At 53.8% G+C, this 68,482-nt stretch overlaps 4 protein-coding genes across 14 annotated transcripts in view; 3 read left to right on the plus strand and 1 right to left on the minus strand.

The window, feature by feature from the left end:
- The window catches only part of USP43 (ubiquitin specific peptidase 43), a 16,898-nt gene extending 15,887 nt beyond the window's left edge, over positions 1–1,011 (plus strand). For all 3 annotated transcript variants that reach the window (XM_032706982.1, XM_032706983.1, XM_032706981.1), the window contains one exon: positions 1–1,011. This exon is cut by the window's left edge. In XM_032706982.1, the coding sequence (XP_032562873.1) occupies positions 1–65 (65 nt within the window). In that variant the 3' untranslated portion in view covers positions 66–1,011.
- A 1,529-nt stretch (positions 1,012–2,540) lies between these two features.
- ARHGAP44 (Rho GTPase activating protein 44) lies at positions 2,541–32,226 on the minus strand. 2 transcript variants are annotated; one of them, XM_032707002.1, is made up of 21 exons: positions 32,091–32,226; positions 19,497–19,536; positions 17,522–17,626; positions 17,349–17,425; positions 16,547–16,658; positions 15,713–15,789; positions 14,916–15,033; positions 12,772–12,840; positions 12,572–12,653; positions 11,305–11,432; positions 11,050–11,161; positions 10,319–10,400; positions 9,942–10,022; positions 9,741–9,854; positions 9,514–9,605; positions 9,080–9,260; positions 8,412–8,429; positions 7,922–8,143; positions 5,710–5,801; positions 5,282–5,620; positions 2,541–3,468 (listed from the first exon to the last, which is right to left on the minus strand). In XM_032707002.1, the coding sequence occupies exons 1-21, from the start codon at positions 32,141–32,143 to the stop codon at positions 3,317–3,319; spliced, it is 2,346 nt and encodes a 781-aa protein (XP_032562893.1). In that variant the 5' UTR covers positions 32,144–32,226; the 3' UTR covers positions 2,541–3,316. The 2 variants fall into 2 exon arrangements, with proteins under 2 accessions (XP_032562893.1, XP_032562894.1); XM_032707003.1 differs by lacking the exon at positions 5,282–5,620.
- Positions 32,227–42,315: 10,089 nt separating this feature from the next.
- On the plus strand, positions 42,316–54,350 carry LOC116796432 (F-box/WD repeat-containing protein 10-like). Of its 7 annotated transcripts, none has more exons than XM_032707049.1 (14): positions 42,371–42,389; positions 42,756–42,856; positions 43,278–43,476; positions 43,564–43,691; positions 44,655–44,783; positions 45,309–45,421; positions 45,834–46,037; positions 46,507–46,628; positions 47,148–47,296; positions 48,377–48,519; positions 49,347–49,505; positions 50,355–50,548; positions 51,719–51,763; positions 53,231–54,350. In XM_032707049.1, exons 3-14 carry the CDS (start codon positions 43,383–43,385, stop codon positions 54,076–54,078), a joined length of 2,328 nt encoding a protein of 775 aa, XP_032562940.1. In that variant the 5' UTR covers positions 42,371–42,389; positions 42,756–42,856; positions 43,278–43,382; the 3' UTR covers positions 54,079–54,350. The 7 variants fall into 7 exon arrangements, with proteins under 7 accessions (XP_032562939.1, XP_032562940.1, XP_032562944.1 ...); XM_032707050.1 differs by lacking the exon at positions 42,371–42,389 and adding an exon at positions 42,401–42,672; XM_032707048.1 differs by lacking the exon at positions 42,756–42,856 and having other exon boundaries at positions 42,316–42,389.
- A 2,704-nt stretch (positions 54,351–57,054) lies between these two features.
- Positions 57,055–63,936, plus strand: LOC116796373 (Golgi apparatus membrane protein TVP23 homolog B-like). 2 transcript variants are annotated; one of them, XM_032706937.1, is made up of 7 exons: positions 57,055–57,161; positions 58,248–58,327; positions 59,260–59,404; positions 59,865–59,954; positions 61,528–61,659; positions 61,745–61,873; positions 62,616–63,936. In XM_032706937.1, the coding sequence occupies exons 1-7, from the start codon at positions 57,159–57,161 to the stop codon at positions 62,646–62,648; spliced, it is 612 nt and encodes a 203-aa protein (XP_032562828.1). In that variant the 5' UTR covers positions 57,055–57,158; the 3' UTR covers positions 62,649–63,936. The 2 variants fall into 2 exon arrangements, with proteins under 2 accessions (XP_032562828.1, XP_032562829.1); XM_032706938.1 differs by lacking the exon at positions 57,055–57,161 and adding an exon at positions 57,416–57,621.
- The last annotated feature ends 4,546 nt before the right edge of the window (positions 63,937–68,482 follow it).

Genomic DNA, 68,482 nt, shown 5'->3' on the forward strand with positions numbered 1-68,482 from the left:
TGCAGCGGGGCCGGCAGCCCCCCGGTCCTCTGCGCCCCGCGGCCGTGCCAGAGTCCAGCTTCTGAGCTGCAGATGGGGGTCATCGCCCCCCAGCACCCAGACAGGGGGTCCCGAACTAAACTGGGGGCTCCCGAACTGCGGGTGTCCCAGTTCAAGGGTGCCTGAACCAGAGGATCCCAAACAAGGACTTCCATCCTGATCCAGGAACATCTCGACCCGGGGGCATCCCCCACCGGGGCATCCTGACCTGGGCGTCCCGAAACCGGGGCATCCCCAAGCTGGAGGCAGTCAGGTACCCCAGAGGTGGGTTATCCCAGTCCAGAGGCATCATAAGCTGGGGACATCCCAAACTGGACCCTCACAAACCAGGGGCTCCCAAACTGGGGGCATACGAAACTGGGACTGTCCCAAACCAGGGGCTCCCAAATCAGGGACTCCCAGCCTGAGGGCTCCTGAGCCGGGGGGAATCCCAAACCAGGATATTCCGACCCAGAGGCTCCTAACCAAGGGGCCTCCTGAACCAGAGCCTTCCAAACAGGGAATCCTGACACCGGGGCTCCCAAATGGGGCACCTGGACCCAAGGCATTCCTGCCCAGGGCCATCCTGACCCAGAGGCATTCCAAACTGGGGCCATCCCCAGCTGGGGATTTCAGACCTGGGGACATCCCAAACTAGCGTCATTCCAAACCGGTGGCTCTGGATCCAGGGGTATCCCAGCACCGGGCCATCCCAAACCGGGGGCATTTCCCACTCACCCCCCACGCCCCTTCCCCGGGAACAGGCGGGCTGAGGCTCCCCGGCTCTGCCAGCTCGAGGGCACCAGAGTATTTATTGTACCAGGAGAGTTTTATTCAGAGACGCTTTTTGTTTTCTAAAAGGCGACTATTTTGGGGGGGTGGGCGGGTCCCCCACACCACGGTTCTATGCAATACGCGATTCCTCCAGCCAGCTTTTGTACGCGGGGCTCCGCCCCACCGCCGGCGGTTTCTATTAAAGACACGTCAAACAAGCCCGGTGTCCGTGCCAGGGGACGTGTCCGAGGGGGAAAAGGGCTTTGTGTCCCATGGCAGGTGGGCATCAGCCTGGGAGTGGGGCTCGGTGGGGTCAGTCCCGGCCGGATCCCGCCCCGCACGGTGGCTGTGCCCCGGGGGAGGGTCTGGGAGGGGATGGCAGCACCAAGAGCACCAGTGATGTGGGACCGTGGGGCTGTGCCCACCAAGGTACCAGGGGGATGTCTGGAGAAACTTAGTGCAGCCACAGTAAAGCAGGGATGGAGGTGGAGGAGGTGGGATCAGGATGGAGCTGCAGGAGATGGATGTACAAGCGGAGATGAGGAAGAGGGTGCTGTAAGTGGACACAGAGGTGGGATCAGGGTGGAGGTGACAGAGATGGATGTGGAGGAAGTGGGACTGGAGTGGAGGTGAAGAAGAGGAAGGTGGAAGAGCAGGAGGTAGGGGGGATGAGGTGGATGAAGGAGACAGGAACAGAGATGGAGAGAAGTGGAGACAGAGGTAGAGATGGAATTAGGATTGGGTCAAGGTGGAGGAGGGGGAGGAGGAAGGTGGAGGAAACTATTCCATGCTGGAGGGCTGTTCCAGCCCAAGGCCCTTGCTGTGCCACTGCCGGTGCTGTGGCTGTCACCCTGCTTGACCCATGTTGTCACCCAGGCACATGGCAGCCTTGGGCATGGCAGTTCCCTGGGGCACCCATGGGTGCTGGCAGTGACATGGACAGGACCCCCTGGCCCTACACCCAACTGCAGCTGGGAGGGGGTGGGAGCCCCAATATGAGTGACCACTCCAGGCCTGAAGCTGCCCCATCCCATGGGACCAGGCCCATGACAGCCCACATAAAGCACCAAACCATCGTTTTATCACCCAAACTCACCCTAAACCCTACTTCCTACAGCCCTCTGAGAGTCTGTCCTAAACCCACCACCCCAAATCTGGGCTGGGACCACTCCAAGCCTGGTGCTGCCCCATCCTGTGGGACGGGGAGCACAACAACATGCACATGGCAAACCCCATCAGCTTATTCAACCACTAAACCCCACTTCCTACACCAAAGTGCCTCTCACAGCTCGAGTCCTAAATCCAGCAGTTGGCACCAATCTGGTGCCAGGCTGGAACCAGCCCAAAATCTAGGCTGGGACCAGCCTAGGTTAAATGCTGCCTCATCCCATGGAGCCAGAACAATCCCATCCCACGCAAAGCAAAATCCCATCATTTTATCCCCCCAACCCTCATTAAACCCCATTTCCTACGGCAAAGTGCCTTCCAAGAGCCCATGTCCTAAATCCATCAGTCGGCACAAATCCAGTCCAGGACCACCCCAAATCCAGTTCAGGACCACCCCAAGTCCATGCTGGCCCCACTCCGAATCCAGGCTGGGACTACTCCATGCCTGGTATTGCCCCATCTCATGGGACCAGGACCAGGACATCCCGCACTAACCCCACCCCCGACCCTCCTCCACCCCAAATCCTGCCCCACAGCCCGGTGTGCCGGGGCAGGAAGCAAACGCTGGTGCCTCCGGGCAGTTCTCAGCGAGTGGCACACGGATTTATTGGATTTATTGATTGCTTCGGGGTGCTGGTGCCCCCCGGGTGCCCACCTGGGGCGAGGGGCACGGCGCGAGCGGGGCGGGGGCGAAGCGCTGCCATTTCCATCCTCCCTCTCGCACCGGCTGGGCGGGAATGGCTCCAAATAAAACAAATCTCTCTATAGTTTCTCTCTCTATATATACAAATATATAATATATATATATCTCTGCCGATATATATATATATAGAATCTTCTCTCTCTGGAAAGGATAAAAGGTTAATTTGTCTGTGCATGCACGACCAAAGCCACCAACCCACAGGGACAGCGGGTGCCGAGGGACGTGCACCCTCACCCGCCAGCACCCCGAGAGCCCGGGGGGGCCACATCCTGCACGTGCCCAGGTTATTGCTGGTCAGGTCCCATCCTGCTCCGGCAAACAAGCGGTGGGGGAAGAAGCCAAAGGAAGGAAATCCCACTGCAAAGCGCCGGCGAGCTCGTTGTCACCTGGCTGGTACCCAGTGGCACCCGCCGCCGGGGCACGGAGGAGGTGGTGGCGTCACCCCAGGACGGTGGGTGCTGCGGGGTGGGGGGTGCAGGCACCCGGCCGAAAGGCAAAGTCTGGATAAGGCGAAAAAAAATGAAAGAAAGAACAGCGACCGCCCCCAAACCGGGCGCTTTGCCACCCAAAACTGGCGCGCCCGTGGCCCTCGGTGCCGGTGGCCGGTGCTGGCCCCGGGGTGCCGCACGGATGAGCTTGGGGACAGGGACACTGTCATAGGGCTGTGCTCTCTGATTCCTCCTCCTCCTCCTCCTGCCGGGGGGTCAGGCTCGGCCCCGAGAGTCTCTGCGCTGCCTCCGGCGGGTCCCGGCACTGGGCAGCATCCGGGGGGACGTGGAGGGAGGGGACCTCAAAACGGAGCAGACCTGTGGGAGGGCACAGTGATGGGGGACACTGCGGCGGGGGCTCGTGGGCAGGACACTCACCGGGGCTGGCACCGTGTTAGTGCCACCACCAGGAATGTCACCCCGCTCCATGCCACCCCGCCCGAGCCGGTGGTGACAGCGGCTGCCCCGCCCCTCCCAGGGGACCCGCAGGGCGAGGCTGCACCTGTGGGGACAGAGGGTGACCCCAGCCCCAGGTGGGCGGTGTCACCATGTCCCTTGCTGAGAGTGGAGCAACCCCAGGTGGGCAGGAGCTCCTGAGGGCACATGGCAGGGGAACTGCCCCCGTGCCAGGGGCAATGCCAGGGTGTGATGTCAGGGCTGCAACCACGCCAGGGTGCAGTGCCAGGGTGCAGTTCAGAGCCACAGCAATGCTGGTGCCACCCAAAGGCAGGTGGCAGCCCCTGGGGAATGCCCTGCCCCACGGGGTGCCCGGGGCTCAGTGCTACCTGCGCTGTCCCACCCCCTGCAGGCAGGACGGGCACACAGGCACAGAGCCCTCTGCCCCACCAGACCCCGTGGGGGCTCCCTGACCCCACACTTGCCCAGCCCCTGTGTCTCTCGGTGTCCCTGATGTCACCTGGCCATTCCCAAAGCATCCCCCTGACTGTGCCTCTCCAACAGTCCCCCCTGCTGCAGGGACACGGGGCAGGGGGTGGGACACACGACACCAACAAAGCCCAGGGACAGCAAGGGCAGAACAGCAGGAACGGCAGGAACAGCAGCACAGGCTCATGGGGCTTCCCAGGGACAATGCCACCTTCCTGGGGACACTGCCAGCTTCCAAGGGACATAGCCAAGTGCCCGACTACATTCCTGGGCTCATCACCACCTTCCTCAGGACAGTTCCACTTTTCCAGGGCCATCACCACCTTCCTGACTACATGGCCACCCTCACAGGGGTGTTGCCACCTTCCTGGGGACACTGCCATCTGCCTGGGGACACTGCCACCTTCCTGGGGCCAGCACAACCTCTCTGTGGCCAGTTCTGCCTTGCCAGTGATACAGTCACCTTCCTGGAGACATCACCACCTTCCTGAGGATGCTGCCACCTTACCAGTGACCTGTCCACCTTTCCAGGGACACTGTCACCTTCCTGGGGACAATGCCACCTTCCTGAGGACACTGCCACCTTCCTGAGGACATTGCCACCTTTCTGGGGATACCACCACCTTCCTGAGGATGGTGCCACCTTCCCTTTCCAGGGACATTGTCATGTTCCTGGAGGACACTGCCACAACTGCCATCTTCCTGGGGATATCCCCACCTTCCAGGGCACAGTTCTGCCTTTCCAGGGCCAGTTCCACCTTTCCAGGGACATTGTCACCTTCCTGGGGACACTGCCACCTTCCTGAGGACATTGTCATCTTTATGGGGACACCACCACCTTTCTGAGGATGCTGCCGCCCTCCTGGGGACATCCCCACCTTCCGGGGCACAGTTCTGCCTTTCCAGGGACACTGTCACCTTTGGGAGGACACTGCCACCTTCCTGGGGACATCTCCACCTTCCAGGGCACAGTTCTGCCTTTCCAGGGCCAGTTCCACCTTTCCAGGGACCTTGTCACCCTCCTGGGGGACACTGCCACCTTCCGAGGGACACAGCCGACTTCCCGACTGAGCTCACCACCAGCTTTCTGGGGGGACGCTGCCACCTTTCTGCGGACATCACCTCCTGCCAGGGCACAGTCCTGCCTTCCCAGGGACACTGTCACCCTCCCGGGGCGGGATGGGGGGGCCGCTGCCACCCTCCCCAGAGCCCCCCCACCGCCCCCGTGTGCCCCCGCCGGGGTTACCTGTGAGCGCGCCGTCCCCGGGGCCCGCGGTGTCCAGGCGGGGCGGCTCCGGGGGCTGGGGGGCGCCGGGGGCGGCCGGGGGGGGCTGCGGCGGCGGGGGCAGCGCGGGGCGCGGCCGCGGCTTGGGGGTCGGGCGGGCCCGGGGGGCGGCGGCGGCGGCGGGGGACGGCAGGAGCGGGGGCGGCGGGGGCTGCCCGGGGGTCGGGCAGGGGGGCCCGGGGGGGCCGTACGGGGAGGGGGTGCTGGGGGGGGTCGGGGACAGGCTGGCGGGGGAGGGCTGCCCCCCGCCCGGCTCCCCCGCGGCCGCCCGGGGAGGGATGGGCGCCAACTTCTTGGCCCCTGCGGGACAGAGACACGGGAAGGGGTCAGGGTACGGGGGGGGTCGCACCGAGCGGGGACCCCCCCGGAGCCCCCCGGCCCGCTCCTACCTTTGCGCAGGGTGTGCGGGCTGTGCTCGGCCGGCGGGGCGGGGGCGGGGGGCGGCGGCGGCCCCGGGGAGAGCTCCGGGGGCTTGAAAGTGCTGGGGCGGGGGGACGGGGGGATAAACGAGAGAGAGAGAGAGAGAAAGGGAGAGAGAGAAGGAGGGAAAGGAAAAGGAAAAAAGGAAAAGGAACAGAAAAGGAAGAGAGAAAGGGAAACAGAAAAAAGAGGAAGAGGAAGAGGAAGAGGAAGAGGAAGAGGAAGAGGAAGAGGAGGAAGAAAGAGGAAGAGAAAGGAGGGGAAAAGAAAAAAAAGAAAAGGAATAAATAAAAAAGAAAAAAGGGAAAAGACAAAAAAGGAAAAGAAGAAAATGGAAAAGAAAAAGGTGAAGAAGAAAAAGGATAAAAAGAAGGATAAAAAGAAGAAAAAGAAAAGGAAAAAAGAAAACAAGTGACAGGAGAGGGTCGGAGAGGAGAGGGTCGGAGAGGAGAGGAGAGAAAAAAGAAAAAGGAGAAAATCAAAAGGGAAAGGAAAAGTAAGGAATGAAACATAAAAAGGAAAATAATAAATAGGAAAAATAAAATAAAAGGAAAATAAATTAAAAGAGAAATAAAACGCATAATGTAAAAATTAAAAATTCAAAGAATTAAAAATAAAAGGATAAAAAGTAAAAGACATAACAAAAATTTAAAAAATCCAAAAAGTAAAACTCAAATATAATGAAAAATAACATTAAAAACAAATTATAAAGTAAAAAGAAATTAAAAAATTAATAAAATGGAAACGTAAAAATTAGTCACAACAACAGGAAAGAAAAAAGAAAAATGAAAACAAATAGCAGAAGAAAGAAGAGGGAGAGCCGTGAGGTCCTTCCCGCACCCAGCACCCAGCGCCCCCCTCCCGCTTCCCCCCAGGGGTTCTCTCAAGCCCAGCTGCTTGTGGCCACCCCCCCAGGACCCAGGGTCCCCCCGGACAGAGGTGACACCCCCCGCCCCCCGCCGGTGTCCCCGCGGTTACCTCGGGGGGCCGAGTCCTGCGGCGCGGGCGGGCGGGCGGCTGCCCCGGGGGAGGGGGGGTGCGGGGGGGACCCCGCTGGGGGGGCAGAGCCACGGGGACAGCGAGGGACAGTGCCACGGGGACAACGGGGGGCAGTGCAGGGAGCAGGGATGAGGGGCGAGCAGCGAGGGGGAGGCGCGGGCAGGGGGGAGGCTGCGGCTGCAGCCCGGCCAGAGGGGCTGTGCCCAGGGAGGGGGACGGGGCCAGGAACCGGGGCACGGGAGGTCCCGCTCGTCCCCGGGGCGGGGGGCGCTGGGGCCGCCACTGCGCCAGGCAGATGCCAGGTCAGCCCTGCTGCAAATGTACAGAAGCACCATAAAAACCGGCAAAAAGAAAAGAAAAGGGAGGAAGAAATAATAAAAGAGCAGAAGCGCTGGCGGGGAGGGCGGGGGAGCGGCAGGGGAGCCCTCGTGGTGCCGAGTCCCCCTGCTCGTGCCACGGCACGACTCACCCGGGGCTGTTCCCCCCCACCCAGTGTGTGCACCCCAGGGCAGAGCCCAGCTCTGCTCCCCTTTTTGGGGCAAAAGAAAGTGGGATTTAGGCACTTCCTCCCATCTGACCCGTGCAAATTAAAGTTGGAGACAGACCCTTGGCAGCCAAAGGGCTCAGGGGTCTCTGGGCTCCCTGAGGCTTTTCCCTGCACCTTCCTGGTACCTCCAGCCCAAATTCTGTTACACCCGGGCAACGGACCCTGAAGGCAGCATGGTTCCCATGGGAATGGCAGGATGGGGATGTGACAGTGGCTGCACGGATGCTGAACATCCTCTCCCACTGCCCTCAGGATGCTGCTCCTCTCCCAGGGGTGCTGAGCATCTCCTCCTCCTCCTGCTCCCAGGATGCTGCTCCTATCCCAGGGATACCGAACATCCTCTCCTCCTGCTGCCCCCAGGACGCAGCTCCTCTCCCAGGGACGCTGAGCATCTCCTCTTGCTGCTCCTGGGATGCTGCTCCTCTCCCAAGGATACTGAGCATCATTCCACCCACTGCCTCCAGGATGCTGCTCCTATCCCAGGGATGCTGAGCACCTCCTCCTGCTCCTCCCGGGACGCTGCTCCTCTCCCAGGGATGCTGAACATCTCTCCCGCGCAGTGGGGTTGTTTTACTGCCGGACTGGCACACGGGGAGGATGCCCGGCTTGGGGACACGGGGCACTGGCGGCCTTACCTTGTCCGCTCGGTTCCCGGCGGGAAGCCGAAGCTGGTGGGAGGCGGGGAAGGCGTGGCTGAAATGTCCGGCGATTGCTCGGGAATGGGCGAGTGGGGCGTGGGGGGCAGCTCGGCGGGCGGCGCGGGGGGCTGGGCGGACGGAGGGGCGGAGGATGCCTTGCGTCCCGCGGAGGTGCCTCGGCGAGCCACCCACGAGGTGTCCATCACCCTGACGCCCATGCTGGGGGCACACAGAGACAGGGGCTCGGCACCCACCCGGCGGGAGGGCACTGCCAGCACCACGTCGCAGCTCCTTCGAGGTGCCTGGTCCCTAAAAACGCCTCCTCCATTGGGAAACTCCTGGGAATAAACCCAGGGCAGGGTGGGACGTGCTTGTGCCTCCCACCGGCCACCTCTCCCTTCCCCGAGTACCAGCACACAGCAGCATTGTCCCAGCACCCTCCCAGCATCCCAGTAGCTTCCCAGAACCACTGCAGAGGATACAGTACCTTTGGATTTTCCTAAGGCTGCATGGGCAGAAACACACAATTATTAGTGTGATAAAATCCCTAAAACTGGTCAGTGCACAGAGTTAAGAGTCCACTGCTGGGCACAGGAGCTGTGAGGTCCAGGGGCTTAGAGAGAGGGCACAGTGGGGACCAGGCTATGCCAGGGCGAGGGACAGTGTGGGACATTTTCTGGAAATGGGGACTTTCTTGGGGATGAGGAGAGCCCTGGGGTTATTTCTGGAATTGACCTGACTATTTGCAGTCCCTGTAGCATGGGGGTGGACATGCACAGGCTGGGAATGCGGAGCTTTCCCCTGGAGCAAAGCCTGCAGACCCTGGGGACACCAGGGCACCTGTCTGCAGCACAGCACAGCCTTGGGGTCACACCACGGGCCACCCCACTCCCATCTACAGTGGGCTGGGGGTGGGAGTCAAGCCCTGGGCTCACCTGAGCATCCTCAAGAGCCTGGCACGGAGAGCAGGGGGTTCTCCCACCCCAGGACCACCCAACCTCCACCAGCTCAATGCCACCCTATCCCGAGGTGGCGGCAAAGCCAGGGATGCTGAACATCCTCTCCAGGTGCCCCCAAGATGCTGCTCCTATCACAGGGACACTGGCAAAGCCACCACCTCCCTCTCCCCAAACCCTGGCACTTCAAAGACCCTACCCATCCTTCTTGTAGAACTCCAGCATCATGTTGTCCGTGGCCACGCTGAGGGGCCGCCGTGCCTGGTCGTGCTGCCGGCGGTCGGCGTGGTCCATGTCCGGGGAGGGCATGGAGCTGTAGTTGGCATTGTGGTTGACGTGCATGGGGCTGCCATAGTTGCCTGTCACGTTGAACTCAATGTCTGGAGGGGGGGGAAAGGAGCAAGGAGGGATGACATCAGGATAAGTGTGCTCGGTGAGGGGGTACTGGCCCCGCAGAAGCACCTAGAGGGGGTCTCGGGTTGGGCTCACTGCTGTGAGTCTTGCCAGATCTCTGCCCTACCCTGCCCTAAGCCAAGGCAAGCACAGAGAGCCAGCAAAAATAAATCTGGGAGCTCCCTAGGGAGAGCCAGGATGTCCCACAAAGCCCATGCTGCCCCCACAGCCACAGCCTACCTCCTGGGAAGAACCAGTCAGCGTGCTGGATGAGCGGCTCGATGATGCCCACGATCTGCAGCGACACGGTCGTCATCATCTCCGTCATGTTCCTGCAAGGTGGTGGGCAGCACAGCAACCTCAGCCCCTCAGCAACCCCACCGCAGTCCAGCCTTATTTCCAGCGGGATTTGACCCCCAGTTTCCCCCTCAGCCCCTTCCCCAGCATCCCCCTGTCCAACTCCTCACCCTTCTGCCTGTGGCCAGAGGAGGTTGGGCCCCAGCACGATGGCCACGTTGCTCGGTGTCATTTTGTTCATGTCCTGGTACTCAGTCAGCTTGGCCAGGAATTTAATCACATACCTGGAGGGCAGATCCAAAACATGTCCATGCATTTACTGATCACACCCTCTCTGTCCCCTCCCTGTGTCCTGCTGGCCCCAGGCTCACCTGATGTTGTTGTAGTTGGCTTTGGGCAGCTTCTCACAGGCGTTCCAGAGAGCCTGGAGCCGCTTCTCCTGCTCTGGGATGCTGTGAGGAGGTGTGAGAGAGTGTTATCCCCCATCCCCACCCCCCCCGGGCTTTAGACCCCTCCACCCCTGCCCTGGGGGACCCTGAGAAACCCTCAGGCTGCTGCCAACACTATGTAAGTAAATTAATCCCCAAAACCTGGCAAAAAGGAGAAAGAAACCTTTTCAGTGGAAGTTGGATGCTGGGCCTTTCCCCACCTCCTGGCTCTCAGTCTCTCTCATGTCAGAAATAACTCATGGCCCCTGAACTACCAATGGGGACCCAATGGAATGGGGGAGATCCTGCCCCAGACTCACTTGGAGGCCTGGATCCACTCCTCATACAGCTCAAACGTCATGAGGGGCTCTGGCAGCTCTCGCAGGTAGGACTTGAGGGCTCCTGTGGCACACAGGGGACACAGGCATTGGCACTGCGGGTGGCACCAGCTGTTGGGCACCAAGTGGTTTCGCTCCTGGGCATTTTGACTCCATCCCTCCCAACCTTCCCACCCACCACACCCCAGAGCACCCACTAGTTTCCCCGTCTTGGTGGAGCCTGTAGCACTCCCTGACCTCTAGCAAGCACCTTGCCACCCCCACTAGTCCCTCCCAGCACCTCCCTAATTCCCTCCACCAGGCATTCTCCCAGCTCTCCCTCATTTGTTTTTGCTTAGGACATTCACAGCTCCTTGTGCTGGGAACAGGTTCCCAGTGGGAAAACAGAGTTCCATCCTGTGCCTGCAGGAGCACCTGCCCCCTCTGCCCATCTCCAGCCTGTCCAGGTCCCTGTGGATGGCAGCACAACTCTGGGGCAGCCCCAGGTTGTGTCACCTGCCAGCTCACTGATGGTGCACCCTGCCCCATCAGCCAGGTCATTAATCAATGGTGTTAAACACAATCAGACCCAGTATCAACCCCTGGACTACAGCACTAGTTACTGGTATCCAACTAGACTTCGTGCCACTCACCCACCCTCTGGGTGCCCACAGTGGGTGCCTGGATGGGCCACCCCCCCCCCCCACCAACCCCCTGCCCTGAGGAGTCCTCACCTGCGATGGCATGAGGGTCAGCTGAGTACTCCTGCACGTCCACCACGCAGCAGTCCAGGGCTGCCTTCAGCTTCTTCAGCTTGGAGGCCGAGGGAGCCACTCGGAACAGACCCTTGGCAGAGGACACGGGACAGCGTCGGACAAGCTTTGGGGCTGGGGGTGTCCCCAGAGCCCCTCAGTTCCTCATCCCTGCCCCAGAGGCACCCCTGGCCCCTTCCATCGAGCCCAGCAAGGGTGGTTGGACACGGGACCCACCTCCTCCTGCATCCCACACTCCAGCAGCATGGTCACACACGCCTCCACGGGGAAGGCGATCTCCCGCCCGCTGACAGCCAGGTGCTCTTCCAAGGGTTTCCCAAAGGAGGGCTTCTCCATCCACGCCTCTGTGATGGGCAAAGGGGGTGACAGGGTGAGGAGGACGGTGCTGGATTCAGCATCCCCTCCCTGAAAGGCTCTTGGTTGCAAAATATTCCACTTGGGTGAAGCTAAAATAACAGGACCCTGACCCTCTGTCCTGGGTGGCTCAGGAAGTGCTTTTTAAACATAAAATCCAAACAAAATGTTTTCCAGTCATCACATGGGACATTTCAAAGGGGCTGGATAACATTTTCCAGGGCGGGCAATGACAGGCAAACCTTTGCAATATTTCTCCCTTCTTCCATCACAGTTAGAGACAGGAATATTTTGTGGGAACGAGAGAAAAAACCCAAACAAATTCTTCCCTGCCCCATTGCAGTGATGGCAGGACCCTGAGCTCTGCCTTGTGAAGGAGGTGCTCCTGGGGCCATCATGTGGGTCTCACCCCAACCTTGGGCTCCAAGCCCAGTGCCTACAGAGGCTGCACACCACAGAGTGACACCCCAAGCCTCCCCTCGGTGCTGGGGTTGGCATTAGGGCAGGAGGTGGGATTCAAAATCAAACCTATAACTATGGAGTTTATCTGACTACAGCTCCCTGCTGCTTGCTGATAAATCAGAGTTTTTGCAGCACTGCCAAGACTGCTTTGATTTGTCCAAGGTATCCTCTACAGTTCTTCACTTTGAGAGGGAAGAGGGTATTATTAACACAAAAAAACCCCCCTACCTTAAAGTGGACAGCATTCATTGCCAGGATCATAAAATCATGTTTGGGTCAGAAGAGACTTAAACAACCATCTAGTTCATCCCTCCTGCCCTGTGCAGGGACACCTTCCACCAGCCCAGGTTGCTCCAAGCCCCGTCCAACCTGGTCTTGGACACTTCCAGGGATGGGGCAGCCACAGCTTCTCTGGGCAACCTGTGCCATAATCAGGCAGGTTCCCCCTTTCCATGAAGCTGTTTGGATCCTGCACCCCACAGCCAAGTGGGGTAGGGATGGGATGCCCTCCCCAGCGCCAGAGCAGGTGGGATGCAGACAGGACAGGCAAAGGGAGGATGCTCAGCCACAACACTGCGGGGTCACCCCAGAGCCAGCTCTGGTGCTGGCCTGACACAGGGGCCTCGGTGTCACATGAAGGGCCAGGACAGACCCCGTGGGCACTCACCCTGCTGGGCTTTGATCTGGGGCAGCACGTTCTGCAGGAGCGCCAAGGACTTGCGATGGTACTCGGCCTGCACCTCGATCAGCTGCGGAGACACGGCACCGGTGTCACCCCCGCGGCTGGGGACAGGGACGGGGACAAGGGGGGACAGGGACACGGGGGGACAGGGACACAGGAGCCCCACAGGGACAGGCAGCACTTACAGTTTGGAAATAGTTTGCATAGTCTACTTCTTTGGCCACGAAATTGTACATGTCAGCCGAGAGCTGGTCCTGTGGAGAGCAGAGGATCAGTCACCGTCCCGCTCGTGCTGCCCTGGGGGCACCTCAGGGGGTCACCAGGAGGGACCAGCTTGGTCACTCCAGGAGCCAGCGTGGCACAGTGCAGCCCCCACTCGAGATGGGCTGGGGATGTTGGTTGTATAGCAGCACCACGGGGATTTGCTCTCTGCCACCACGCAGACACCTCCCAACCTCACCCCCTGTACCTCATTCCAGAGCCCACAATTTTCCAGCACTGTGGAAATTTCACACTCACAAAATAAGGCTTTGCCACTTCCCGGATTACTCCTTCCTGAGAATCCCCTGGGATAATTCAACTGGAGGAAAACCATCAAGGCTTTGAAATACATTCCAGCTGCAACATCCAGCACCAGTGCAGGGAATGTACCGGGGGCAGTTCCCAGCTGCACTTGTTTGTTTGGAAGTTGCTGGGTGTGCGGGGCTGAGATGCCCCAGGATGGGGAGACACAGCCCGAGTTTGTATTTCGAAGGATGTGGGTTCTGTTTGTGTCCCTGGAGGACAGAGCCAGGATTTGAGACACTCACACAGCTCCACCTCCTGCCCCCAACCTGCCCAATGCCACAGCACCAGGTTTGCCCAGCCCTTCGCATCTTCTGCCCCAGGAGAATTCAGTGTCCCACGAAACTTCCAGTGGCTTTTATCACTGAACCCCACAATCCATGACAAAGGTGCTGGCTGCAGTGTCCCCCCCTGGCTTGGACACTTCTCCCACCCAGCCTGACCAGCTGGGGAGATCATGGCCCTGTGGGATGGTGGGGGGTGATGTGGGCTCGGCACATGCCAGCACTTCCTGCAGGTGTTGGGGATTAAATTAAGTTTACTTCCAGAATATTAGAAATTAATTGTGTGATTACTTAGGGTTCATTTGCATCACAGTGCGCCCTGCTCAGAACTTAGTGTGAACAGGGGAGGAAATGGAGGCTGGATCCACTTATCCCACCAGATAAGAGGACTCAAGGGAAAAGACCTTCAAGAACAGGCAACAGAAAAGGCATGAGACCTTGGTAGAGATAAGGTGGAGGGTAACATAAACAAGCTTGTTACTGAGTTACACCAGCCAGAAGGTAAGAACAGTTATTGACCTGTCTGTGTGGACATGGAGAGAGAATCCAGTGAGGTATTAGAGAACCCCAGAACCAAAATCACCAGAGGACCAAGAGGTGTGAGCATGGGAAGAATGGGGACATCAACTGAATGGGTAAAAAGTCCCAGGTTTTCTTTGTTCAGGGTCCCTGAACAGCTCCACCAGATGGAGTTGCTCCCACTGCCGTACCAAATAATTATTAAATTATTTTTTCCTGGAATTGGATGTCTGAGACTCTTCTGTGGGAAATCTAAAGGAGAGAAATTTCTATAACAATTTGGTGACTCAGGTGGAATCCCAGGCCACCACCTTCAGATCCTCCCATCTCCAAACATCCAACTGCCAGCAGTGGGTGAGCTCACCCGGGACCTACAGAGTGGGAGCACTCAAGGGTTAGTGTTACAATTCCCTGAGCAGATTTGGTGAGGATACTGTGGGTTTGAGACCCACTTAGTGTTAGAGAGCCCTGCAGCTTGTTTATAGTGCACAGCCTGAGCAGTGCAAGGGATCTGAGACCCTCATAAAATGCACATAGAGGGGGACCCAAGTCTCCCTTAACCCGCAGAAGGGAGTTCAAGTCCCTCTTAGTGCTTGAAAATGATGGGAAATAAATTCAGCACAGAGAAGGGAGAGACATGTCTCTAACAGCAGGACTCTGTGCCAGGGCTGAGTGTGCTCAGTGCTGAGCACTGAGCAGGATGGGTGCCCTGGGAATGGGATGCTCTCCAGCTCCAGTGGGATAAGGAGGATGGGGACAGAGGAACTGGGGATGCCCTGCCTGGCTGGTGAACATCACCCACTGCCACCAGACTGTTTCTGGGGATGGGGACCAGCACAGGCAGTGGGGTAAGAAAAGATGAAGAGCAGGGTAAGAGGAGAGGCTGCAGGTTTTCCACAGTGTCTGGGACACCAAGGTCATTCCCCCCAGCAAGGAGTGGTCCCCCCAGGAGCCCTGGGTACCCTGCAGATCTCCACTCTGTTGGCTGCCTCCTCCATCTCCTCCCTGAGAGCGTCGGCTTTGGCGCCCGAGGGTTGCAGGTTGCTGGCCAGGCCTGAGGACTTCACGGACTGCTGCCACCTGTGGAGAGGGCAGAGCTGTCACAGGGAGGGACAGGGACCTGTAGGGACCAGGGAGCACATCCCAGTAGACTTGGAGGGCAGCGCAGGGACCCCCCTCAGCCAAGCCCACCATGGTCCCCAGGGCTGAGCACCACAGAGATGATCCCAGTCCAGCTGGGATGCAGCATCCACTCCCAGCCCCAACCATTCCCCATCCCCACAGCCAGAGGTACACTTGGGGCTCTAATGAAGTAATTATTTTCAGCAGGATAATGAGCCTCATCCAGGTGGGGGCAGAGATGAAGGGACACCTGTCAGACCTCTCCCCAGGACATGTGGTGGACAACTCGGCAGTGCCACAGGACAATCCCTACAGTGGCAGGAGCACCCAGCTCTTTGCCAGCACATCAGAACTCACCAAGATAGGGAAAAGAGAGAACAAAATACAGATTTCTGCCAGAAAAAAAATACTCTTTTGCTGCAGAGGGCAGGCAAGGAAAAGGAATCTGTGGATTCTGCAGACAGGAGCAGAAATTGTGGCTCACTGCAGAGCTTGACTTCAAGGCACACAGTGACACAGCAGACACTTACTGACCCAAGGGAACTGCAGTGCCAGGAGTCCAGGACCTGCTCTCCCTGGAGCTAATCATCCCTTGGGAATTCTTATTTTTCATAAAGCATTTGAAGCCACTTCCTACCTCGTCCTGGAGGAGTCCATGTCCAGCACGAGCTTTGCCAAGTGCTTCCTCTGCTTTTGGATATTTGGGATTTCCACCTGCAGCAACACACAGGAATGGGAGGAGACAAATATCCCTGGAGAGGTGTCCAGGGATGGGTCACTCACACCAGGAGTTTGGGCTGGGGCAAGATAAGGATGCAGCTCCTTCTTTTATCATCATCATCAGGGAGATAGTACAGCTCATCCCTCCTCTGTGTCCCCACAGGGACTGTGCCACACCTTGACAGCCCCAACTGCAGAACCCAAGAGGAGCATCCTTGGGGGATCAGAGCTTCCTGCCCTGGGGAGCTGGATGAGGGAAGGAAAAGGGCTTTTGGGGATGGCAGTGCAAAGCCCCCCCATGTATGGCCACCGTTTCCCAAAGGATTTGGTAACAGCTGAAAGCCCTGGACACCAGGAGTGCCTCAAAGCTTCTGCTTCTGCTGAGGAAGACAAAATCAGAACTAAGCCCAGGATGTTTTTCTGGCTGCAAAAGCAGGGAAAAAAGCACTGGGTAAAATTGAAAAACAAAGTTGGCAGCAGAGTGGAAAAGAGGGAGAGGGAAATCCCAACACCAAAGAGTGTTTGGAGCTTGGAAAAACGGGTCTGAAATAACAGTATTAACCCACTGCCCTTGGGAAAGGCAGAAAGGAGGAAGAGCAGTGGGAGCAGGTGAAGGAGCCCAGCAGGACACCCTCCAGCACCAGCCCGGCTCCAGGAACCAAACAAGCTGCCCAAGGGGTGCTTTCCCCAGTCAGATGTGAGTCCCCAGCACGGGGACACCCCCACCCTGTGACACCCCCACGCTGCTCACCTCAGCCAGCACAAAGAGGGGCTCGATGACATCTCTCTCCACCTGCAGCTCGAAGTGGATGAGCTCCTGTGCCAGCTTGTCCTCGGCCTCCCCGCACAGCCGCAGCATCTTCCTGCAGGGACACGGGCACAGCTGGGCACTGCGGGGCTGGGGGACAGGGGGGGGCTGTCCTGCACCCACGGGGGTGGGCAAAGGGCACCCAACACCCCTGGGGGTCTGGGCAGTGGTGAGGGGCAGCCTGTCCTTGGTGGAGGGCTGGAGAGAGGGGGACCGTGGGCTCTGTGGGTGTCAGGAAATCTCATTCCCCATTCCCTAAATATTCTACTAGTTACAGTCTGAAACGGTATGGACTTTGTTAAGAATTATATACATATAGGTACATAGTTTCTTAAGTTATAGATATATTAAGTTACTTAAGATATATATCCACACATAGTTTACATTGTATACTGCATGACCAAAGGACTTTGTTAAGAATTATACACATATATGTACAGTTTCTTAAGTTATGGATATATTAAGTTACTTAAGATATATATATATACACACACACACTTTACATGGTATACTGCATGGCCAAAGGACTCCAGTTCAGGACAAGGAGAAGAAAAAAGGAAACCCCTGCACTAAGGAGCTCACAGGAGCACCCCAGCCCTCCCAAACTGCTGTGAAACCCTCCCTGTTATCCAGCACCACAGATAAGGAACAGCAGCAATTCCTGGCAGCAGCATCCCAGCAGCAGCATCCCAGCACCCCCCCCCAGCAGTGGCAGAGCTCTGGGGCAGCCCCGGGCCCCCCTTACCCCAGCAGGGAGTCATCTCCCAGCACAGCAGATCCCTCCATCAAGCACTGGGCCAGCGTCGTCAGCGGCAGCTTCTTCTGCAAAGAGAGGGGCTGCGTTCCCACCCCGGCACCCTCGGAACCCCCGGAGCCCCCACCCCCCAGGAGCCCCCCTGGAGCCCCTGGAGCCCTCACCGAGCGCTTGTCGGCGTCCACGCCCTGCTGGCCCTGCAGACATGCTGTCAGCTTCTTGTGGGTGCTGTGGGACACCTGCTTCACCAGCTCCAGGCGCTTCTCCACCTGCGGGTGCAGCCGTGTCCATGCCCCGGGAATCCCGCCTGGCCCGGCAGGGACACAGGGGACTCCTGGCTTTGCCATCAGAGTGCTTGGAGTTGTTGCTCCCTTGGATGTGACAGCACCAGAGACCAAAGCCATGGCAGAGCAGAGGTGCTGCTGCCCCACCTGACCCTGGATCTGGAGCAGCCTCCAATGCCCAGTGTCCATCCCCTGCCAAGCCCTGCCCAAACTGGCCAATCACTGAAAATCACCTTATTCACCTCTGAATTGATTAAATTAAGCAATTCATCCCAAAAACTCAGCACGATGAGGCATTAAATGTAAGCAACCAAGATCTGTCGAAAAGCAAAGCTGAGAGATGTGGGGAAAACATGGAAAGCTCAAAATTTGGGGATATAATGTGGAAAAAGAGAAATAGGCTCTAAAGTTGAAAATCTTGGGAAATGATCCAGAGGGAAAAAAAGAAATATTCCCTGCCTGAGCCTGCAGCAAGTCCTTGAGGCAGGAGGCACCTCATGGGAGCCTGGCACTCAGGCTGAGCAATTTTCCATCACTATAGTAATATATATTACTAATAATATATACTATATAATATGTAATAATATATAAATATATAATATAATATAATAATATATAAATATTATATATATTTAACAAATAATAGATTTTCAGGATGTGGAGCAGTCTCTGTCCTCCTTGCAGCATATATATGTTCCTTTCAACATACACATGGACATGTATATATATAAAATTATATATATATAAATTATATATATTATATATACACACATTTGTGTATATGTTGGAAAGAAGGGTCATGTATGATGGTCATGTGGGTGGGCACCCATCTAAATAAGCCAAACTGGAGTTAATTAGATAAAGACCCCTGCAAACAACACTGGTCCTTTGGGAGACACCTGGACAGGGTGGCACCGACCACCCTCCCTACTGAATTATCACCCAAAGATGTAAAAATCCCCTGTGTCACATTGTTGGAGCCAGAGATGTTCCAAGGGCTGGAGGAGAGAAGGTTCCAGGGAGACCTTAGAGCCTCTTCTAGTGCCTAAAGGGGCTCCAAGAGAGCTGGAGAGGGACTTGGGACAAGGGCCTGGAGGACAGGAAAAGGGGGAAGGGTTTCACACTGACAGAGAGCAGGGTTAGATGGGATATTGGGAAGAAATTCCTCCCTGTGAGGGTGGGGAGGCCCTGGCACAGGTTGCCCAGAGAAGCTGTGGCTGCCCCATCCCTGGAAGTGTCCAGGGCCAGGATAGATGGGGCTTGGAGCAACCTGGGCTGGTGGAAGGTGTCCCTGCCCATGGCAGGGGGTGGAATGAGTTGATCTGTCAAGTCCCAACCCAAACCACTCCATGATTCCATGAATTTGGTGACAGATTTGTGAATTCACATCCCTTTGCTGGCACTTTCCCTCCCGGGGCATGCAGGAAGCCAGGACACATGACCTGGGCATCACAGCTGCTAATCCAGGCACCACGGGAGGCTGAAATCACCCAACCCATCAGCTTTGGGAACCATCCCCTGCTGTCACATGTCCCTTCCCCAGGGCAGGATACGGGGAACAGGCGCCCACAATCTGGCTGGCTGGATCAGGTTGCCATCCTGGCAGAGACAAGACTGGATCCGATTCCAGCTGACCTGGAAACCAGGCTGGGAAAGGGCCAGGAGGCACGTGGGAGGGAGACACTGCTGCTTCCCACGCTCCCAGCCCCCTCCTCCTCCTCCCAGCCCGTCTCATTCCTGTGGGATGCTGCAGCACAGACTGACACGGAGCTGCTGACCCATCCAGCACCCAGAGGTGGGTGCCCAGGCACCCATGGACACCTGGGAATGGGTCAGACCTCTCAGAGGACCTCACCTGCAGGAGATCTTCGCTCAACACTTCAGTCTTCTCAGCTCTGCAAGACAAGAAAGAAGTCAAAGCTTTGGTGAGGGGTCTGGCACACGTGGCAGTGCCCGGCTGCACACCATGTACACCCGGAATGTGCTTTTCCATTGGGATGCAGGTGGTGATTTAAGGATCTCTGGTCTCATCAGCTATCGGCTCATCTCCTAAAGAAGCAAAGGAACCACGTCCAAAGCCTTTTAGAGAGTGTAAATCAGAGAATCACAGAATGGTTTGGGTTGGAAAGGAGCTCTTGGTGGCTCCCTGCCATGTACCACACCAATTTAGGGTCCACCGCTGATCTCCCACTTATTTTTCCATCATCCCCAGCGAAAGAGGGGTGCTAAATTCCCAGAAGGAAGCAGACAGTGCTGCAGAAGGAGGAAAGCAGCTCCCTGGGCTCTGCACACCCTCAGCACTGAGGGTTCCAAGGACACGGCCCGTCCGCACGGCTGAGCCTCCTCGGAGCGACGCAGCCACTGGATCTGAGGCAGCAGCTGCTGCCCGAGGCCTGGCCAGAACCCTTCCTGCTGCCCACTGGGGACGGATTTACCGCTCCAGAGCCCGTGTCATCCTCTGTCTATGCTAGTGAGGAGCGCTGGGGATGCAGAAGGAGACACAAACCCACCATCCCCGGCCTCCCGTGCACCCGCAGCATCCTGCCCGCAGAGCCCGCGGCTGCTCCGCACCACATCTGCTCAGGCTCATTTAAAACATCACACTCCGGATCATTTATTCATTTTCCCAGGGTTTTTAACAATGTCAGGGCATCGTCTCGCTTGGAAAAATGAGCTCTGTCAAGATGTGCTGAGGCAGAGCTGTGATTCAGCCAATTAGTCCCTAAAGGTTCGTTAACTAACAGCAAAAGCTTGGTGCTCTCATCGCTTAAAAAACACCTTTATTTCCTGAGCCCTGGTCTCTTTCTGCCATCCAAGGTGGTTTCTCAGGTTGGAAAGATGGAGGGAATTATTGAAACAGTGGAAATAAGGAGCAAACACAGGCAGAGCAAGGTTCAGAGAGCGAGCCTGGCACGGCAGCAGCTCATCCACAAATACACCACCAAAGCCTTTTAGAAAGTGTAAATCACAGAATCCCAGAATAGTTTGGGTTGGAAGGGACCTTAAAGCTCATCTTGTTCCACCCCCTGCCATGGGCAGGGACACCTTCCACTAGCCCAGGTTGCTCCAAGCCCCGTCCAACCTGGCCTTGGACACTTCCAGGGATGGGGCAGCCACAGCTTCTCTGGGCAACCTGTGCCAGGGCCTCACCAAATCAACTGCATTACATCTACTTTGTGTATTAAAGCTGTCCCAGCATCCGATTTAAATTGGTTTAAAAAGAAATAAATTTTAAAAACCCTATTTATTTTAACTGGGGGAAAAAGGGATTTAAAGAAACATATTTAAATGAACATCTCTAAGAAGCAAAAGTGATGTGCTGCTTGCCCGGGAGCAAGAGCTGATCAGCTTCTCCTCCTCTTCTGGAAATCACCTTTACTTTATTTAGACAGGCCTGGAAACGCTACAGAATTAGCACAAACAGGGAAAAAAGCAGCAAACATTCACCAGCACAGACACAACGGCCGTTCCTGCTCCCCCGCCCGGCTCGGGATATATTTAGCATCCCAAAGGAGTGGGAGGTGACAGCGAGTCAGGTGAGCGCTGCACAGCCACAGGCAGGCACTGCCAGTGCACGTCCCTGCTGCTGCCTCGGAACCCCAGGAATCCTTTCTAAACTTTAACGTTAGAAGTGATTTTTATTTTTCACGTGTTTTCTCCTCTTCCAGCCAGGCTGGGGGATGGGATTTGCACATCCCATGGTCCTGCACTGCCAGGTTTCTCTCCCAGCAGCCACAAGCCAACCTGTGCTACAATTTGATGTGTATTTTGGAAACAGAAAGTGATGATTCAAACGGAGTAACAAAAATCTGGCCTTGATCTACTTTTAAACACATCCTCAGTGTGAGAAACCCCAGCGGCTTTAATGGAGAGCAACCCCCTGGCACAGCCCCCCATGCACATTCCAGGATGCTCAAGCAGGTTGGGGAACCCGCCAGTGATTAAGTCGGCATTAAAAAGGGGAAAAAAACAGGCTGCAGCATTTTATGGGTGGGAATAATCAAAGAGGCTGTTGGAGCTGCTCAGCACAGCTGCCCAGGGCCATGGCAGAGCGATGGGCACACAGCAGGAGCAGGGCTTTCCCTGCCTTATTTTGTCATCTGTGGGAGCTGGGATGCTTTCCACAGAATCACAGAATCAACCAGGTTGGAAAAGCCCTCTGAGATCATCCAGTCCAACCCATGACCCAACCCCACCTTGTCACCCAGACCATGGCACTGATGCCACATCCAGGCTCTGCTCAAACACCTCCAGGGTCAGTGACTGCACCCCCTCCCTGGGCAGCCCATTCCAAGGGCTGATCCCTCCCTCTGGGAAGAACTTCTTCCCAATGTCCAACCTAAACCTGCCCTGGTGCAGCTCAAGGCTGTGCCCTCTTGTCCTACTGCTGGTTCCTGGCAGCAGAGCCTGACCCCCCCGGCTCCCCCCTCCTGTCAGGGAGCTGCAGAGAGTGAGAAGGTCTCCCCTGAGCCTCCTCCTCTCCAGGCTGAGCCCCCCCAGCTCCCTCAGCTGCTCCTCACAGCACTTGTGCTCCAGACCCTTTCCCAGCCTCATTGCCCTTCTCTGGACCTGCTCCAGCCCCTCCATGTCCTTCCTGAACTGAGGGCCCAGAGCTGGACACAGGTGAGGCCTCAGCAGTGCCCAGTCCAGGGGCAGAATCACTTCCCCTGCCCTGCTGCTTGTGATGGGGATGGGGGTCCCTGTGTGGCCTTGGGGACACGCCACAGCCACTCAGGCTGCAGTGGATGGGGGTTGGTCATGGCAGTGGGAGCCAGGTCCCACATCCTGCCAGTGCTGGGCACCAGCATCCAGAGCCAGGAATCATCCTGCTCCCACACTGTGGCTGCCCCAGCGAGGTAGAACACGGCCCCAGGAGCCACCACAGGGTGTTTTTCCACAGCCAAAACTGGGGACAAGTCTCCTTCCCCAGGCCACCTGGATCCTATAGGTGATGCCACCAGCAGGCACCACAAAGAGCTCCAGCTGCAAAGCCTGGCCCTGGGATGCACCAAAAAAATACAAGTAATGCCCCCCAGAGCAAGTCTCTGTACTTGTCCTGCTGGCAGCACTCTGGAACCTACAAATCATCTCCAGGAGCACCAGAACCGAGTGGCACCTCCAAACCCCCAGCACACCCAGCCCAAGCTCCACGTGGCCATTTAATGTGTAAAAGCTAAAAATTAACATCATCCCACTCCCCTGACATCGCCCTGCGCTCCAGCTCCGTGCTGCTAATGCCTCCAGGAAAAATCCCATTATATCCCTTACGTTTCTAACGTTAAATAGTTTTCAGCCTAAAGTTAATGCGGTTTTACAGGAGCTTATATGGTTTTATGAGCCATCCTGTGAGCCTGAAGCAAGTGATGCTCAGAGGCAAATGCACACCCTGCCTGGGAGCAGCCAGGGAGATGAGACTGTCCTGCACGTCCCTGGCTCCATCCTGCCTGCCTTGGAGGGTATTTTTTGGGTGCTGAGCCCTTGATCAACATCAGAGATGCTCAAGGAGACCCCAGTGCCACCTCTTTGGTACCCAGGGATTTCCCTGGGGCACCCAGTGGCATTTTCTGGAGCAGTGGGATGGCAGCACCTCCCTGGGATTTCGGCAAAGCAACTCCAGCAGGCTCAGCCCTGAGCATCTCCAGAGCCCTGAGCATCTCCACTCAGCTCAACAAACCCTGTTTGGTGCTTTCTTCTCCCTTCCATACTGTGCTCCAAGCAATGCCCCACTCAAGGATGGGTGAGGGTCCCTGTGCCTTCCACAAACTCTCTCGCCTTGGCTTCCCATCCCCAGGGAGAACTACTTGCCAAAACCTTCTGGATTCAGGAGCCCCAGCTCCCAGCTTAGTTTCCAGAGCTGAGTTCAGACCCTGTGGGACTTTGGAGCCCAAAGCACAAAAGCACTTCTGAAATCACAGTGCTGCAGAAACCCCAAAGGGGGATCAGTCTGTATGTGACTGATGCTGGGAAACGTGTCTGGCTCCAGCAGAGATGCCCTCCCTGTTCCAGCCTGGCATCTTGATCCCAACCAAGGAAACCCCCAGCCCCTCCAGGCACACCTGAACCCATCCCCAGCACCTCTCAGTTCCTCCACAGCACCCCCCAAAGACCTTCCTCAGCAACTCTCAGCCCTTCCTGACATCCCCCAGTCCATCCTCAGCACCCCCCAGTTCCTCCCCAGCAAGCCCCCAGCCTATCCCCAGCAGCCCACCATCCTTCACCCATACCTGCCACGCCCCAGTCCATCCCCAGCACACCCCCAGTCCATTCCCAGAACACCCCTCAGCCCATCCCATTCCCCCCAGCCCCACCTGGCACCCCCCAGTTCCTCCCCAGCACCCCCAATCCATCCCAGCCCGCTCCGTGCCCCATTCCTGGGGTCAAAGAGATCCCTGAATTCCATCTCTGCCGTAGGCTGACGGTCACCCCAATCCCAAAGGACACCAGGACCTGCCCAGGCCCACAGGAGGCAGCTGAGCTCCTGCCTGCACAAACCCATCTCCTTCCCAAATTGCTATCAAAGCAATTCATGGGGGTTCCAGAGCCCCCACAACGGGGAGCAGAGGGACCCAGACTCCCACACCCTGGGGTACATCAGTCCCCCTCCCTCACACCCTGGCAGAGTTCAGGGCCCATCTGTGCCTACCCTAAAACCCCAGGTCCCAAACAGACCACACAGGTCTGGTGTGTGGGAAGGGGTGATCCGGTGGCTGCAGCTCCCATACATCAGAGCAGGCAGCTGGCGGCAGCAGCAAAACGTCCTCTGGGCACCAGTTTAAGCCAGGACCAGCTCTGGACCATCCTTTACACCCATTTAATTCCATCCCCATGTGTCCCAGGGTGAGTCCCCAGGGCTCCTGTGCTGGGTCACGACTTCCCCAGGGAACCAGAGACGGTGGGTTTTGACCATGCAAGGCGTCCTGAGCAAAGAACAGCACCCAAGGCAGGGGTGCAGGGACCCCCAATTTCCCTGGCTGGTCTCTAATCCCCCAAAACTTCATGCCATACGAGTTCCATGCATCCTGTGGGAGCATCCCTTGGAGAGGCAGCCGGCAGCACCAGCTCTCAATGCTTTCTTTCCTCTTTCCTTTCAGCAAACAAAAGCCTGCTCCTCCCCTTCCCCTCCAGGTTTCCAGCACCCCGGGGCTGTTTTTCCCAGCACAGACTCAGGCACTCCTCAGCCAGCACCCAGACACTCAGTCCCTGCAAGCAGCTGGGAGGAAAAAGGACAATTAATACAGAGACTTAAAGCAAACGAGCGGGGGATGCAGCCACTGTGTGGTCAGGCATTGGCTCCTGCAAAAACTAATTGCTGCCAGCAGAAATCAACACCAATCAAGCAAATTATGTTGATTCCCACATAAATACATGACTTTCCAGCGCCTTGACCTGGGGAGGTACAGCAGAGTCAGTGCTTCCCCAGAGCATCTGCTGATGCCAGACAACTCCTTCTGGCTGGACTGTCCATCACCAGTGCCCACCCCTGTCCCTGCCACTGTCCCCCTCTGATGCTCCAACCACCTGAGACAAGGAGCTGCCGGCCTGGGATTTGACCCTGAGCCAGCAAAACTCCAAACACAACAAGGATTTCATGGCAATATTATCTCTGAGAGGGAAAAGCATCATGCCTGGCTGGTGGGCAGAGCTTCACCCGGCATGGGGACAGCAGGAGCAAGGATGCATCTCCAGAGGCACAGCGTGTCTGCCTTGAGGACCCTCTCACCCACCTTTCCTGCCCAAAATACCCCTTTCACCCCATCCCTGGCCACCCCTCCCTGCAGTCTGCCCATAAATATTTAATCACTATTTAATTACCAACGCTGATTCCCCCGATTTCTCCTTGCTCCAGCCTATAAGTAACCTCCTGGCTGAGGGCAGGAGAGGGAGACATGAGGACCCAGCCAAGGCCGTCCCATGCCGGCAGCGTTCACTCCCATGGGTGGGTCTGCCCCGCACCCCACGCAGCTGTGGGGTCAGTGCCCGGCTCCATCCTGGTCTTGCCACATCTCCCTGTGGTGCTGCTGCACCTTCCTGGTACCTGTGGGAAAATTCCAGGTCCTGCAGCCCCCCAAGCCCAGAGGGTGAGGCTGGTGAGGTTGGCGAGGTGAGGTTCAACCACGCAACTCGGATAAACCACTGAGGATCCACTGCATGTGCCAGAGGGGGAGGAAGCTCCTTGGTTGTCATCCAGGAAACCCCTGGAAGCGCCGGGCACTGCAATCCAGGCTGGATTCTGTTCCAAGGACCGCGCTGTCCTCAGCTTCTGTCGCCACCTGAGCTCTGCTGGCCACCACATCCCTGGGGACACACGATCCAGCGGTTCATAACCAGGATCTGCCGAGCCCAAATGGAGCTGAGGATTCTTCCCGGTGCCTTTTTAGCAGGCAAAGAAGCAAAACATCAAATATTATATCCTCAAATCGCTGCGTCAGATCCCTCAGGGAGAAACTCCCGACGGCAACATCCAGTGAGACGCAGTGAGACGGCCCCGCTGCCGCCTCCTCCAGCACTCCCTGGGCTGGTCCTGCCCGTGGGTGACACGCTGTGACAGTCCCCATGTCCCAGACCTGCACCTGAAGGCAGTGATGTCCACCCAGCAGTCCCAGTGCCAGGGCTCAGCCCCTGGCAGCTTGCCCGCCTTTGGCCGAGCCAGGCTGGAAAAAGCAGGATGACACAGGCAGGGAAGGCTGGTCCAGCTTTCCATCATCCTTCTGCCCACAGCTGGGAAAACCAAAGGAATCAAAGCAAAATGGGGGACAGAGTTTTAAAGGCAAGACTCCTCCTCATCTCCTGCCCTTCTCCCAGCTGTGAGCTCTCTGTGTCTTCAGCACAGGATGTAGGAAGCTCCTGGCTCCTGGCACATCCCGCCCTGGGGTCGCATCCTGACCGGGCTTTGATCCTGATTTAGAAATCATGGAGAAGCCCCTGCAGAGCGAAGAGCCCTGAGGCTGCTGGAGTAGGGACAAAACCTTCAGCCTGCTCCATGAATATTCCAGTTTGCTGGAGCTGCTGCCTGGTGAGGAGGATAAAAATATCCCCAGGGCTGCGGGGATGCTGCGGCAGGGCCAAAATTCCCAGGGGGTCTGCTGACAGAGAGTCACTGGCACCCAAAGTGCAGATGGGGGAGCCCAGCTATTAAGGGTGTTGCTCCCTCCTGCAAATCCCATCGGAAGAAATCCCAGGTGGTGCTTCCATTCCCTCTGTCCTTGTTTGTACAAGCGGAATAAAATGTCCTTATTTCTTGCCGAATATTCTTGCTGCACCAAGAATAAACCCTCAGTGTTTAGAGGCTTTGTACTGATGTGCAAGTGCTGGTGCTGGGAAAAACATCTGCCCTGAGAGCCACCAAAGTGCCATCCAGACCAAAATGCCACAGCTTCCCCCCCCCCCCCCAGGAATGGGAATACAGAGTGAGATGTTCAGGAAGGACTAGGAGGAAAAATCCAACCCCTCCAAGCTGCTGCCATGATCCCTGGTGTCCTCCATGCCCACTGTGCTGTTTGGGAACCCAGCTGCACGTGGCTGCAAGTGCCTGTTTTAATCCCAAAGGAAAAAACCTCCATATTGAGCCAATTCTGGAAAATTCACAGGGCTGTTTGGGCCGCTGGAGTGGGTGGCAACACCCTCGTGCCATCACCCCATCACCTCAGAGCCAGGGTGGAGCTCCCACCAGATCAGTCCCTGATGGGATGGATAAATAAACACAAATAAAAATGAAAGCACTTTGCAAGAAACAACCTCAGAGTGTTTTACAGCCACTTATTGATTTCTCTTCTCTTTCCTTTTTCCAGCCCATGGAGATAAATATTATGGCCCTTTTCAGACTGGGTACAACAATTGTCCCCAAGGTCGGGTACCAAGCACAGGCTGGGCTGGGCTGAGCATCCCCAGCTCTTTCTATTAGTGAAATGACCAAAACAAAATAAAACAAAGTAAACCAGAGTAAAATAAAATAAAATAAAATAACATTAAATTAAAATAAAATAATAAAATCAAATAAATACTGTGCTCAGGGCCCAGCAGAGCGTGGGGATGCTCCGGCTGGTCCTGTCACACAAACTGGGCACCCCAGCACCTGAGGGGCTGGTGCTCTCTCCAGGGGAGTCAGGAGGTCCTCACTGGCCCCCTAATGCTGATCTTGACCCTTCCCTGACCCCAAATCCAGTTCTCATCCTTATCCTGATCCTGACCTTAACCTTGACTCTAAACCTAATCCCGACTCTAACCCTTACCTGATCCTAACTATAACCCTGACCCTAACATTAACCTTGACCCTAACTCTAATCCTGACCCAAACCCTCTTTTTGACCCTAATCTTAATCCTGACCCTCATCTTGACCCCAACATTAACCCTGATCCTTGTGGGTGACCCCTGTCCCTTGGCTGCAGATGGTCTCTCACTCCCCCCACCCTAGGGGCAAAGGGTTGCTCCTTCCTGCCTGTCCCCTTCTGGCATCTGACAGATCCATGGAAAGGGTTTTCCCTTCACCTGCCTATTTTCTTCCAGTTTTTACAGAAATTGCACCACCAAAAGTAGGAAAAGCCACCAGGGGTTGGGACTTGGCTCTGCCCAGCCCTCAGGATGGCTGGGCAGATGTCCCTGCTGTCCCCAGTGTCCCCCCAGCCTCCCTGCTGTGTTAGGGGGGGAACCAACGGGATCTTCTGGGAGCTGCTGGGATAAGTGACACAGATACACCAGCTGGATGCCACCACTGCCCCCAAGGCTCCCATCTGCCCCCAAGACACAACCTCCACATGAGCACAGACCCCAGCCCCAGGACAGCATCCACCCTGGTTGACCCCAGCCCCAGACTCAGGGGCACTGTCACTGCAGGGTGATGGTGGCCCACTGGGGTTTGGTGACAAGCAGGAGGGGCCACCCCTCAGACCCCAGAGAGTTATGGTGCAGGTACCCCAGCGAGCCTTTCCCAAGGGAGACAAAACACCAGGGTTCTATTATTCTTCTTTATTTCCACTTATTATTCCTTATTTCCACTTTTATTCCTTATTTCCATCTAGTATTCCTTATTTCTATTAATTATACCTCATTTCCATTAACTGTTCCTCATTTGCACATATTATTCCACATCTGCATGTCTTATTCCACATTTGCACGTGTTATTCCACATTTGCATGTATTATTCCCTACTTCCTTTTATTATTCTCTATTTTCATCTATTGTTCCTTAATCCTATCTATTACTCCTGACTTCCAGCTGTCTGGAGAGGTCTGCTCAGGACTGCACAGTGGGAAGAGGGATAAACATCAGCCCGTGCTCGAGATGGGGACCAGTGGAGCAGGGCTGAGGAAGAGGACGGTCCCCGAGCTCCTGCTGAGCCCTGAGAAGGATCCAGCTGTCCCATCCCAGCAAAGAGGGAGCCGCATTCCCCACATTCATCCCAGCCCGGAGGTTCTGGCAGCAGGGGCAGCTCTGCAGGCAGCCGACGAGCCGGGAACCGCCGGAGCCTCCCACTGCCCGTCACGAGCCGGCGTCGCAGGGAGCCCTAAGAGGATTAGGGGTTTAGCAGCCCCCGGCCGCTGGCCCCGTTCCCTGGGCTGCAGGGAGCCGGCACTGCCCCCGCGTTCCCGGGGGATGCGGGAAGGAGGATGCTCCTCGCCGTGTCAGCGGCACCATTTTGAGGCCGGGCGTGTGCGCGGTGCCCGGCTCACGGCTCCCCGCGGGCGTGGGGGGACGTGGGGACACCCCTCCCGTGCGGGGGGCAGATGTGCCAAACCCCTTCGGAGACACAGCAAACCCCCTCGGGGCGCCCGGAGAGCGAACCTGGAGAAAATCACACGTTCTGTCCCCAGACCAGCCTCCTACTGCTGCTCCCCCAGGGGAGGCAAGCGCTGCTCCCTCGGCGCTCCCGCACCACATTCCCACAGCGTGATGCACGGGCCATGTTCCCTGTGCCACCCTCCCACACCACGCTCCCGCACCGTGCTTCCGCACCACATTCCCTGTGCCATGTTCCCTGTGCCATGATCCCACGCCACGCTCCAGCACTGCACTCCCGCACCACATTCCCTGTACTGTGATCCCACACCACATTCCCTGTGCCATGTTCCCCGTGCCATGATCCCGTGCCATGCTCCCACACCACATTCCCTGTGCCATGTTCCCCGTGCCATGATCCCACGCCATGCTCCAGCACTGTACTCCTGCACCACATTCCCTGTGCCATGTTCCCTGTGCCATGTTCCCTGTGCCATGATCCCATGCCACGCTCCCGCACCACATTCCCTGTACTGTGATCCCATGCCATGCTCCCACACCACATTCCCTGTGCCATGTTGCCCGTGCCATGATCCCACGCCACGCTCCAGCAGTGCACTCCCGCACCACATTCCCTGTACTGTGATTCCACACCACGCTCCCACACCACATTCCCACACCGTGCTCCTACCCTATGTTACCACACTGCACTTCTGTACCAGATTCCCACACCATGCTCCCACACCAGATTCCTGGAGCACGCTCCCAAACCACATTCCCTCACCACATTCTTGCACCATGTTCCTGCCACTCTGCTCCCGCACTGTTCCCACACCGCGTTCCCACACCGGATTCCTTCAGCACGCTCCCAAATCACATTCCCACACGTTCCTGCACTGCTGCCACAGCCCCACAGTGGTGCCTGCTGCCATCCCACCCCGTGCCACGTGCCAGCAGCCTGACCCCCAGCCTGGCAATGGGCCCCGAGCTGGCAGGATGTCCCCCCATTGCCATGGGGGACACAGAGAGGGGGATGCAGGGGATGCCAGCGGAAATCCCAAGCCCTCAGATCTGGAAAGGGATGCTGATCCCGATGCTCCGGCTGTGCTGGTGCCCCAGTGCCACCATGGGAAGGAAAAAAATAAACAAATCCTCTCCCTCGCTCCTTTCCCCCCCCTCGCTGCAAAATCTCCAGGAATTACACAACAGGCACGATCAAATCCCGGGCCTGGCCATGCTCCGGCGCACACAGGCACTCCCATGGGCACAGCCCCTTCATCCACACCCTGATGTGGCCCTGGCCCCACAGCCAGCCAGGGGTGCTGGGGGGCAGCACACTGGGGCACCCCACAGCATCGGGGGGTCTGGAGAGAGGGTGTTCCTGCAGCCCGGCCCTGGTACAGGGGATGGGCAGGCAGGGAGCAGTGGGCACAGGGGGCAGGGTGTGGGACAGGGGCAACGGGGGCAGCAGGGCAGGGTGGGTGCAGGGGGTCGGGCAGGGGTTAACAAACAGGCAGGCTGCAGGCAGGGGAAGAGGCAGGGAATGGGTAGGGAGGAGGTGAGGGGTGGGCACAGGGGCAGTGGGGTGGGCAGGGAGCAGTGGGTAAAGGGGGTAGGATGTGGGACAGGGGCAAGGGGGGCAGCAGGGCAGGGTGGGTGCAGTGGGTCAGGCAGGGGTTAACAAACAGGCAGGGTGTGGGGCAAGGGGTGCAAGTGGGGGAGGAGGCAGGGAATGGGCAGGGAGGAGGGGAGGTGGGCATAGGGGCAGTAGGGCAGGCAGGCAGTGGGACAGGCAGGGAGCAGGGAATGGGGCAGGCAAGGATCAGGGCAGGCAGGGAGCAGGGAATGGGGCAAGGTGAGGACAGAGGGTGTCAGGGTGCAGGCAAGGAGCAGGCAAGATGCAGGCAGCAGGGCAAGGGCACACAGGGAGCAGGAAGGCTGTGGGGCAGGCAGGGTGCAAGCTGAGGGACAGGGGCAGTAGGATGGCAGAGTGTGGGTAGGAACAGGGGCAATAGGAAGAGGGCAGGGAGCAGGCAGGGTACAGGAAGGGAGATGGAGCAGTGGGGCTGGCAGGGAGCAGCCAAGGCACAGGATCAGGGGCAGTGGGGCAGGCAGGGAGCAAGGGAGCAGGCAGGGGTAGGGGGTGGCAGGGTACAGGCAGGGAGCAGGCAGGGGAGCAGGTAAGCTGTGGGATTAGGGGCAGTGGGGCAGGCAGGGAGTGGGTATTGTGGAGTGGCACTGGGCAGGCAGGGCACAGGTGGGCTGCAGAATCAGGGCAGTGGGGCAGGCAGGGAGTGGGCAGGGAAGACAGTGCAGGTGGAGAGTGGGATGAGGGCAGTGAGGCTGGCAGAGCACGGACAGAGCAGGAAGCAGGGGCATGGGGAGGGTGCAGGATCAGGTCAGTGGGGCAGACAGAGCACAGGCAGGGCATGGGACTGGGGCAGTGGGGCAGGCAGGGCGCAGGGAGGGTGTTGGGTTGGGGTAGCGGGGCAGGCAGGAACGGGCAGGAGGCAGGCAGGTTGATGGATCGGGGCGGTGGGGCAGGCAGGGAACGGGCAGGTGCGGGTGCGGTGGGGCAGGCGGGACAGGCAGGAGGCAGGCAGGGTGCGGGATGGGGGCGGTGGGTTGGGCAGGGAGCAGGCAGGGTCCGTCCCATCCGCATCCTCATCCCCATCCCCATCCCCAATCCATCCCCGTCCCATCCCCATACCCTTCCCATCCTATCCCCATCCCTACCTGCCCACGGTTCTGGTTGGCGAGCTGGCGCATGCGGTTGAATGCTTCTTCATGGTGGCGGCGGTGCGGGCGGTGCGGGCGGTGCGGGCGGTGCGGGCGGGCAGCGGGGCCGGGGGCCGCGGGCCGCCCCTCCCGCATCCCCGCCCGGCACCGAGCCGGGCCGGGCCGAGCCGAGCCGAGCCGGGCCGAGCGGGCCCCGCCGCCCCTGCGCCGCTCCGCGCCTCCGCCTGCGCTCCGCGCCCCCCGCACCGCCCCGCACCGCCCCCGGCCGCGGCGGCGATGGGAAATGTAGTCCGGGGCCGCCCGCCCCGGCGGGCTCTGCAGGACGGGGAGGGGGTCTTGGAGCGAGTCTAGAGCCGGGCATCCCCCCCGGCATTCCCTGATATCCCCCGACATCCCTGGGCGTGGCCCCAGCGTCCTCCCCGGCATCCCTCAGCATCCCTTGACATGGCCTCGGCATCACCTGGCATCCCCCCGGCATCCCTCTGGCATGCCCCGGCATCACCTGGCGTCCCCTTAGATCCCGTGACACGGCCTCAGCATCTCTCCAACCTCCCCTGCCATCCCCCCGACATCACCTCGGCATCCCTTGGCACGGCCCCAGCATCCCCCAGGATCTCCTGGCATCCTTTGGCATCTCCCCTGGAATTCGCCTAACACCCCCAACACCGCCTCAGCATCCCTTGGCGCGGCTCCAGCATCACTCCGGCACTCCTTGCCAACGCCCGGCTTCCTCCCGCGGCATCGCCCACCTCCGCTCCCTGGAGTCCCCGGGACTGGGAACACTCGGGGCTGGGGCGGGTTTAAACAGCACCTGTCTGGGCAGCGCCGGATGAGCCGGGTTTGGACCCTGCTGCAGACCCGGGCAGGGCAGCAGGAGCCGGTCCCATCTGGGGCACCCCTCTGTCATGCTGCTCTGCGCCCCCCAAGCTCTGCAGACCCCGGGGGAAGCTGGGGGGCTGCTCCCACCTGCCCAGGGCACTGGGCCTCCAAAGGGCTGCTCTGCCCTCGCTGGCATTGCTCCTGGTTTGAAGGACACTTGACTGATTTAGTTGCTCTGGAGCTTCTTGGTGTGGAATAAACAGAATCCGCAGCACTGATCCCTGTGAGGATGTGAAACCTGCTTAGGAAAAACCCCAGTGACAATCCCTGTGGGCAGCTTTATCCTCCTCATCCCAGTCTCCCTGTCCTGCATCTGGATCTGCCCCTCAGGGATGGTCGGAGGCACAGTCCCACCCCGGCAGGGCTGTGAGTGGCTGCTCTCTCCCACAGCAGCAGCCAGGCTCAGGCAGGAGAGCACCAGGGCAGTCCCTGCACCAGGCTGTGAGCTCTGATTTGACTCCCAGACCTTTTCCACATGTCCATGTTTCTCCCTGCTAAAGCAGGGTCAGGAATCCCACGCTTGGATCCTGCAAAGCATCTGCTCCCTCTCCACCCCACCACCCTCATCCTGTCTTCCCGTCTGAAAAATGGAGTTAGAAAGGTGCTCCCAGGACTTTTACAGTCTCTTTTAGGACCAATGGGATTTTACAGTAGTCAGCAGTTCCCATGGGCTGTTGATCATCCCCCCCAAAAAGATGATGGGATGCTGCTGCTGCTATTTTGGTCAGCCCAAACAACCCCTGATGTAGCATTTCCCTGCCAGCTCCAGGATGATGCACCCAGGGAGGGCAAGGACAGATGGGAGAGCATCCCTGGTGGGGGTCTGGGCTGCTGGGGAAGGTGATCTGAGCTGGGGCACCCTGGGACCAGCAGTGAGGAGGATGCTCCAGAGCTCCTACAAGCGTCTGCCACTAAATTTAGCCATTCCCTGAGGGGGCTGAGGTCGGGAACCATGGGCTTGCTGTGATGGAGGGGAAGGTGGCCAAGCTCCCTGGCTGGGCTGGGACACACCAGGAGCAGTCCCAGCAGGAGCTCCAGCTCTGCTCAGCTGCTCCTGGACACCTCCATCCAGCAGAATGGGGGGGAGGGACCTGGGCTCCTGCTGTAGGAACCCAAAGGCTCTGATGATGCCCAGTGTGGGGGCTTTCCCTGGGACTGTGCCCACGGGAGGCTGCGCCCAGGGGGGCCTTTCCTCCCTGTGATGCTGTTGGTGCATCACACCCCACAACCTGCCTTAGGATCCAGGAACATTTTGCAGCCAGGGTGCTCTTGGCATCTCCCCTGGCATCAGCTGGTGCAGCCTCAGCACTTCCTCTACCTCATTTTCCACTCTTAGTTGCACAGTCACAGCAGGATGGAAAAAGGAGATATTTTGTGGGGTGTCTGAGGGTGGAGACAGGGAATTTTGGCTCCTCTGAAGAGGGACAAAGAGCTGCACGGTTCAGAGATGTGGATCTTTGAGGCACTGACAGTGAGATGATGTACAACCTCCCAGTGGAGCAGGAAGGGTCACACTCCTGGACACAACCCTGGGAAAATCCCTCTAGGACACAGTAATGGTGCCCACCTTCTCCTGGCTCAAAGACAGCTTCAAAATACCACATTGGGCTTGAATCTTCTTGTCTTCACCAACACAGTGGTGCCAATAAGGTCAGTCTGACCACCCCAACTTGCCCGTGGCTTTAATCCTCCCTCATCATGCAAACAGTGACAGGGCTGTCCCTGCCACCCACTCCCAGCATCTCGGTGCTGTTGAAGCTCCAAGATCTGATAGCATTGGCCCAGATGGGTCAAAACAAATTAGCATCAGAGCAGCCCATTTCAGTGGAAAACCCTCTGACAGTCCAGAGCCCTGACGTGAGCCGGGCTGGCCCCGCCGTCCCCACCCGCAGGTGCAGTGCAGGCTCCTCCTGACCCACATCCCTCCCTCCCTCCCTCCGTGACCCGACCTGCTCCCCAGACACGTCACAGGCAGATGTCACAGCCCACCCCGCCTCTTGTCAGGGTTTGGTGGGCACTGTGGTGTGGAGGTACCAGGAGCCACAGCCCCCACTGTGCTGCTGACAGCCTGGGATGCTCTCCCAGCAGTGATGAAGATCTTGGCCTTCCTGCAGCTGATAAGTTCCCTGTGAAAGGGCTTTAATCATATTTCCCTGTTTTCTGTTCCAGGAGGCAGAGATAATGAGGGGCAGGAGGGAAATGGTGCCTGCAATCCCTGCAGCAGGAAAACAGGAGGAAAGGGAGGCGAGGAGCTGGCAGTGGGGTCCCATCCCTTGTCCCTGGGTTGGTGGGCACCCACCTGCCTGGGTGAGCCTGTCCAAACCCGGCTGGCACCCACTGTCCTGTGACCAAATGCCTGCTCTGTCCTGGCTGAGCTGCTGCTGGAGCACAAGCCCTCACCCTCTGCAGGATTCCATTCCATATCACCATTCCCCGAGCACCAGGAGGCACCAGGCTCTCCACTCTCTCCTTTATTAGTCCCGTGCAAGTGTAAATAATCATTTGGGCACCGAGAAGGAGCAAATTCCCAAGCAGCAGGGCTCGCTGTGATGCCCTGCCTGGGCGGCTGCAGCCTCCCTCTCCTCCCCGTTCCCGCTTGGATTTGGCTGCAGTGCCTGGCACAGGGCCGTGCCCCCAGGAAGGGCAGCTCTGCTCCACCTGCCATCTGCTCCCCTGGCTCTGTGTGCCCGTCCCACCGTGTGGCATATGGCACTGGAGCTGCCCCTTTCTGGACAGGTAAGGAGCGATGATGCCACTCGGGGCCGTGCTGGTGGCCCCAGTGAAGGGTCCGGCTCCCTCCCTGCCACACAGACCCCGGGGGTTAAATCCCCTGGGACAGGGGACCTGGCTGATGCTGGAGGAGGTGCAGAGGTGGCCAGAGCCCCTTGTCCCCAACCCAAAGCCCTCTGGGCCAGATGAAGGGAGCACAAACCACAGGGAGCCCCACTCTGCCTTCTGTGGGCTCCAAGCCCAAACCCCAGGACCCGGCACCTATTGCAGAACTGCAGAGGAAGGTGTTTCACTCCCAGCTGGAAAACCCCAGCGGAGGAGCTCCTGATCCCCAGGGAAGATGTCCCATCCACAGGGACATGGTGTCAGTGCCAAGTCACCAGCTCAGATCCCGGGGTGCATCTCTCCCAGAGGTACTTGGGAGGGTGTGATCATCCCTCTCCGTTGTGCCAAGTGCAAGTGCTGTTTTTTCCCCATTCTTGGAATTAGCACATTTTGATGGGGTTTATGGCCATGGTAAATACACACACATGGAGCAAAGGAGCAGCGTGCCCTGGGTGAGGACACAGAGTGATTGCAAGGCAGCAGAGGAGAAGGGGGGGATTCTTTTCTCCACTCCATAATTATTGCAGAAAGGTGAACAGCAGGATGGGAAGGTTTCAGGGCAGTGCAGCTGTTCTAAGACATGTGTTTTACATCCTTCAGATGATTTTTGTAACAACTTCCCAGCATCCTGCTGGGATGCCCATCTCACCAACAGGGAAAATGGGAGCATGCTAAAGCTCAGCTCATTTTCCATGAGCACAGTGCAAGATTTGCCCTCTCCAAACACTGTTTAAAGACTGAGCCACGTTTATGGAGAACTGGGAGCGGGATCCTGGTCCCAGTAGGAGCGAGGGTTCAAGGGGAGCAGCAGGATCTTTTCCTGGAGCAATTCAGATTGTGGAATTGCACCCCTTGTCCATAATCCAGACCCACCACAAGCAGCACAGACAAAGAAGCCCCTGCTGCAGCCAGCCCTGCTCTCCAGGGAATTACAGGAGGGATAAATGTACTTAAGCAAGTAGGGGCTGTATGGGAAGGGGCTGGTGCAGCTGTAAGTCCACCACGGCCTCCCCTCACTCCTCACACATGGAATGGGTGGTGTGGGGAAGCAGGGGGAGGATTAGAAATTAAAATGCTTTCAGGAAGTTTAATCATATTTTTCAGTTCAATCACAAATGTGGTGCTGGAGATCATTCCCTGTGGTGGTGATGGATTTCCACCACAGGTGGTTCCTCCAGCTTGTCTGATTCCCAGTGTGGCAGCAGGGCTGTGCCTGTGGAGCAGGACCCAGCCAAGTGTCAATAGACATCTGGGCTGTCTCCACACCACAGGGCCAAGTGAGCTTCAGGGCATGTCCACCTTTGATGTGCATCCCTTTGAAGAGGGATGGATCCTGCAGGCACTTCAAACAGAGCCTCCATTCCTTTGCCTTCTGTGCAAACTCTGATTAAGGGGCAGAACGTCTGTCTCTCTTTTTACTCCTGAATCCAAATGAACTCTGGCAGCCCCTGATTAACCACTGCCCTTCCCATGGCTGTTCCCAGTGCTGGGATTGTGCTCTGCTTTGCCACCACTGTCCACATCACCCACTGCTGACAACCTATTAAAATTAAAACCTTGCTGGACCAGAAGCTGTTGGCCCTGAGATAGTCGTGGTTGACCCAAGTTGGCCATTGTTGACCTCCTGTTGGCTTCTGGCTCCTCATCAGCCACTGATGATGCTTTGCTGGCCACTGCTTTGCCCATGTCTCACCAGGAGAAAGCTCTGGGCCCAAACAAAACACGCTTTATTGCCGAGACAAATCAAACTCTGCCTCTCCCACTCGCTGGGGCAGATCAGGGTTGGCCGATGGTGTAAACTGGATTTCTTGAGGCATCCCACAGCAAACCCCAGAAACGACCCCCAGGAGTGTGACAGGGGCTTTAGCATCACACTGCCATGGAGCTGCAGCACAGTGAGAGGGGATGACAGTGATGACAAATGACATAATTACGGCCAGGCTCCGCCGCAGCGAGTTCTGCTGCATTATTAAGAGCAACCAAAAATACTCCCAGCTTAGTCATGAGCTGGCCTGGGCCATGCAGTGAAAGGCTGCTGGGGCTGCCTCACCCTGGGCTGGTAGAGGGGGAAAGAGGGAGAGACTGAAATGCTTTGCAGCCGTGTTTACTCATCCTTCATTCCTCATGGAAGAGGCCCCCGGGTGAGCGGAGCACCTCAGAGGCTTTGGGATGCTGACAGGGGAAAATGGCATTAGGATAACATTAATTGCCTTAGTGGAAGTGTAACAGCTTAGTCTAAGCCAGCAGAGCTGAAGCAAAACATGGGATCAGGGAAACCTGTGGGTGTAGCTTTGCTTCCTGCCCAAGGTGGGACCTGGGAATCAGCTGGAAAATGGGCTTTGATGCGGAAGGTGCAAGAAGAAAGGCAGGGAGGTTGGGTGGGTTTCCCAAAGCCCAGGCTGAAAGCTCCCATGGTGTAAGGTCTGCCCACTGGTGCTGTCATGAAGGCTGTGCTCAAAAGCCTGTGGACCAGAAGTCTCCAGAAATGTTGTTTGACACCTTCACTAATGCCCTGGCTGAGGGGCACCCTCAGATGACACTGACCCAGGAGGAGTGGCTGCCACCCCAGAGAGGTGCTGCCACCCCAGGGAGGTGCTGCCACCCCAGAGAGGTGCTGACACCCTGAGGGACCTGGAGAGGCTGGAAACAAGGGCTGAGAGAGAGATGGGGAAGTTCAGCAAGGAGAAACACCAAGTGCTGCCCTGGGAAGGAACAGCAGCAGAACACGCTGGGGAGCAGCTTGGCAGAGATGGCCCAGGGGGTCCTGGTGGCCACCAAAGTGACCCTGGGCCAGCAATGTACTCTCACAGCACAGAACACCACCAGCCTCCCGAGCTGCACCAGGCAGAGCATCTCCAGAAGGTCAAGGGGCAGATCCCAACTGACACACCTTGGGGTGTTGTGTCCCACACTGGGCTCCACAGGAAAAGAGAGATGTGGACATGCTGGAGTGAGTTCAGTGAAGACTAAGGGCCTGGAGCATCCCTCTGATGAGGAGAGGTTGAGACAGCTGGGATGGTTGAGCCTGGGCAGGAGATGGCTCAAGGAGATCTTAGCCACGTGGATAAATGCTTGATGGAGAGGGATAAGGGAGACAGGGTCAGGTTCCTCTCCAAGGTGCCAAGAGACAGTGGGCACAAACCAAAATGTAGGAAATTCTCCTTAAACAAAAGAAACCACTATTTTACTGGGAGGGTGATCCAACGTGGGAAGAGGTTACTCAGAGAGGTTGTGGTGTCTCCATCCTTGGAGATACTCAAAGCCCAACTAGACATGCCCTGGAGCAGCCTCTTCCCACTGGTCCCACTGGACCATGAGGTTGGAGATGACTCCCAGAGGTGCCTCCAGACTTGGCAACTGGGTGTTTCTGAGACTACAAGCCCCCCATCAGACCCTCTTCCCATCCATGCCATGCCCTGGCTCTGCTCTCCATGCTGCTCCCTGTGACATGGGACATGTCTGGATCCTGGCCAAGGTTTTTGGACACTTGACTGAGAGGCAGGAACACCCATTGTGATTTCCTCCAGCAGATCTCCCCAGATCAAATAACCCAGGTGGTTTATTGACTTCTGTATTTAACCAGATCATCTTCTCTCATGTTGTTTCTGTGTGAGTTTAGACCCACAAACATGACTTTGAATTAATTCTTTTATTTTTTTTGTGAGTCAAAATGCTCTTTTTTTTGTTGTTGTTGTTGTTGTTGTTGTTGTTCAAGTCACCTGGGTCTTTCCATGTGGGTTTGTAGCAGACCCTGTCCCGCTATTTTAATTTTTGGGGCAGAAAGGTCTCACCAGCTGCTCCTGAAAGGATCCCAAAGCCTTGCAGAGTTTGCTTCTCTACAGACCCCTGCCCTCCAAAAGCCCTAAGAAGAAAATGAGCAGAAAGAAGGACAAGGTACCACTGGGTTTGGGTCCATAAGAAGTGGTTTGGACCCCCTTTAGGTCCCACCCCACGAAGTGCTGAGGTGGCTGCACCAAAGCCCAGCTGGGCTCTTCCCTCCTGACCTGTCCCCAGGCAAAGTGCATCAGCTGATCAAAGTTTATTTGACAACTTCTACCTTCCCCTTTTCTTCCCTGCACACTTGAGAAGAGACACTACACCAACACTATGTTTTGGGTCTTTTGGTTCAACTAGTTTTATGTATTATGAAGAGAAACTCAAAGCAAAGTTCCATGAAGCAGTTCAAGACAAATTCATCATCCCTGGGAGTTGTCTCTTGTTAAACTTCCTGTCTGGTGGCCTGGACTCACAAATTCCAGGATGATATGTTTGTTTCCTCTATTTCATTAATAAAATATAAACAAATAAAATACACCTACACATTAATAAAGGGTTTTTATTAATATTATATATTAATAAAAGCAATAATGATATCAAATGCAAAACATATAAATGCAGATATATGTCAATCTATTTTATATAGAATATTTCATAATGTCATAGAAAATACAACTATATAGTAGTATAAATATAATAAAATATAATAACTCTTTTTTTTGTTGTTTAATTAGAAACATTCACCTTTCAAAAAAACCTGTTGTGCCAACGAATGTTGCACTGAAATGCCATCAGTGTCCAGGCAGTGGGCACAGGCTCTGCCTGAGCTCACCCACAGAAGTGGGAATTTTCCGTTGGATTTAAACTTTGCAGCTCAAATTAATCCCCAGGGCTGTTTCTTTTCCTGTTGTTTGAGTGATTTCTTTGTATTGTTTGGCTGCCATGGAAAAAAAAAAATCCCAGTGTCAGTCACTGAGAGGCTGCTCACCCCCCTGCCAAAATCCCAGTCACCCCACGAGCAAAGTTCCCCACTTGCAGGCACCCAAGCCAAGAATTCAGAGCAATCCATGGGAAGAGAGGGATGGGATGGGGTGGGACGGGATAAACAAGTGAGTCATGGTGACCTCCTGGCCTCGGGATCCTGGCCCTGCTGTGGGTTGCCCCTCCAGCCAGCACAACCCTCTCCCCCCAGATCCCTTTGGGATCCCAAATCACTTTGGCTGAGTGTGTTTGCAGAGCTGGTGGAAGCAGGAACCCCTCTGGCCACCAGCAGGAAAAATCAAAATATTGGAACAGAGACATCCCAGGCCTTGGAGGTCCATTGCCAGTCACGTTTTTGGTGATTTGAGGGAGAGTTGTAGTAGAGGTGTCAGGAGTTGCACTGTGGCCACAGGAGAGATTGCTCAGGACCTGGTTGGGATGAGCCCAGCTGGTGGCATCAAAATTCCTGGCCTGACACCTGCAAACTGCCCTTCTATGTGGCCAAAAATGGGTGCAGGTGCAGAGGTTCTGGCTGTTCCTGTCAGTGCTGCTCAAACACATCCTGGCCACTCATCCTGCAGCTGGACTGGGAGATGCTCTGCCCTGGGGGAGATGCTCTGCTCTGGGGGAGTGCTGCTGGCTCCTCTCCACCAGCACCACTTAATTCCCTCTGCTGAGGGTCTCCCTCCTCTGCAGGGACTAGCATGGACCCAAACCTCCACCCTCTTCTCCTCCAGCCCTCTTCTGCAGGAAGAATCACATCTTTTGTTGGGAATTGGCTTGTGACCAGCTCGCCCTGCCAAGAGCTGTGTGTGCTCTCGGCCAGAGGTGTGGTGGCTGAGCCTGTGCCAGATGTGCTCGTGTGCAGCCAGATGTGCTGGTGCTCAGAGCAAGACACAAATTGGAGGAGCCCTGAAGAGGCCAAAGGAACCCTGGGAGGAGTTCACTGCACACCTGAACAACCACAACACCTTGGGTTGATGTTCCTCCAAACCCCAAGTAGAGCCTCAAAATCTTTCAGAAAAAAAAAGTGGGTTTCCTATTTTTTGATCTATTTTCCATCAGAAAGGAGTTTGATGGGAAATTGTCACCCAGCAGGTACGTGGCCAAACACAGTGCCACTCCCTTGGTGTCTGTTTGCTGGAACATCTCCTCCTGGGTCACTGCACTGGAGGCAAGGCAGTGACAAACTGGGCAGTGACCTGGAGGGGACAGGCAAGGCTTGGCCAAGGCAGTGACAGCTTCTTCCACCGAGGGAGCACCAAGCAAAAAGTGCCTCAGTGACCCGGGATTGCTCCTGAGGGGTTCCTCAAAGCTCCCAGCACCCCGGGACAGTCACAGCACGGGGAGGAGGAGGAGATGGGGGCAGGGGTGTCCTTCACTTGCAAGAGCCCAGAGTCAAAATTGCAACTCCACCTCCCAAAACTGAACAAGGATGAAGATTCCTCCCAGGAAAAAAAGGCCAGGGCAGAAAGGTCATGCTACTCGTGGAGTGCGCTGGGTGGCCCCACAACTGCACCTGAGACCACGAGGCTACGAGCTTTCTTTCCTGGGGGAGAGGGTCTAGAGTTTCCCTGTCCTGCCTTGCTTGCCGGACCCCATCCCGAGGGGCTGCCGTCACCCCAGCATCCCCCGGCACCTCGACATTCCCTGGCATCCCCCGTCACCCCAAAATGCCCCGTCACGCCGATATCTCCCGCTATCCACCCGATCTGCCCGCGAGCTGCGCGGCTCTTAGCAGCAATACGGCCGGCGGTTGGATATTTACGGTAACTGTCGCCGGGCTGTCCCGGGGTGGCGGTGACGGGCGGGGACCCCGGGCAGGTGAGCGGCACCGAGCCGGGGCTCCGAGGCGACCAGGGGGCCGGGGGGCGGCTCGGTGCCGTGGGGGTGCCCTCGGGACCGGCAGAGGGACGGGGCTGTGCCGGGTCCCCCCGAGCTCCGAACCCCTCCTGGTGCCCGCAGCCGAGACTAGCGGGGGGCTGTGCTGAACAGGAGCTGGGCTGGCCGTGTGCTCGGCTGCGGGGGGACCGCGGACCCTCTGAGCGGTGTTGGAGTGGGGCAGAGATGCTTGAGGTGTCCGCGGGCTGCAGCAGGGGCTATGAATGTGAGAGGGGCATTCGCTGTGTTTGACCTTCCGTTGTCCCGGGGACAACAGAGACATTAGTCCCCCTTTCTTTCCTTCAGCAGTGTCGTAGCTCTAGTTGTATTTTTACTGAAGAAAACATTATGGCTAAAGGAAGAGAAGGTTTCCCACTCTTTTCAGTAAAGCAGTGCTATGTTGGCAGGAGGTGGGTTTTAGAGTCTGGGACAGTCACCCTCTCATGCTATAGGGAGATGTGGAGGAAACAAAGTGCCTTGTGATAGTAAAGAGAAAACTGCTGCACTTCGTCCCCATCAAGCTCACTCAGGCTTTCCTGTGGCCCCTCTGATCTCCTGATGTTTCCAGCTGTGGAGAGCCCTCAGCACTCTCCAGGGCAGGGGTGAGGGGGAAGAGCTGTCCTGCTGCCCCTCAGACCCCACTGGTGTGAGCTGTCCTGCCACACCTGGAGCGTTCTCAGCATTTTCCTTTGGTTAATACAGAACCAAAGTAACGAGCAGAAGAGTCAGACTAACACCAACCAATTCCTGCAGGCCTTCACTAACAACAGTGCTGTGAAGGGCCACCAAAACCCCAACACTTACAGGACTGTGAATTCTCCTGTCTGCCAGGTGATCCACCACCAGCAACGTGCTCCCAGCCCAAAACACCGAGCTCAGGAGGGTCCTGATGCAGAGGACAGCTCACCTGTGCTTTTAGCTGATCACCATGTCACCATGGCTCCTGCATCTCTCCAGTCACAATCTCAAGTCAGCCAGTGCCAGGACTTCACCCGCTGCCTGCCCCTGCAGCTGTCCCTGTACATCCTGGGTAAAGCTGCTCTGATTTTCCCAGGGTGGTTTCCCTTGAGGGTCAGTGTGGACAGGGGTTAGCCAATCTGTCCCTTTAATTTCTCAGGGTTTTTGGATGAAAAATCCCTCAGTGCCTGCTCTGATGTGAACAGTCACTGGGCTTTTCTGGCCGGGGCAGTCAAAGAGGAACGCGAGTGTCGAGCCACAGTACAGCAGGATTTCCTGCAGCTGAAGGTATGGCACCTGGGCTCCTGCCATTATTATGCACTTTAAAAAGAAGGTGTTTTCCTGCTGCCTAAGATTTACATGGAGATACTTTTACTGGAGGCTGCCTCGCAACTCTGCCAGTCTCCATCTGCAGAGCAAAACCAGGTTACCTGTTCACACTGGCTCAAGTAAGCACAAGAGAACAGCTTTTACTGAACTTTAGAGAGCCTGTGAATCCAAAAATGGATCAAAACGTTCTTGTCATCAAGAAAGCAGAGTTTGGTCACAATGAAAATACTGGACTTCTTAGAATAGTTGAAATTGGACAGAGCTACAACAGCTCCCTGAAGCAGCTCAGAAATGAGCTTTATTTGCTCCAGAAAGGACAATGGAAATGCAATGTCTCTGTAAGGAGTGGGAGGTGGTGGTTGGGACACAGGAAAGCAGAATTCATGGAAAAGGCTTGTCCTGGTTAGCAGGACCTGCTGTAAACTGAGAGAGGTGTAAAGGTACATCCCCCAAGAGACAATTTGGAGCCTTTGCATGCTTTGATTTGTGAAGCGAGCACAGAACCTCAGCTCTGTGCTAACCTTCAAAGAAGGCTTCATGGAAGGTTTCACACGCTCAAAATGAATATTAAATGTTGATCAAGGTGTTTTGAGAACCTCTCATCTCAGTGGGTTTGGGTTCTGGACCAACTGAGTGCTCACCAAAGATGAGACGCGCTCGAAATCTTGCTGATTATTAAAAGCTTAAGACTAGAGTTTGGGGGGGAAAAAAAAGGCAATTACTTTTCACAAGAAGTTAAACCTTTGCTAGACAAAGTCATAAATGCAAGGCAGGTCTCAAACAACAGCAAGGCAGCATGTGCAGCTCAGCTTTGCACGTAACTTCAGCATCCCATGGACATCCTGAAGCATCAGCACATGAGCAGCTTCCCTTGTGTGCACAGACTCTGCAGTTATTGTTGCCTCAACTGGTTTGTTCCAGGAGTTGTGCCCTAGAAAAACCATCCCAAACTATGCTAAAAGAGTCACTGTGCAAATTCCACAGTTAAATGAAAAGGGTGATGTCACTGAAGAGAAAGGCAACAACCTGAAGAGACGCAAATCATCAAAGGTATGTTGGAAGCTGTTTGCCTTCCATGGATCCTGCATTTGAGTATTTGGGGAGGAAGAAGGACATGTCTTGGAAGACAGGACACTTCCAAGACACTTCTTGGAAGACAGCGAATTTGGAGTTGCTTTACTCTTCTCCCACCCCTGCTTCTGGTTTGCCCCATCACGAGGGGCTTGCTCAGCACCTTCTCACACGGGAGGGAGCCTCCAGTCCCAAATTCCTGCCTCATCCTCATGCATCCCCAGTTGCACACAAAGCCCTGAGGCCAAGGGTGCTGCCAAGCCTGGGCCTTCTTCCTGCAAAACAAAGGATGCAACTCTCAGGGCTTCAATTTTTGCCACGGAACATGGCATGGGAATACCCCTTGACTAACCAAGGACTTCCTGCACTCTGGGTGCTCCTCAGCAACCCTTTGTGCCTCTGTTGGGCTCATCACTGTAGTGGGGACCAGTGTGTTTAATTCTATGGAACAATGCTGCATTTCTCCCTCCCTCAGTTACTTTTCCCTGTTTTTCTTTCCATCAGACAGAGGAAGTCAGTCTGCAGGCAGCCTATCGTAACCTGAAAACAGACAACATCCAGCTGGAAGAGAGAAATGTCTTCTGTGGCTCCTACAATACCCGTGTCCTCACGGCCCAGTGAGTAGATGCCTGGCTGTGGGGCCAAACAGCAGCTCTAGAAACCCTGCCCCACTCCCTGTGATCCTTCTGTGAGAAGGCATGGTCTCTCAGCATCAGTGTTAAGGAATCTCCATGTCAAATCCATTGTTTTAATAAAGATACCAAGAGAAGCTGTTTTTAAAGGCGTATGGGTTAGCAATCCATGGTGTATCACAAGGGCTATGGGGCTGGGAGGAGCCCTCTCCCCTCTTTAAGCCCACCCTCCTGATACAAAGTTGGGTGTGCAGAGCTAGGACCGTCGTTGTGGTGCCCTGCAAAGGATTCACCCACTTTTGCCCAGCTGAGCACCAGAGAAATGCCTCTCTCAGCCTCAGAGCTGTTGTACCTTGCAGCTGGCTAAAGCTCATCTCAGTCACTGTTTCTTATCCAGGTCAGACAAAAGAAGAATGATCCATTACAGCGGTGGCAGCTTGGTGGCCGTGGCCTCTGCCAACCAAAGAGTGAGGCTGCTCGGGGTGCCAGGAGGGAAGGAGGTGCCTGCTCTGCTCTATGGCCACGCTGGGGGCACCAGAGCTCTCCACCTCAGTGAGGAGAAAGGGCTCCTGCTCACTGCAGACTTTGACCTCAGCATCAGGTGAGCTGGGGCTGTGCCACGGGGTACTAGCCCCTTGGCAAATTTAGGGAGAAGGGAAGTATGGGGGTAAAAATTTAACACTAAGCCTGACTTGAGCATTCCAAATTCTCTGATGCCTCAGTGGAACAACTCCTGGTTTTAACCCTGTGTGTGTGGGAGAAGAGTTGGGCACATTATGTATTAGATAACCATCACAGAATCATGGAATGGTTTGGGTTGGAAGGGACCTTTAAAGGCCATCTAGTCCAACCCCCCTGCCATGGGCAGGGACACCTTCCACTAGCCCAGGTTGCTCCAAGCCCTGTCCAACCTGGCCTTGGACACTTCCAGGGATGGAGCATCTACCAGCTCCCTGGACAATCTTAGAGGTGGCATCTATGACCTCTCTGAGCATCTTATTAATGAATAAGATGAACAAGCCATCAGTTAAATTGATCACTGTCTTCCCCCTTTGGTCGCTGCTCTGTAGATGCTGGAATATACACAGTGGTGCCTGTATGAAAACCTTTAATGGTCACTATGGGACAATCACCTGCTTGGATTTACACAAAGAGCAGTTTGTGTCAGGAGCTGGAGATGGGATGGTGAAAGGTGAGAGCCAAGACCAGGAGCTTTCAGCCAAAGGCCAACAGTGGAGGATAATGGGCAGAGTACATGGAGCTGTGCTGAGTGTGAGCATGGAAGGAAGTGTGTCAGTCAGAGGGTGAATCCCAGTGTCCCATATCTTTCCTCCCAGAAGAGCCAAAGCCGAGACACACAGTCTGTAGCTGTCTCTTTGACTGATTCTCATCATTTCTGCTTTTATTCACTATTAATGCCTTTGTGGCTATAATGCCAGCCAAACTCCTGGGCAAGCGCTATCAACTTTCAGCTTTGCCAGAGGTTTCCTTGTAGAATAAGGATGGAAAAGATGTGCTGTTTTCTGCACTTTACATTCAATTCTTTTGCCATGAAATTATCCTTTTTAAGTCAACACTCAGCTCCACACAGAGCTGCAGGGACAAGGTGTGACTGTAATTCCAACAGTATTTTTGAATTCAGGTTGTACTCAGCAAAACTCATCACTTGGGCAGATGTACTGTTAATATTTCTCTACTTTGCCCCTAACAGTGTGGAGCCTGAAGAGTGGGAAATGTCTCAACACTCTGATGCACAACAGTGCTGTCTGGGCAGTGAAAATGGACGGGACCCACGTGGTCAGTGGGTGTGAGCAAGGGCTGGTGAAGGTCTGGTGTACTGATACAGGTGCTCTGATTAAGGTGAGCTTCTTTTTAGGTGGATAATTTTGTGCTAAATGATCAAAAATCTGTGCTGGTTTATTGTAGTTTTTTTTTTTTTGCTTTCACCAGAGATTTTCTAAAAGAAGAAAATAATCCCCCAAAACAATCCCAAAAGAAGTCTAAACAAATAAAAGAGATCAAAATAATTTAAGAACTGACTTGCAAACAGCTTGATTTTAAGGCAGGGTTTGATTTGCCTTGCTTCACAGCCATCATTATTCATTCTCTCTAGATATGTTCATCTCTGCTCTGGTACAAACATTCAGAACCTGGGAACAAGGTGGGAGGGCTCGACTGACTTGTGGCTGGAGGTATTAAAATGTGGAGGTATCGGAATTTGGAGGCCCCAAATGGGAAACCTGCTCTCAGAACCAGTTTCTAAAGCTGAAGCAGCTGGGTAACTGCTCAGCACTCAGCTTGAGGCCAGAGTCCATAAATTACCTTATCAGGCATCCAGAATTAGAGAATCACAGAATCAATGAGGTTAGAAAAGACCTCTGAGATCATCCAGTCCAACCCATAACCCAACCTCCCCTTGTCACCCAGACCATGGCACTGATGGCACATCCAGGCTCTGCTCGAACACCCCCAGGGATGGTGACTGCACCCCCTCCCTGGCATTATGGCCCTTAGTATTAGTCCATATCTCTGAAAGGAGTGAAGCTCTTTGCCTGTGGGTAAGAGAGCTGCAAATTGAGAGACATCTCAGATATCTCAGATATCCCATCTCCAGCCTGGCTATTGCCAACTGAGCCCAGCTGGAGATGGGATATCTGAGATATTGTTCCTGGGATCACAAAGGTCTTGGTGCAGTAACATCTATTTATCACACATAATAAAGATGCAAAATGGATGTTAATTCCATGCTAGTGGCTCATCAGCATCAACAAGCTCAGAATATTTCTTTTAAGTGACTGTAAAACTAACACAGCTCTCCAGAGGGTGCATTGCTACAGTAACACCCAATAAACAATACATTACAGGGCTGGTGCCCTGAATGCCATCAGATACCTCAGCAGCTCTGCTGACAGTGTTGCACCTATTTCTTTTACTTTGCAGACATTAGAGAAGCACCAAGGCCCAGTGAGCTGCTTGTCCTTTGATCAGTGGCACCTCCTCACAGGAGGCAGCGATGGATTTGTCCTGGGATGGAGCATGTTGGGAAACCTCAGGAAACGCCTAATGGCTTTCTTCCATCCTAAGTAGGAATCAGATGTGTTTCAAGTGGTATTCAACAGTGTACTAAACCTGCAAAGAAAATGCATCCCTTATAGGAAAAGAAAATGCCTCAACCAACTGTCAGTCTTAGCATTTGAAATATCCTCACTTTCAACAATTTTCATCCTAAAGGCTGTGCCAGGCACCACGTGATCACAACCAGCATTCCTCAGTTAAGACCTGCAACAACCTGACATGCAAATCCACAACTGCTTGTTCTCAAACAGGGATGACTAAAGACTGAGGGTGCATGGTCCAGTATTCCAAGGATCCCAACCTATGTGCCAGAGGGTATCACACTGCCCGGTCAGGAACAGACTCTGTGTTGGAGGTGGCCCAGTTTCATGTTGAACCTGACCATTTGTATGTTCTGCCGTTTTCTGATACTTTAATTGTATATAGAACTGTGAAAACTGTAGAATCATACTGTTTTCATTGACTTTCCTACAGAAAACTGAAATTTAAAATGCAGCAGATGGTCAGAACCAGGCTGGTTGCTATGGGGAGCACGGAATCATAGAACCACAGAATGGTTTGGGTTGGAAGGGACCTTAAAGATCATCTCCTTCCAACACCCTGCCCTGGGCAGGGACACCTTCCAGTAGAAGGATGCACTGGGCTGGTTGATTTGGACCTGGAGTGATTCTGAAGGACTTCTCTGTTAGAGCTCTTGAGTGTGTTGATGAGCTCCTCAGCTCAGCCTGTTGCTGGAGCCAGAGCTTTGCATCTCCTCCAGGACGAAATGAGAGTTGCCTGTGTCTCCCTGTGAAAACATGAGGAATGTGCCAACCCTTACCTGCTGTGCTTTCAGGGCAGTTCTGTCTCTGGAGTTCCTCTACCTCAGAGTCATCAGTGGCTGTGCTGATGGAAAGATCCGTGTCTTTAACTTCTTGACTGGGACCTGCCTGAACGTGTTGGTGGTCAGCAGCAGTGGGGACCCCGTGTCTTCTCTCCATGTGGCAGAAAACAGGTTGGTGACAACAGCTGCCATCAGTCTCTGAACCAAATTAGGTAGATTACACTGTAATTTAAGGAACTGTGTATTTTTCCTTCTCACAAATTTAAAGGGCTCTATTACTTATTGACTGCTTCACTAATCTGTTTTTGTTCACAGCGGCTAAAAAGAGATATAAATTGTTCATCCAGCAATGCACAATTTCCTGCTTCTATACAACTTAAGATACAGACCCAGCTGTAAAGCTGAGTTCAGAACCCAGTTTTTTTAAGAGGTTGGAGAATCAGGCCAAGGCCTGACAAAGACTTTCCCTGTCCTACAGCCTCTTTATAAAAGCCACTAATGGAAAACCCTTCCAGGTTCCTGCACCATTAATGAAAGGTAGTTCCCAGCTTTAGTGGAAGCTATAGCTAAAAACACTGCTGTGTTTTCAATGCTGGTTTGGCCACAGCTCTAAAACACAGAAATAAATGGGCAGCTGTGAAGAAAACTAATTCCATCCCAACCAGACCCATCACACCTCTCCAATCTACACTTTGACATCCCTAACAATATGGTATTTCCAGTTTCTTTTAGCACTGCAGTGATACAGCTCAGCCCACTGTTGGCAATTTTCATCCTAATTATTTTAAAACTAATTTTGCCACAGAGCTGAACGAAAGGAGCCCCAGAGAGTTCATACAGAGCACAAGTTAAAATGTGCAGTGTCTGATTGATGGGGCTAATTGTGCTGCTTCCTTCACCAAGGGATGGGTGTCTCAGATCTGGGGCTCTGTATTGCACAGAAACAAACGGGTCCCTCAAGCAGGAACTGATGTGTCCATGGTACTTGTGCCTTTAATGGCTCTTCCTCCCCTTCTCCAGGATGGTGATCAACTCCCCAGCCAGAGTGTTGATGTTCCAGTTCCAGGATGTCACGTGGGACTATTCCTTACCTGCTGACAGGGAGGTGAAGGTGAAGGAGAAGGAGAAGCAGCCCAAGGGGAAGTCGAGCAGACCCCCATCTCGGCAGCAGAAAACGAGGAGCCAGTCACCAAAAGGCCGTGGAACATCTAAATGTATTGCATTCAACCTCTGGCTTTTCTAACATGACTTAGAAATGACTCCAAGGCCCCAGTACCTTCATCCCAGTCAATACACAGACTCTGCTGTTTGCAAGAGCAGTCTGGTAGATGTGCTGCTGCATTTCAGTGGTTCTGTCATTTTTAGGCTCCTGTAAAACCTTTATGCCTTTTTAGAAGGGTTTAGTATAAACACAACAGATTTTTCAAGGCAGGCACTGTCATCTTCCAACTGAGTAATAGAGAAATCAGTAGTAGTATTCATATTCTTACAGCTGGTGGGCATGGAAACACACTGCTGATTCAGGGCTTGAATTATTCATTAAAAATACTCTAGAAAGTTATAGAACACCTACATTCAGGATCTGCCATCACTGGGAAATGCAGCTGGATATAAACAGACACCTTTTAAATTGTAACATAGTGATGTCATTTTTTTTTAAATCAGAGTTATTAAATGCAGAGTGTACCACAAATCTTCCAGCTCCACAATCAAACTGGATATTGCAAATAATCTGATGGGCTAAGAAAGCATTTATGCTTTCAAGGTGCCATCAGATGCCAACCTCCTGGATGCAGCTCTACATGGAAAAGATAGGACCTGAGGGAAAAGCTGGAGCTGTGTCAGGGCAGGGTCAGGTTGGATCTCAGCAAAAGGTTCTTCCCCCAGAGGCTGGTTGGGCACTGCCCAGGCTCCCCAGGGCAGTGGGCACAGCCCCAAGGCTGCCAGAGTTGCAGGAGGGTTTGGAGAACGCTCTGAGGGACAGGGTGGGATTGTTGGGGTATCTGTGCAGGGTCAGGGTTTGGACTGGATGATCCTTGTGGGTCCCTCCAACTCAGCATATTCTGTGGTTCTTTGATTCTATGGTTCTATGATCTACAGCTGTAGAAACAGGAAACAAGGAGTGCACTATATTTTAACTTTAGTGGCAAAAAAGTATGGGTTGTGTATAGATAATATGTTTTAAAATCAACATGTGAACTCCGTAAGGTTTTCTAGTAATCAAATGTCCTTGGATTATTTCTAATACTTATACATTTAGAAGCTGTGTTAAGAGTAAAACAGTAACAAAGACCTGAAATCTTATCATTTGTGGAGATTTTATGTAATAAAGAAAAGTTTAACACCAGCAATGTTTAGAGATGGTTTATTCTTCTCTTTGCCAGCTCCTCCCCGTGAACTGAAGAAATCAGCAGCTTGCCAGCAGCCAGGTAGGACAGTAATTCCTCAAAGAAGTGCACTAAGAGAAATGAATGGATTAATGCAAAGATAAAGGATCTCTAGAAGCCAAGCCCATTCTGGGTGACAGGTCTGCAGTGGTAAAACTGATCCTGCAGAGCCTGGGGTGGCTACAGGAGCTGCTTCAGATCAATCAAACACACAGGACAAGTGCTCAATCTGTAGGGCTCTGCTATCCACGTTTTTATAACCTCCAATTTTTTGTTTCTTTTATCAGGTGTAGGAGAATTCAGCACCAAATTTATTCAGGCAGTTGGTATTTAATCAACAGCAGCAACTCAAAATTGTTTAAAATAATATGTAAATTGTGTCAGCCAGCAAAGACACGGCAGCCTGAAACTTGAAAATGAGACAGAACTGAGACCACAGGAGTGTCTGTGGCCATGTGGCATTTGTCTCCTTTAGTTTTGCTCAGGTGTTTTATTCAGAATCTGTTGGGATCTTAAACTTTCAGACATACTCTGACATCTTCCTTCAGAAGAGCTGTACCCACTGAAAGGCTCTAGCCCCAAACTCCTGGGGTTGGTAACACAGGGTCATACTATGTGTGGATGAAACAGCTCTAAATTCTGTTAATTTAGAGAAACAAGCAGGATTTTCATTAGTTTTTTGCTGTATTCTGCCTTTCTGCACTGTAAATGTTCTCTGGAATACATTTCTAGAGGGCAGAAGTTTCAGGTAACCGGTCTGGAGGAACAGACTTGCATTGTGAAGAAATGCTACGTGAAGAGCGTGACACTGCAAAGCCAAGTGACAAATGAATCTCTGTGGCAAAAATGTGGGTCTGAGTGTCTGACACAGTCTGTGTCATTGTCCACAATTAGTTCTTAGCCAAGGACATCATCACACAGTCCATCCTGGCGTGTGTCACACAGCACAGGTCACTCCCTCGCCCCCTGAGCAGCAGAGCCGGGCTATGAAAAGTCTCGTGACTCCCAAGAGCAGCTCTGAGTCGTGATGGTTCCAAGTGATTCCCAGATGCTGGCTAATCAAAGATTTCTACCAGCAACTGACTTGTGTTGAAGCCTTTTCCCAAAGCACAGACTGTAGGACAAGAAGGGGGTGCACAGGGAGAGGTGATGGGGAACCCGATGGTTTTTAGAAACCATGGTTTCAAACAAGGTGGGCACCAAACCATCCACACACAAACACAATGCCTGTTACAGAATCTGGCTCTAGTTCATGGCAAGGGACACTTCACAGCTACCCAAGGAGGAATTCCCTCCTTTGGCAGTGTCACAGTGAGGCCAAGGATGAGCAAGCAGCAATGGCACCATTGGTTTGCAGCTTCCTACGCTGCCTGTTCTGCAGATAAACGTGGCCTGTCCATGTGTGCCAATCCAGTCCCCATCCCTGGTCTCACTCAGGTGCTGCCCTGCCATCAACTACCATAAAAACTATCCCCAGCTCCAAATGTATTGCTTTATTTTTGGATACAGATGGTGAACCTGAACACGGCCCTTCTCTCCCTGCACCTGCACAGCCTGACGAGGCAGAAGACACTTTGCAGCCTGTAAAGAGGAGAAGCCCAAGTCATCCAATGTCCCCTTCAAAGCTCCTCCTGACAATCAGCACACTGCAGAACACCTCCAAGCCAGCCCTCGTCAGCTCCAGCACTGAGCACTCTGCCAAAGCCAGGGAATCATGGAAATGTCCACGGGAACATCAGCAACAAGGCCCTGAAAAGGTACCAATGTCCAAAACCCCCCTGCAACACAAAAAGGATCAGACAGAGCAGCTCCAACGAGCGAGACTGCACAGTGATTCTCTGACTGTGAAAACAATTTCTACACCCTTTGAAACCAAAATGCTTCGGCTGAAGCTGAAAAATTCCTTGCACGGCCCCGGTGTGAAATCCTCCATCCCTGCTCCCTGTGTTGTACGTCCCAAGGCTTTGCTGGGAGAAAACAAAGTTCCCGTGGGCCATGGTAAAGCTGTTCCTCTCCCCAGAGACAGGGTTCAGTTCACTGATCTCTGTACAGCTTCTTCTGAGCTGATCAAACCAACGCCAGTGAGAAATGAAGTTTCCAGGAGAACAAAGCCCTCTCGCCCGTATAACCCAGACCCTTTCCGGAGGGACGGTGGGTTCAGGCTTCTGACAGCAAAGCAGGTGTATGAGGCAGCTGCTGCAGCTCAGTGCCAGGCACAGCAGACAGAGCCCACAGAAGATCAGCAAAGAGCAAGGCAGAAAGCCTGGTTAAGGAAAGTTAAAGGCCTACCTGTGGATTCTTTTACTGGGGAGGGGAAAACACCTGTTCCTGAACTTGGGTGTAATGTGTGGGTATAATCCCTTAGTCCAGCTAACAACCACTGCCTGAGGATTTTGGTGTCCAGCTGAGTCTGCCATGCCAAGACCCTTGTGCTTTCTAAAGGTAAAAGACATCCCCAGTGTAAGTTTTCCTAAGAAATATTATTGGTATATCCAGATATTTCTCAAGGCAGCAAAGGGACCGAGCTCTGTCCTGGATTTAACTTGCTACACCTGCTGTTATGACAGACGTGACACTGTTTGACACTAACACAGCTGTGTGCAAATAACAATAAAAATATCTTACTAGAGTTCATGTGGATTGATTAGTGTCTAAGATGAAGGTGTGTGGACTGAAAACTGCTGAGCAGCTTAGCCCAGGGGGTGGGATCAGTGGCACAAAGTCTAGTTGGAGGCCAGTAACTAGTGGTGTAGTCCAGGGGTTGATATTGGACCTGATTTTGTTTAATATCTTCATTAATTAATGCCCTGGCTGATAAGGAGCCACCCGGGAGGAGTGGCTGCTACCCCAGAGAGGTGCTGCCATCCAGAGGGACCTGGATAGAATGGAGACAAGGGCTGAGAGAGACCTGGGGGAATTCAGCAAGGGGAAACACCAAGTACTGCCCTGGGGAGGAACAGCCCCACAGCACCAGGACCCGGCTGGAAATCAGCTTAAAACTTAATTCTTCTTAAGTATAAAATAAAGGTAAGAGTTTCTATTTCCCCATTTTTGTTGATAAATGCCTAAAAATGTGCTTGGTTGTGGAAGGTACCCTGCCCATGGCAGGAGGGTTGGAACTAGATGATATTTAAGGTCCCTTCCAACCCAAAGCATTCCACGATTCTGTGATTTCCACTAATGCTCAGGACTTAAATTGCCTTGAGCCAGGAAGACAAAAACCTCTCTAGTTGTCCAACTTTGAGTATTTAGGCCAGCATATCATAAATTTCTGTTATTCTCTTGCATTAGAGGCTTAAGACAGGCCACTCCTGCCCACGGACATATCAAGGGACCTTTCAGCTGCAGTTCTGCTTTGAAATGAAAGCCTCTGAAACTCTCCATACAGTGGGGTCGTGATTAGTTTTGGTTTGTTTATTTTAATGTCATCTTCAACTCCCAAAGCCTGGGATTAAGCCAGACCTTGCAATCGTGTAAAATAACAAGAGGGGGGCTGGCAAGTGGCCTGGATCAGCACATCTGTGCCACTGGGACTGTCACTGCCTGAGGGGGCTTTGCCTGGCACTGGTTTCCAGGCATTGAAGCAGCAAGGATTTCACAGGCAGCCACAGGATGGCACTTTCTCCAAAGAAATCAGGCGTAAGTCCAGCCAGAGGCCCTTTGGCACAACCCCCTTGGGAAAAAAAGCATCTCCTAGAGAGAGAGAGATGGGAAAACATCACAGAAAGGCTGATGCCTTTTTAGCTGTGCTGAAGTGAGGAGGATCAGAGGGTTGTGTTCCTACTTGGAGTCGATAAATCAGCACCTCCCTCCAGGTGTGTGGGCTCAGGTACTTGGAAAATGCTACAGCCAACAGAGGTGGTGTGAGATCACCTACAAGGCAGTGCTGGACCAAGTCCTGGGATCAGCTTCAGCTCAGCACAGCAGCTGCAGAGATGGGAGAGGTTGTCACAGATGCACTGGAAGGGAATTAACCTGCGGTAAGATGTCACATGTGGCAGGTGAAGTCACAGAGTTAAATGAGAGGAGGTGGTTTTTCACAGAATTCCAGAATGGTTTGGGTTGGAAGGGACATTAGAGATCACCCAGTCCCAACCCCCTGCCATGGGCAGGGACACCTTCCACCAGCCCAGGTTGCTCCAAGCCCCGTCCAACCTGGCCTTGGACACTTCCAGGGATGGGGCAGCCACAGCTTCTCTGGGCAACCTGTGCCAGGGCCTCCTCACCCTCACAGGGAACAATTTCTTCCCTATATCTCACCTAAACCTACTCTCCATCAGTTTTACTGCATTAACCACTCACTTCCGAATTAAACTGTCCCATCCTGTCCCCTGGACCTTCACATGTGCAGAGGTGACAACCCAGGGTGCACTGGCAGAACTGGGTCATGCAGGACGTGACACACCTGTGAGCAGAGAAACCCACTCAAGAGGGGTGTCAAGAGAGTTTTGATGTGAGTTTTGCCATATTGGGTGTCACTCACGTTGTACCTGTCACCCACAAAGTGTAGATGTCACCCTGTTGTGATGACACAGCGTTGATGCCACAGCAATTCCATCTGTGCAGCTCCACAGCTGAGTGGAGCTGCACATTTGAACAATGTGAGTGTTGGTCGTAGCTGGAAGTGTTGCCATTTCGGCAGAAATACCTGATGCTTCGCACAGTGAATAAAAAACCCCCCAAACCCTCCAAAAACCCCCCCAAAGAGGCAAGACTGCCCCCTTCAGATATTTTTCAGGGGTACTTTTGACTTGTTTGGTTTTGGGGGTTTATTGTTTCATTATTATTATTATTGGTTTTGTTGTTTCATTTTCTTTTTGCTTTGCCCTCCGAGTAAACATTCGATCGCAGGCTGTAAAAAGAAAAAAAAAAAATTAACCCCCCCCCAAACCCAAACCCCTCCAAAAAACCCCAAAAACACATCAAAAAAATCCCCCCAAAAAACCCAAAAAGGCGAGATTGTTCCCTTGAGATGTTTTTCAGCGGAATTTTTGACTTTTTTGTCCTTTTTTTTTTTTTTTTATTTTGAGTTCCGGATAATTTAACACAGAACGTTACGTGCTGCTGCTTCGCGTCATAACGGGCCGGGATCGGGATCAGGAGCCGGGATAGGGATCGGGGACAGGATCGGGATCGGGGTCGGGATCGGAGGCCGGGACCGGGGCCCGGGCGGTCCCTCAGGCGGTGCCGTTCCCGCCCCCCCCCGCCCGTTCCCCTCAGGGCCTTTGGCGGGAGCGGCGCGCGGACACGTCTCCCGCCGGGCCCCCGTCAGCGCGCACGCGCGGGCCGGGAGGGGCGGGGTCACGGGGGCAGGACGCGCCGCGATTGGTCTGTGAGTGTGCCGTACCGAGGTGTGGGCGGGGCCACGGGGAGGGACGGGCCGCGATTGGTCCACGGAGGTGACGCTCGCGGAGGGGCGGAAGTGGCGGCTCCGACCATGGTACCGGGATCGGGGTTGGGGTTGGGGTTGGGAACGGGGCCCTGGGCATTTGTCATAGGACCGGGATCGGGCAGCCGCAACCAGGATCGGGATCGGAGGGGGGCCCTGGGCATAGGACCAGGATCGGGATTGGGATTGGGATCAGGCCCGGCAGCGGTACCGGGATACGGGCGGCAGCTTGCGGGCCCCGGGACACCGAGGCGGCTCATCCCAACAGCCCCTGGTTGTTACCAACAGCCCTTGTTGGGCTCCGCTGCCGCCCGGTGTTTGACACACACACATTCCCTGATATGGGAATGGAGAGCTCGGGGGGTGTCACATATGATGCCTTAAGATCTATATTATGTAGATTTTCAGGCATCCCTTTGGCCCGCTGTTTACAGGGTCACGAGAGGCAGGGCTTTAGTCACAGCAATTTCCCACCCTGGCCGCAGTTCGGGTCGGGAATTCTCTCTGAAGGGTCAGTAACAGAATATTCTTCCACTTGAGTTGTTATTCAGGGAAGAAGAACAGGTTTCCGAGGCTGCTGGTTAAACACTGGGAACACTCAGGTGTTTGTGATGAGCTCCAGAGCCACAGGGCTGGGCTGGGACTGGTGGGGGCATGAGGGGCTCAAAACACTAATTCCTCAGGAGAGGCAAAACTGAGCTCTGCTCTGGGGGGACCAGGGACGGCAGCCAGGGAATGGCTGGAGCTGTGTCAGGGCAGGCTCAGGTTGGATCTCAGCCAAAGGTTCTTCCCCCAGAGGCTGGTTGGGCACTGCCCAGGCTCCCCAGGGCAGTGGGCACAGCCCCAAGGCTGCCAGAGCTCCAGGAGGTTTGGACAACACTCTGAGGGTGGGATTGTTGGGGTGTCTGTGCAGGGCCAGGAGTTGAACTGGATGACCCTTGTGGGTCCCTTCCAACTCAGGATATTCTACCATTCTATGAATTTTTTGTTTTGTATGTGGTTAAATCTTCACATTCTTTCTTAACTAATTTTGATCCCGATGTGCCTCTGATTTTCTGGGTGATCAAAACTGTCCCTACTTGAAGTTAGAAATGGATTCATTTTTCTCATGTAACCCTTCTCTGTTCCCCTCTTCAGGACAGTGATGACATTGAGGATGTGTCTCTCTTTGATGCAGATGATGATTTATCCAGGAGATCAAAAAAGTCAAAAATAAGGTCAGTGGCCACAGAGGGAGTTTCTAGATGAGCTCTGGGCAGAAGTGTGAGGAAGGAAGGACTGTCATGTTACATCAAAATATGTAATGGCAAATCCTTTCTTCACTGATTTGGAAGTTATGGAGAGCAATTTCTGGATAACTGAGTGCAGCAGTTCCAGAAGCTCAGTTGGAATCTGTAGATCTGTGTTTTCATGGTTTTGGGTGCCCTGACACTTGATCTGTGTTTGAATCCCCATGTGTGAGGAAACCACAGTGACACAGCTCTGTGTAACGGGGGGTTCTCACCGTGTCAGCTGCTGGGTCTGGGCTGGTCCATTATCTCCCCCCAGATGTGTTCTGTGCTGCCCTGCTCTCTGCCAAGTCCTGGCCTGGTTAGTCCAGCTGGCTCCTTCCTTGTTCTGCCCAAAACTACCCCCCTGGAGCAGCATCCATCCCTTGTGCTGTGACCTCGGCCCTTGTTTCTGACCTGGAAACCAGAGAAACTCAGCAACCTGGGCTAGTGCAAGAGGTCTCTGCCCATGGCAGGGGGGTGGAACTCGATGAGTTTAAGGCACTTTCCACCCCAAACCATTCCATGATTCTATGAAATCAGGAAGGAGGGCGACTCTGCTGTGTTGAGAAGTGGCATCATTCCTTCAGAGGAGTTTTCTCTGTCAGAACCTCTTTAAATTTACCCCATAAAAATTGCCATGTGTTGAACACCAGGTGAAGCTCCCTGTCCCCTCCCACCCCAAATCCTGCCTGCATGTGGGATATCCCTGCATGCAGAATGTCTCTTCCTTGTGGTGACCTTCCACTCAGTTTGTGTCCCATATTTTCAGAACTTGTTGCACACTGGGTTCATGTTATGATGCTGATCCTTATGCTGGGAGATCTCTTGGCAATGTCATTTGTCTGAAGGAGCTGTGACTGTCCTGTCCTTCATTCCAGGCACCCAGTGGCATCATTTTTCCACTTATTCTTCCGAGTCAGTGCCATAGTTGTCTATCTGCTCTGTGAGCTCTTAACTAGCAGCTTTATTGCCTGCATGGTGACCATTATCCTCCTCTTGTCCTGTGACTTTTGGGCTGTAAAGGTAAGTTCCTCTTATGCTTTTTGTTATCTTTGCCTTACTGTGTAAAAATAATTGACAGTGATATTCATGTCTCAAAAAAGTAACTTCTTTGTGCCTTTGCTGCAAAATGATGACCAAAAATACCCTCAAGTTCTGTGATGGATTGCAAAGTGTTATGAAATAATAAGTCTGTGTACTTAGTTTCATTTTGAAAACCAAATAGAGAATATGTTTTAGACTTTCTTTTGAGGCAGCACAAGCTTTCTTATCACATCACTTTTGAACCAGCAGAAATCGGTCATTTGACATAGTACTGGACATCCTAGAAAACAGACTGCTGTGGGCATAAGGGCCTTGTAACCTTGTTTTCCCATATGTGAGGCACACAAGCACCATGGAAAACAGCAACCCAGGCAGCTGAACTTTGGCAAGAGGTTTCTTTTAGCAGGAGACACAAAGCTGATTGCTCTTCTTGTTTCAGAATGTCACAGGGAGACTGATGGTTGGCCTTCGCTGGTGGAACCAGGTGGATGATGATGGCAGAAGTCACTGGGTGTTTGAAGCCAGGAAGGTAAATTCCTTTGGTTGTTTTTTTTTTAATCTTTTGATTGTTTCTGTTTTAGGAACCCCCCTATTAATTGGTGGCTGTGCTTGTGAAGGTAGATTGCACAATGTACAGTGACTTCCAGCCACAGCTCTGTCACAATGGGCTTGTTTCCCAAAGGCTGCTGGATGAGCTTTTGGATTGTTGAGTTATTTAAAAGTTCTCATAATGTATTGAGCTTAATGTCAGTAACCTAAAAGTCCCACATGAAAGGCAAGAAAGATTCCCATGCTATATCAGTATCCTACAGATTTTCTGGTGTGAGCTTGGAACAGCTGATGTAGCTTTTTGCTGCTTTGGAAAACTACTGGAAGTAGGAAGAAACACACAGCTGGTCCTGGCTTTGCTTTGCCTTTGTGTTCCTGATGCCTCTCTGGTGTCACATCTGTCAGACATGTCACATATCTGCCACTTTGGATCCTTATTTTAGTTATAGGACATAGAGGAATGGCTTCAAACTGAAATAGAGTAGGGTTAGGTTGTATATTAGGAAGAAATTGTTCCCTGTGAGGGTGAGGAGGCCCTGGCACAGGTTGCCCAGAGAAACTGTGGCTGCCCCTGGATCCCTGGAAGTGTCCGAGACCAGGTTGGAGCAGCCTGGGACAGTGGGAGGTGTCCCTGCCCATGGCAGGGGGTGGAACTGGATGAACTTTAAGATCCCTTCCAACCCAACCCCCTCTGGGATTCCCTGATCTCTGGATGGAGCAGATCTGGAGTGCAATAAACATCCTTTCCTAAATCTCATGGGAGCACTGCAGTGGTTTAGGGATTGAACCTAAACCTTTCTCCAGCTCAGTTTGTGCACTCACTGCAGGCACATTCTTTCTCAAAACAGTGCTAGTTTAGAACAGCTAAAGCACATTGGGAAAGGGGCAAAGTGAGCTGAACTGCTGGTGGTGTGAACTGATGGTGGAAACTTGCCTATGAGATGTTAATCCAGTCCAGATTTTTTAGCTGTTATAGGAGGTGTTTGCCTGAGGTCTCCTGCCATTGACTTTATAAAATCAATAGTGTGTGTCAGACCTCTGTGCTTGTAAAGGAAAAATTGCCTTCCTTGGATGCCTAAAAATGTTACTATTTATTTCTACCAGTGCTAGGATTAGTGAAATTCTGCTTATCTGTGTGTTTGAGGTAGAAAATTACACCTTTGTCTGTTTCTAAGCTGTGTAAGTGAACCATGCAGTAAATGTCACATTTCCCAAACTTTTAGCCCCAGGCATTACAAGAGGATCTGAGGCTGCAGCCTCTACTGTGTCTGATGGAAAATTGACAAAGGGATCCCATAAATGGAAACACCTTCTGGTGCTGAGAGGTCTTTATGTGACTAATAATGAAATTAATCTTGAAATCACCCAGTGCTGTTGTGTGGAGGTAAAAACCAGGGAGCACAGGGATTCTGCACTGTTTTTGAGGACAATGAGGTGTCTACAGTGGAGCAGCCTGTTGGTCCTCTCAGGCAACTGTGACTCTTGGGGATGGTGCTGTGCAGGGTTGGACTCGATGATCCCTGTGATTCTGTGATCTTTATTCCTGTTTTTAGGTATCAGCACAAGGGGGTAAAACCTCATCTGAAGCAGAGTCCCGAATTTTCTGGTTAGGCCTGATTACCTGTCCCATGATCTGGGTGATATTTGCCTTCAGTGCTCTCTTCTCTTTCAAAGTCAAGTGGCTGGTGAGTTCCCTCCTCAGCTCCAGAACGGATCTTGCACCCTACAAATAAGGTGGTGGAACTCTGACTTTATCTTCCTGTGCCACAGGCAGTGGTTGTGATGGGGGTGGTGCTCCAGGGAGCCAACCTTTATGGTTACATCAGGTGTAAAGTTGGCAGCAGGAAGAACCTGACCAGCATGGCAACCAACTACCTTGGAAAGCAGTTCTTGCGGCAGGTAAGATTCCCAGGGCTTTGGAAACCCTGGGAAAAAAATAACACTGTGGCTTCAGAAAAGAGTTGTTATTTAGGGTTCTGCAGTGGGACCCTTCACATGTTGCCTCCTTGTGAATTTGGGCTCCCTCAGTTAAGTCACAATCTCTTGCTCATTATTGTCATCAAGTCCCATTTGCAGCGTTGTGTAATTTGCTGGTGCCATGGACAAGTGCCAGAGGATTTATTGGGATATGTCTGGTATACTGGAAAAAAGACTCTTAGCTAAAAGGGCTGCCACTGCCCTTTATGTTCTTTGTCATTTCCACCCAGCTCTTCTCAACAGCTCCTTTTCTGCCCCAGCACTGGGTTTTCTTCCTTCCATGGGGCAGCTTTAGGAACAACCATCCCTGTTCCACTTCATTTAACTGCAGCTTTACTGGTTTTTCTGGCTGTATTAGGTGACTCTGGGGAGAGGTGGTTTGGCTGCCACAAGTTCACAAATATTTGCTGGAATTACTGTCACCAGTATGATCAGAAAAGCAAACACTGATCACCTTTCTTGGCACTCTGTGCTGGGATCATCCTCTTCCGTAGCTTGATTTGCTTCTGAAAATCTTGATTTGCTTCCTTTATGCCATGGCAGTGATTACCCAGAGGCCCAGCCCTGTCTCAGTCTCTGGCAGAAATGAATGTCTTGCCCCCAAAATCACAGCAGTGACTCTTAGTTCTCCTGTCCTTTTCTTCTTTTATTTTGCCTTCTGCAGACCGTGGCTACAGAGGAGCAAACAGCATCCTGAGCATGGTGGAAGCCTCAAGCCAGGCTGGATTCACAGCAGTGACCAACAGAGAACGTTGCTCAGACCATGAGATTTGGGAGCTGCACACGAGATGTGAATCAAAAGAAGTAAATAAATTGTGCAAGACTTGAGGTTAACGCTCCTGGCAACTTATATTCCATTTTCCACTAGCAGTTTGTGTTTAAGTCCTTTCTTTAGTTTGGTTAATGAGAATTAATTCGCTTAGACTTTAAATCGAAAACCATCCTAGGTGGGTTTCCTGCAGGTTTAGAGCTACTGGATGAATTAAGAGATAATTGCTGGAGATTCTTCAGAAAAGCCATGCACAAGCTGAGCCTTCTGTCACCTGGGAACTCCTCAACTCCTCCAACAGTTGGTGCCTCAGATAGTTTGTCGTGGACATCGCCGTGTTTTGCTCTTGGAGGTTGTTGCTGCTTCTTTTCCAGTTTAGGTAGTGACCTTTTGGCCCTGCTTCCCTCATTCCATGATTGGAACAGCACTGAGAGGTTGCAGTGAAGGACATCTAAAGGAGATGGAGCTGTTGGATTAGTGGGAAGATCACTGAAGTCTCGTGGAAGCTGCAGAAAGTGAACTCTGAGCAGCTCCAGGCCCTGGTTTACGTGAAGCATTCACAGATCTCAGTAACATCCCAAAGCCCTGGATTTATGGGAATCCCTGTTCTCCCTGTAGGCCTGTGCCTGTATGGAGAGTGTAGCAGTTCCAAGGAAGGCTGCACACACCATTCCGGTGAGGGGAGGTGAGAGCAGCCCTTGTCTGACCAACCTGTCACAGTGAGGCCATCGGGTATCCTGGAGTGTGTGTTGGGGCCACAGGGCTTTTCCTCAGGCCAGGAGGGCGTAGGGATCAGCAGGGAATGTGACTGACAGGGTTTTACCTTCCTGGAATCCACGTGGTGTGCTGAGGAGTCTGTGGGCTGGGAAAAAAGCCTTTTGTAGGATCATGAGACGTTGGCTTGCTGTGTTCACTGGGATGGCAGAGAGTGGTGTGTTCAGTGTGTGGAGTTAAAAATCTGTACAAAAAGGGTCTGTTCCTTCTTGTGGGATTTGTGCTTGAAAACTTTGGATGAGGTATTTTAAATGAAGAATGTGGGTTTCTCTTTGAATAGTGGGTGTTGTAAATTGTGGGATTGCATTCACATGGTTCCTCTCCCTGTGTTCCAGCAACACTTGGGAGCTGTACATTTAACTCTTTGGATTGATACCTTCCTTTTGTAAATAAGTATTTATAAAATCTTGAAATTAAAATAACGCTTTGTTTAACCAGAGCAGACATTCCTTCTGTGGTTCATGGCTCAGCTCTGTTTCTACACTGTGTTCTTGCCATGTAGCTTTAACAGGGGTTAAAACTCTTAAGTCAGATGGTGCTGTTTCATGAGCTCTGGGCACAATTCCTTTCACCCAGGGGTCTTGAAAGTTTTCCCTGTGGAAACACTCTCTTCCTAAACGTGCTGGAGTCTCTTAAGGCTTGGCTGGAGAGGTTGAAATGCTCCTTCTGAGAGCAGTCAGAGGTGCCCCCTGCTCAGGTCTCTGGCTTGTCACTGGAAATGCTCGTGGCACCACGATGTGGGAACTTTTGGACCCCATTTACATGGAAAGGGTCATTTATTTCTATGCAAACAGGCAAAATTCAGTGAAACCCTGAAGTAAAGACACTTCTCCAGCCACACGGGGCCGCTGGTCCGACGTGATGGAACAGGAATCCTTCCTGCTCCTGCTCCTGCTCCTGCTCCTGCTCCTGCTCCAGCCCAGCGAGCCCCAGTTTGCTGCTGGTCAGAGGCACTGGCCCAACTCCAGCCACGAGGTCGTTCTTTTCAAAAGTGTTAAAACTTTTGGACTTAATGTTTATTCTCCTGCTGCCAAAGCTCCCCTCAAATTGCTGGAAAATAGTGCTTTGCTGGAAGTCACAGTTTATTTAATCAAGGACAGAGGCATTTCTTAGGACGTGCCTTTAAATAGAGCCCTCTTTGGTTTATTTTTAGCCTCTTGGCAAACATTCAGTCTTTTGGCTTCTGAGAAACTGGCAGTTAATTGCATTTCTCCCCAGTGTGGATCGGAACCAAATTTCTTATCGCTGCTGCACTTGGGTGTGAGTCCTGTTTGATTTTCACTCGCTGTGTGCTGGGGTTTCCTGGGGAGCAGGAAGTGGGAGTTGCCACAGAGCAGAGAAATTCTCTGAATGTGCTTTTTTTTTTTTTTTCTTTTTTTTTACCACAAGCCTCAGGACTCCACACCAAGCCAGTTTCTTGAGCATTAGCTGTGTAATGCTGGCCCCACCTCAGCCCTCCAGAGCTGGGTGGGGGCTGAACTTTGAGGGTTTACAGAGCAGAAATACTCCAAAAGTAATAGTAATAAAATACTCCTTGCTCTGACATAGCAAAGTATGCCTCTGATGTCGTGAGCACAGGGGAAAGGTGGGCTTGAAATCATCCTCATTTTCCATTTTTGAGTCCTTGGGCCAGTGAGGAGCTTGGGGACAGAATGGGCCCTGGGGACACTTGCTGTCTGCTTTTGGGGGGCACAAGGTCTCACCCTTCCTGTGTGTCCTGAGCTGCTCTGGGGCTGTTTGGTCACAGCAGGGACCTGTGGTGTGCCCTCCCCCACTGTGCAGCCAGCTGGCTGCTGGATCCCCCCGGGAAGGTGCCAGGACACAAGGAAGGATTTCAGGGACACAAGCAGTGGGTTTCCTAGCCCTGTGCTTTAGCATGTTACCATTATGCACCTGGATGCTCTAAAACAAAAGCTTTCAAGGCAGATTTTCCCCATCTTCCCTCCCCCTGTGCTGGGGAAGGGCACAGGAGGATGCTGAGTGTGCCAGGCAGCCCCGGGCACTTGGAGCCTGTCTTTTCCTCCACGGATTCCTTGGAGACTTGCTGGGGCTGGAGGCCTGCAGGGGAGGGGTCTATTGTAGCAGCTTGGCAAGGCCACACTCAGCCCTGCTCACAAGGGACAGGACATCCCAGCTGGTATTTCCTAAACAAAAAGCTGTGTGAGCTTTGGGAGAGCAAAGGGAGCGTGAGCTCCGGGGAGAGCTGCCCGTGAGGAGGGTGGCTGTGGGCCAGGACCCAGCCCCGCTTCCAGGGCTCCTTGCAGGAAGGAATTTCTCGCTTCCCTCCTGCCTTTCCTGAGCAAACAGCCCCAATTTGGGAGCAGGCAGCCCTTCCCACCCTGCAAACCCCCCACCAGCCAAGCGCCTCCCCAGTGCCTTGATAAGGCAGTGAAGGGCAGAGAGAAAGGAAACGCTATTTCTGTGTCACTGAGAGCAGCATTTTCGTGCCACAGAGGCCACGTGGGCCCGTGTGTGCTGAGCGTGTGTGCTGGCAGCACCCTGGGTGTGTTGGATGCCATTCCAGTTCCTTCCTCTCCTCCCCAGGGCCAGTGTGTGGCTGGTGTTGGGCACACGCTGTGCTGGTTTCCACCACTCGCCCACAGCGCTCAGAGGCTTGAACTCCACTCCTCTTTCTCAGGGAAAGCATCACTTGTGGTGCTCTCAGCACCCTCTCCCTGCTCCCAGCCGTGTCCTGAAGCTGCAGGAATGTCTCCTGGGTCACAGTGCACCCCTCAAACCCAAGGCTTGCCTCGAGCAGCAGCTCATCCCATGTGCCTTGCAAAGCTGTGTGGAAATGGCAAGCACAGCCAGGAGCACCTTTGTACCTCCACAGGTTTGGGGCTCCCTCAACGTCACCTGGTGGATTTTGCTGCCATTAATTTGGCCAATTCCTTTCCAAGCCCCTGGAGATTCCTGGTATTTGCAGTGTCCTTCAGCAGAGAACTCCACAGATAACACTGTCCATGGAAAGATGTGTTGCATCTCCTTCGTGTGGAAACTGCCTCCCACCTAATTTGGTGCCCATCTGGAGAGGGAAGGGAAGGTCAGGGGTCCTCTGTGTTTGCAGCTGTATATGGCAGGGACACTGAGTTTTGTGTGGGGTTGCACTGCTTTAAACATGGGGTTTGAAATTCCAGGAGCAGACTTAAACTGCTGTTGGGATCCTGCTGGATCTGCTCGTTGGAGCAGCTTGGATTTTTTCCCCCAAGCTATTAATTTGTAAATTGTCCAATTAATGGCTGTTCAAGCCAGATCATCTCATCCCCCAGCTGCTTGCTGCACATTTCAAACAGCTTTAATATTTGCCAGGTGGGACTTTCCTTGGCAAAAGCCACATTGATGCTCTTCAGCTGATTCTTCTCTCTGTGAATCCTGCTCTGTAGAACTCCATTTTGCTCATCATGGGAGCTGGGCCTTTTGGTCTGTTTTTCCTCATGTTCCTTCAAGAATCCTTAAAGAAACACCAGGATCACACTTGCCATCTTCCACCCACCTGGCACCAGGAGCAGCAGTTGGTTGGGGGATTAGTTACTCCATGAGTTCATCCCTGAGCCCTCTGGACTCCTGTTGGAAACCTCTTTGGCCTGCTGATTTATTCCTTTTTGTGTTACCAGCTACAAACCTCCTCCTATTTAATTAATTTTGAGTGGGTTCTTTAGCTTTTTTCCCCCTCTTTTTTTTTTTTTTTATTTTTAATTTTTTTTTTCAATCCCAAAGCAACATGTAAACAACTCCATAGTAACCTCTGGAGTACATGAGTCATTCAGCTTTTCTGCCACAGGACATACTCCCTTGCTCCTGCCTGCTCTTGTGTTTCCAGATTAAAGGAGACAGTTACTCACGGTTTCCTACTGAGTGTACAAGTGTTGAGTCCGGCCCTTTTTTATGGTTTGTGTAACTTTCCCCCTTAGAGAGAGATCCTCTACCCCTCTGGGACCTTCCATGCTTGTCATCCATCCCTCTCCTCTAAAGTTTAAAACTCATACCAGTTTCTTTTCACTAGTGGCTGGATTATGTTTTGCTTTTGTAGGAGCCCTCCCTCACATCTGGGCCCTGTAGCAGAAGGAATTTGTGTCACCTCTGGTCCCACAGGCACTTCCCAGCACCTGAGAACCCACTGGAGGTGCCCAAACCCACCTGCAGGCCGAGGTCCTGACCCAAAACATCACCTAAAATCTCTGTGGATGAGGACAAAACTACCCCCCTTTTCACACAACTCCAGGGTACAGGAGCACCTGATTTCACATGTTTTAAATAGTGGGGTTTTGCCCTGAAGTTTGGTTTTATCAGGATCTGGACTGGATGGAGGAGGGGATGGGGACTTTGCTTGGATCCTGCTCCATCCCTGGCTCACAGAGCAGATCCTTGTTGGTGGGGCTCAGCCAGGAGCTGGGGCAGGATCGTGACCAGGGCAGTTTGGGGGCTCTGGCACTGACACCCAGGATGTGGGACCTTCATCAGGCATCACAAACCACGCTCAGACTGATCCCCCCGAGCTCCTCTGCAGCTGCTGCGAGTGGGACACCCCAAATCCTGCTGTTCCCGAGAGCAGCCTCAGCACAACAGGACAAAACCGCAGGATCTGTAACATCCCTGTGGGATTTTTCTCTCCGATGGTGGAGCAGCATCCCCTGGGCAGCCTTTAGGGAACTGTCAACCAGCGATCCCCCCGACAAAACCTCCTCATCCCCCACGGCCCCTGTGTCGAGCCTGCCCTCGAGTCCCTCCCACAGCCCATCCTCTCCCATCCAATCCCTCTCCCGTCCAAACCCGGCAGAGGGAGCTCTTAAGCTTTTTTCTTTTTTTTTTCTTTTTTTTTTTTTTAAAGAATAATTAAATAAATAATAATTTAAAAATGGAACAATGAAAGTTTTCTGGGAGGGTTGGTTGGAAACTCCTCCGAGGATCAATCCTGCGGCGTGTGAGAAGCTCCAGGAGCAACCTGCCAGCCGGGCACATCCCCTGGGAATGTGGGACTGCGGTGGGAA

This window comes from Chiroxiphia lanceolata, chromosome 19 (assembly GCF_009829145.1).
Source record: "Chiroxiphia lanceolata isolate bChiLan1 chromosome 19, bChiLan1.pri, whole genome shotgun sequence".
NCBI classification, from domain to species: domain Eukaryota; kingdom Metazoa; phylum Chordata; class Aves; order Passeriformes; family Pipridae; genus Chiroxiphia; species Chiroxiphia lanceolata.

What these genes read in the sequence shown, in the direction of transcription:
- LOC116796432 (XM_032707046.1), top strand. An exon ending in ATGGCTTTCTTCCATCCTAA is followed by an intron (nt 48,520 to 49,346) that starts GTAGGAATCAGA and finishes CTGTGCTTTCAG; the next exon opens with GGCAGTTCTGTCTCTGGAGT. An exon ending in AGGCCGTGGAACATCTAAAT is followed by an intron (nt 50,549 to 51,718) that starts GTATTGCATTCA and finishes TCTCTTTGCCAG; the next exon opens with CTCCTCCCCGTGAACTGAAG.
- ARHGAP44 (XM_032707002.1), bottom strand. Translation starts at nt 32,143, where the DNA reads ATGAAGAAGCATTCAACCGCATGCGCCAGCTCGCCAACCAGAACCGTG. An exon ending in CCAGATCAAAGCCCAGCAGG is followed by an intron (nt 11,433 to 12,571) that starts GTGAGTGCCCAC and finishes TGCCCATCACAG; the next exon opens with AGGCGTGGATGGAGAAGCCC. An exon ending in CGGGGACGGCGCGCTCACAG is followed by an intron (nt 3,469 to 5,281) that starts GTAACCCCGGCG and finishes GCCCTCCCACAG; the next exon opens with GTCTGCTCCGTTTTGAGGTC.
- LOC116796373 (XM_032706937.1), top strand. An exon ending in TCAAAAAAGTCAAAAATAAG is followed by an intron (nt 58,328 to 59,259) that starts GTCAGTGGCCAC and finishes CCTTCATTCCAG; the next exon opens with GCACCCAGTGGCATCATTTT. An exon ending in GGGTGTTTGAAGCCAGGAAG is followed by an intron (nt 59,955 to 61,527) that starts GTAAATTCCTTT and finishes TCCTGTTTTTAG; the next exon opens with GTATCAGCACAAGGGGGTAA.